Source organism: Solanum verrucosum, unplaced genomic scaffold (assembly GCF_900185275.1).
Source record: "Solanum verrucosum unplaced genomic scaffold, falcon-dt-bn FXZP01000015.1, whole genome shotgun sequence".
NCBI classification, from domain to species: domain Eukaryota; kingdom Viridiplantae; phylum Streptophyta; class Magnoliopsida; order Solanales; family Solanaceae; genus Solanum; species Solanum verrucosum.
The window spans coordinates 927528-999616 of record NW_026020070.1 but is presented as its reverse complement, the minus strand read 5'-3'; the positions used below and the strand labels follow the sequence as shown (position 1 = coordinate 999616).

At 35.7% G+C, this 72089-nt stretch overlaps 2 protein-coding genes across 2 annotated transcripts; one reads left to right on the top strand and one right to left on the bottom strand.

The window, feature by feature from the left end:
• Positions 1 to 28403: 28403 nt before the first annotated feature.
• LOC125823821 (uncharacterized) lies at positions 28404 to 40913 on the bottom strand. Its single transcript, XM_049503204.1, has 8 exons — positions 40541 to 40913; positions 37905 to 37973; positions 37729 to 37824; positions 36406 to 36453; positions 35887 to 35958; positions 32842 to 32900; positions 28881 to 28968; positions 28404 to 28802 (listed from the first exon to the last, which is right to left on the bottom strand). The coding sequence occupies exons 1-8, from the start codon at positions 40847 to 40849 to the stop codon at positions 28647 to 28649; spliced, it is 897 nt and encodes a 298-aa protein (XP_049359161.1). The 5' UTR covers positions 40850 to 40913; the 3' UTR covers positions 28404 to 28646.
• Positions 40914 to 54212: 13299 nt separating this feature from the next.
• LOC125823858 (uncharacterized) lies at positions 54213 to 57352 on the top strand. Its single transcript, XM_049503228.1, has 6 exons — positions 54213 to 54321; positions 54675 to 54922; positions 56491 to 56700; positions 56764 to 56856; positions 56931 to 57038; positions 57128 to 57352. The coding sequence occupies exons 1-6, from the start codon at positions 54213 to 54215 to the stop codon at positions 57350 to 57352; spliced, it is 993 nt and encodes a 330-aa protein (XP_049359185.1).
• The last annotated feature ends 14737 nt before the right edge of the window (positions 57353 to 72089 follow it).

Here is a 72089-nt window from a genome sequence, read left to right as displayed (position 1 = left end):
CTCTCAAAACCTTCAATTTCCAAAGATAGAAATCCCCAAAAGTTAGGGTTTGATTCAAAAGTCATGGGTTCCTTTCAAACTTGATTTTTATGATTGAATTGAGTTATATTAAGCGTGAATTGATGATTTCCTATGGTTTTTATGATGTATCCCCAAGAACCCATGTGATTCCCCTATTTTCTCAAAATTGATGATATGATGTGAGTCTTGTTGATGAAAGAGGAATTTTATGAATTAATGCATGAGGTGATAGAATCACATGAATTATAATGATATCCATGTCTAATGCTTAAAATATAGATGTGTTGATTGAAAGTAAGTTGTGAACCTCAAGGAGGTAAAGTATGAGATTATGCATGTTTTATGAAAGTTATGTAATTGCTTTAAGAACACTTTGAGAGTAAAGTGTCAATGATTATGTTGTTGTTGTGGGCTGATTGAGAGGATACTCTCATGAAGTCATATGAAAATTAATGTGAAAGGTTTTCTCACAATAATAAGGATCCTAAGGTTGAAAGGCTTTTCTCACCTAATTGAATCTAAGAGTAAAAGTAATAATGGATGGTGATGAGTGCTCACGCATGATCTAATGAACTAACTTGGATTGGTTGTTAAGGACATCCATCCATGAGACATGAGCGAAGACTTAATAACTAATTGTGGGATTTATGCTTAGCACAGAGTGGATACTGAAATGAGACGGAGGCTCACACGAAGTTGAGTCCGGGCTTCCAAATAGGAACTCTCACGTAGGAGAGTCCAGGTTTCCCAAGTATGTCTCATGAGATGGAAGTCTTCACGTAGTTGATGTTCGTATTTATAGTAGCAATCGTTGTATCCCATAACTACGTTCCCCCGTAGGTTATTAGCTCGTGGATCCACCTAAGCTAAGAGTTACCGGTTCTGCCTTAGGCAAGTAGACCACCCCTTTTCGGTGAGGGAGTCATTCGATTCCATGTTGACTCTCACATGGTCTCTTGTCGGTTAAGTCTTATTCCCACATAAAGAAATGATGAACTAAGACATTCTTAAAGAAGTATCTCGTAGTGTTCAAATGATTTAAAGATGATGTTATGACTTATGTTTTCCAAATACCTCTATGATGATGTTTAAACTTGGTAAATTGCATGCTTTCAAATGAAATGCCCTTTTTGCATGTTTCAAGTGTTTTTATGCATGGCTACCATACTTGGTGCATTTTTGTACTAACGCCTACTTTTGCCTACATTTTTCCCAAGTGTAGGGTCCGGCACTAGAGGTGATCATACTTGTGGCTAGAGCTTGGATTTGAGTGTTCCCAAGCTTGGTGAGTCCTCATGGTTCGAGGACGGATTTCATATGCTTAGTTTCTTTCATGTACTTTCCCTTTTTGGACATGTTGTATGGGCTAGACTCTATTTCATTCAATATTGTAATAGATGTCTATGATGAGATAAAGTGTCTAGACTTCCGCTTTCTTTTATGAAAAACTTTTAGACTTGAAATATTGTTTTACTCTAAATTGTTCTATTGCTTTTGCTATGAGGACTAAGTGGCTTGTATGGAGTCCTTCGAGGTTCTATACGCCATGTTACATCTAGGGAGTACCCTAGGTCGTGACAACTTTGGGCTTCAGTGAGTCAATTCGGCAATTTTAAGTCAGGGGTTGTAGGGTCTTTTCCCAATTGTTTTGACTCAATACTATATCGTTTTCCTTCTACCCAAAGCTCTATATAAGGATTTTTACCCACAAAAATACCCAAATCAATTCATTCTCTCAAATTCTAAAAAGAAGATCAAGTTATCCTCTCAAATATTTCTCTCTGTAGAAGTTTGAAGAAGAAAGCTAGGGTTTCAAGATCAAGTCTCCTAATCCCCCATTGATTTATAGCTTTTGGCATCAAGGTATGATAGTCTTCATCTATGGAGCCTTTTCCTCCATAGAGTTCCTATATTTCTCAATTTTGAACCAAGAAATCCCCAATTTAAGTTAGGTTTTTCTTCTATGTCATGGGTTCTTTTCAATGTTGATTTATTTGATTGTTTCATGAATTATTATGCATATATTGAGATAATTCCATGTTTTTAAGATGAATCCACATGAACCCATGCTTAACCCATGTTTTCTAGATTTTGATCATTTATAGTGGATTTTGAACTATGAAAGGTGAATTATGGAAATATGCATGTTCGTTTGAAATTGATGTAATATTATGTATGTTGCTTTGAGAGTAAAGCATAAATGATGTTGTTGTTGGTTGATTGTTGTAAAAGGATTTCTCACATAATTACTCAATAAATGAATGTGAAAGGTTTTCTCACATAAGTGATTCTAAGGTTGAAAGGTCGTTTCACCTAAAATGAATCAAAGTTAAGGATTTATTCTATTAATGAGGCAAGCGGAAATTACCCATGACTTCCAATGATAAGACAAGTGGCGATTACATGTCTCATAAATGTTAAGAAAAGTTAAGAATAATGAATATTATGTGGGAGTTATGCTTAGTACCGAGTGGAGAAGAGGTGATTACCCATTTCCCCTAAATTATGTACCACCATAGGTTGTCTAGATAGACATTATCTAGTGGATCAACGTAAGCTAGAAGTTCATGATTCCAACCTTGTCAAGTGAGAAAACCTCTTTTCGGTGTGGGGTAGACACCAGATTCCATGTTGATAGCTCACATGGTCTTACATGTGAGTTGAAAGTAAATCTCTCGCACTAATCAATTAAGGTTATTTCAAGAAATATCTCACAAATGTTTTCAAGATGTTAGCTTGCATTGACCATGTTTTTATGACTTATCTTTCTAACTCTTTTATCCCATGTTTTATCTTGGTCATGGCATATCATGAACAAGTACTTTTTAGCATGATTTCATATCTTTATGCATTGCAATCATACTTGATACATTTTGGTACTAACGCATACTCTTGCCTACATTCTCCCAAATATAGGGTCCGGCGCTCCAGATTTGCACCCCCGTGGGCTAGGGATATCTTAATAGATATTGAAGATTTGTGAGTCCTCATATTCCGAATTCCAAGACTTTACTTCCTATTATCTTTACTTTTTAGTTTTATATGTGATGTACGGGTTACGTCCCGATCACTCTTTGTACTAGATGTCTTTGAGACATTGTTTAGACTTCCACTTTGTTTTAAAAAAACTGTTGGAAAAAGGTTCTTTTAAATTTTCCTGAATTGCTATTATCTTGTATGATGTATGCTAAGTGTCTTGGGTAGGGCCTCTTGGGGTCCTATACGCCATGTTACACCTAGGGTTTACCTAAGATCATGACATACCTGGTGAACAAAATTATGGAGTAATCCTTTGGATTTCGGGGCTGAACTTGAAGGAGAGCTCTGCTTGTTCTGGAGAGAAAACAGTCTCCTCTTTCTCTTATTTTCTTTCTAAGTCAGATCATTTTTTGGAGAATGAATGTTTTAGGTAGTTTTTGACTAATTAATTAGGCTTCGACGAAGTAAAATGATGTAGTTTAAGCACTAAATGCATAGGGGGGAGAACAAAACGACCCCAACTTTTAAAACTGAAAACATGCCCAAAACGGCCAGTCTCATGATCTGTCTACTACTTCATAGGCCGTTTAAAGCATCACCGCCCATCCAGTGGGTCGTCATGTTGCCTTGCCCGGCAAGGCTTCACTAAAACAAGCATAACATTTTACTTCGGGCTCTAAATTAGGAAAACTTGGTGGTGTTGGAAAGAGGACTCAAAGACCTTTAATTTGATATGTTATGGCCCACCTAATTCATTCTGTGCTGAGAGATATGATCATTTGAAGTTGACCCAAAACTTAAAAGTTGATGAGTCCCTTTCACGGGCAACTTCACAGTCCGTGTGAAGCTTTAATGATCGTCTTAGTGCCTGTGATCCTTCATGGTCGCTGGGTGCAACTTCATGGGTGGAGTGATAGGTCATGGACCTCTTCACGTCCCGGTAAACCCTCTGTAGACTTCCTTTTTCTCGTTTTCATTCCAAGTTCAACTTTTTGAGGTGTTATAGACCCATCCACCACTCATACGGACACCGACACATAAAATCCACATGTTTGTCTTCAACCCTTGTTTTTATTTTCATTTTAGTGCATTGAGGAAAACGCACACCTCTTTGAGAGGGGTGTGGGTAGTCCCTACGACAAATCTCCTAGAGAAGTCTTAATAACCGAGATACTTGTCCAAATTTTCTTGTTGAGTTTCTCGCCGAAGTCTGAGTACCCCAGACACTCATGTGTGTCCTTGGGTGTTTCTTGTTGTCTTTTTTCCCCAAGGACCTTTAATTTTTGTTGAACCAACATGTTTTGTAAAAGTGAAAGAAGAATAGGAACGCTAAAATACATGGCATGATGGTTGATTTTTGAATAAAAATAGGACCTCTCTAAATTATTGATGTGTTGTGTTTACTGCTTTGATAAGTGTGACTATGATAGATCTTTGCATGTCATGATATATACTAATATAATAAGCATGACTTAATCTAGAAAATGAACTTGATAAATTAATGATTAATAGTGAGACTCTATGTCATGTTTGTGTGAGATAGTTGCATCAATTTTACTTTGTGTACCAATTCAAAACTTGCCCCCATTAGTCGTGCTAAGATTGTCGAACTATTGTTTAGGAAAGGATCATAGGTCGTTGTTGAAATTATCCCACTTAGCCTTAAAATAACTACCCAAATGATAGTGCTTTATTCCTTGATCCAAATATTTGGGTTGAAAGTAGATCATTTTATTGTATACCCGATTGACCTTCCCCTTTGTTCATGATTAACCTGTACTTTCACCATGGTCCCTACTTGGACACTGTGCACCTTAACTCAAGAAAAATGCCTAGGTTGAGGGTGGCTACTATAAAGGAAAACAAGAAACAAAAAGGGTATAAAAAAATAGAGTGATGCGTAATGAGAGACAAATGGGTGTGGCAGTTGTAAACGATTTTAAAAAATGAATGAATGGAATGATGAATGAAAAACACGACAGTTGAATTTTTTTTTAGAGAGATAATGAAGAAAAAGAGAATGAGAGAGGAATGATTGTTGGTTATAAAAATTGGAGTTAAGTAGTGTAGTGTTAAGAAGGGCAAGAATCATTATGTCCAAATCTACCACACCCATCCTCGAGCCTACATTACAAGCCAAGTGAAGTACTATAGTGATCCTAGTTCGATTGTCCAAGAGTCAAAGCACTAAAATAAGAGCAAGCCTATGGTATTATTCATACATGGTTTGAATTTTTTTTGTGAGAGTGAGTGTGTACCTAGTCCATGTTCTTCAAAATCATGATATAGTGTGCAAACAAGACTTCTTTCTGTTGAGGGCATGAGTAGAACTATTGGAAATTGATTATCTAGGTGATTGTTGACTGTGTATATAGCCTTAGATGTTAATATAATGTCTTTCATTGATCTGTATGTGTTGGCTGGAGAAGAGACAATTATGCACTAGTTGTTGAAAAAAGAGGAGCATGTCGTGATTTAAAATTATATTGATAAAATCCATCTGATTGTCATAGCTTTTTAGTCTTCTCTTCCTAGGTGTCATAATGTGATAGTTGAGTCAGTCACTTGAGGAAAAGCAACGATTTTAAGTTGAGGGTGTTGATGGGTCATGAATTTACGACACTTGTAATGCTTAAAAATTAAGATTCTTGTCAAGTCTTTTAGCACATTGTTAGTAGATTTAAAGAGTTTTGTCGTTGTTTTGCAGGAAACAGGTTTTTGGTAGCTAAGTGTTAGAAGTGAGATGTACAGTAAAGTGTGGTCATTTACGCGCAATTCTATGAGTTGTAGTCTGAACTACGAGCTATAGATGGTCTCGTAGATAAATGATCAGAGAATGGTGAAATATAGTCTGAAGTGTACGAACAGCTAGTATGGGTCGTAGAAGGGTTTATGAGTCATAGATGCACAATATTTTACGTGATGTCATATCTAGCGCAGCCAATCGACCGGTTTGAGGGTGAGCCACTGTTATCTAGCTGCCACATATCTTCCTAATGACACATGTCTCTTTCTTTTCGGACATTGTTTTACTTAGATTAGTTTTTGCTACTATTAGTCAATATTAGTCAGAATCCTGATTTGATGAATTTTGACTTTGAGGATTGTAATAGTTAGATTTTCACATTTTTATCTTATTTACACTTCAGAATTTTTATTTCCTATTGAATAATTTTAAAATTGTTAGATAAAATAGTTATGGGATGGTTTAGTTGGTGATATATTATTCGCCCACTGGAGATTTAATGTGAGTGCTTAAATTGTGATAGCTGATAACACTCAAATTACTCTAAAATGATTAGAAGAGTCAGGGGACATTGTCAATAAAATTACTCAACTAAGAGCCGGGTCAAATCCCACAAGGAGTGATATAAGGATAAGAATTCAAAGAGGAAATTGAGATATGACTAACTCATTGTAGCGATTAAAGCAAGTGAGTGGATTATTCCACCAAATTTAATCAAGAAACTTTGGAATCGGCTATGGACAATTAACTAAAGAAAACAGGGGTTAGACAATTTTGATTGAATCTAGGGTTGTGGGGTTTGCAGTACTTTTAATTAAGGGTACAATTGCTTGCTCAATAAAGCTCAACAACCATGGATAAGCAGGGTAATCATTGGTAACACTAATCTTCTTTCGATCTCATAGCATTCGTTCATAGAATCTTCTCTCCATCTCATCTATGTCAATCACAAATCAACCCAATACCTTGCTTTTGCAACTAAAATAATCTAAGTTGCACACATTGAGTTAATTACTCACTCCTATTGGTCTCTTTCAAGCACCAATTGGAGATCTAGAGGAGGATTAAGTTGATCACCTTAACCCCTAAATTAAGTTCATGCTAAACAACTCAAATCCATGGTTGAACAACAATAAAACAAAGTAAGGTGAAAGACCCACTAGTTTAAATCAACACCCAACTCCATAACCACACACCTAAAACTTGGGGTTTCACCACACTTCATAAAAAGCAAAGAAATTATACCTATGATGTTAGCAGCCATTAATGTGTTGAAATGGAACAATAATATTCAATACTCACTTCGTTTTCAACCCTTAATTGTCAATTACAAGTTTAGCCAAAGCCCAAAACTAAGAACAAAACTTAATATTGTAAAACCCCTTATCCAAAAAGGAGTAATGAACCAAAATTTTAGAACTCTCTGGTGCCATCCACAAGGGTTAACCACGGCCCGTAGGTAGGTCCGTGGATGGGTGGCTCAGGAGTTGTCCAGACATGGACCACGGTAGCAGCCTACAGACCGTAGGTTGAACCACGCCCCGTGGTCCAGTGGCCGTCGACTGGCCAAAAGTTTCTGACTAGACCACAGACGTGCAGGACAGACCGTAGGTTCCATCGGTCGTTGTGTCATGGGTCACTATGTGGCAGTTATTTCATGGGCAGTTGGGTCTTTTCCTAATTAGTTAATTCATATACTATGTCGTTTTGCCTATAGTTAGAACCCCTATATAAGTCTTTTTACCCCCAAACTCACTCCACTTAATTCATTCTTCCTAAATCCCAAAAGAAAACCAACTCCTTGCAAATATTATCTCTCTAGAACTTGAAGAAGAAGAAGGTTCAACTAGGGTTCGAAGCTAAGGATCCAAATTCTCCATTGAAGATAGGCAATTGGACTTGAGGTATGGTAACTTTCATCCATGGGTTCCTTCCACTTATGGAATTCCCAAATTACTCTATTTCAAATGATAGAATTCCCCAATTAACTAGGGTTTTCCTCAAATATCATGTGTTCTTTTGATTATTGATCTTAATGATTTAATTATATTTAAATATGCATGAATTGATGATTTTATGATGTTTCCCCTATAAACCCATGCAAACCCCCATGTTTTCCAAATTGTGATCTCATAGAGTTGGGTTGTTGATTATGAAAGATGAGTTTTATGACCTAAAGTATGAAGTAATAGAATTAAATGAAATTATGATAAAATCCTTATCTAATGCTAGAATTCTAGATTTGGTGATTGAAAGTATTTTTGAACCATGAAATGGCAAAGTATGAGTTTATGCATGATCTTATCAAACCTATGTAAGTGCAATTAAGGGTGCTTCGAGAGTAAATTGTCAATGTTGTTGTTGTTGTTGTTTTGTTATTTAAAGGATATTATCATAAAACACTTACAACCATGATGTGAAAGGTTTTCTCACATAGAAAGGATTCTTAGGTTGAAAGGTTATTCTCACCTAATTGAATCAATGAATAAGATCTATCCTAATGAACTAGTTTGGATTGGCAAAATGACATGCCTTTTCATGGATAATGAGAATAAGTAAGAAAATACTATTTCATGGGAATTATGCTTAGCACTGAGTGGATATTGACATTGAGATGGAAGCTCTCCCGTTAGTACATGTCGGGTTTCTAGAAGAAGTCTCAAGAGATGGAAGCTCTCCCGCCAGTAGAGGCCAGGTTTCTAGTAGAAATCTCCTTATCCCATAACTATGTGCACCCATAGGTTGATTAGCTAGTGGATCCACTTAAGGTAGAAGTTCATGGTTCTACCTTAGGCAAGTAGAATAGCCCTTTCGGTGTGGGAGACACCGGGTGATCATGTTTTAGCTCACATTGTCTCTCTGTCGGTTAAGGCTAATTCTCCCACAACAAGATGACTAATGAACTATGCTTACTTAAATAAGTATCCCATATGTGGTCAATGACTTAAAGATGATTAGCTTGCATTGACCATGATGTTATGACCTATGTTTTCCAACTATTTCTTCTATGATGATTAAACTTGGTAAGTTGCATATCATGAAATGAAATGTCATTTTAACATGTTTTAAATATTTTTATGCATAGCTATCATACTTAGTGCATTATGTACTAACACATACTTTTGCCTACATTCTCCCAAATGTAGGGTCCGACAGGCAGGGTTTCCATTCTAGTGGCTAGAGCTTGGACTTATCTCTTTCCGAGCTTGGTAAGTCCTCATGGTTCGAGGACGGATTTCCCTTATTGTAGTTTTACTTTCATATTTCCTTTTTGAACATGATGTATGGGCTAGGCCCACTTTCATTCGATTGTAATAGATGGTTATGTTGAGACATGAGTTAGACTTTCGCTTTTCTATAAAATTGCTTTGGACTTAAATGTTGTTTTACCCTTTATTGTTCTACTACTTTATGTTATGAAGACTAAGTGGCTTGTATGAATTCTTCGGGGTTCTATATGTCATGTTGCATCTAGGGGTACCCCTGGGTCATGACAAATATTCTTTTTTCTCACTATTTAAAGAATAAAAAAACTGATAAAATGATCTAGTTTCTCTCTCTTCTTCGAAGCTATTGATACTTTCCCAAAAATATCTTTCATAACCCATTCAGTGTCATTAGTCGTGCTCGTCGAACTCATTCGACAAATCATTGTTTTATCTTTTAGCTCGCCCTTTATTGGCTTTAGACTTCAGGTGTTTGAACTTCAACGGACGGACTCGATAGAATACACCTTTCACGATCGGTGAGTCACAAATTCACCTTGTTCGTCTAATATTGCCTTCATTTTCACTAAGCAATATATCGCTTTCGGTGATGTATTTGGGTTTGCCTTTATTAATTCGGCACATCGCTGATGTGACCTCTCTTTGCCAATCTTCCTTGATACTTGGACAACAAATACTGTCAACTTCGACGATAATCAACTTATTAGGCGGTTCGCCTTTTTGTCTAGGTGATCAACAGTTTGGTGATTTCTACTCTTTTCAGTGTTTTTGACCTCTTTTTTCATTCATTCATCATGACCTTGTCCTTTAGCCTCCATAATTGTAAAATATCATCAAAATAGGACATAATACAGACATTGAAGATACTAATGATTGAACTAAAAAGCAACAAATGAGTGCAAATTTGCCACTCATCAATAGCCTTGTAGCATAGTAGGATGGTTGAATGATGAAAAAGTTCTTCTGAAGAAAGCCTCTTGGCACTGCATGTCATACATCGTGGCAAGTCTTTTCCGGTCATGTCTAACCCTATTTTGGTTTAGTACGGATGTTTTGGTCCAAGAGTGTCTTAACAAAATATAAGTACATGTCAAATATGATTTTGAAGGGAGACCAGGCTGAGAGCTAGTGACTGTAACCTCGTTCCTAAGCTTTCTTTCTTATTTTATCAAGAGAAGGCCTAAAATAGTCCCTCATCTTTCATTTAATACTCAAAGTCATCCTTGAGTTTTCACATGGAGCACTAATAGTCCCTCATGTTTGCAATATTGGTGCACTTTTGGTCCTCCTCTAAACTTTTACCAATTTTTTAACATTAATTTTGTTCATAATTTATGTAAGGGATCTCCCATCGTCTTTTTTATATATTTAGTAGAAATAGCTAAACTAAGAACATTTTAACATATGACATTGCAAGAAAAGAAAAATATATACTATTGTACGTGAAATCGTCGTGATGAACCTCTCGACTTTACCTGCAATACGATTTCTACTAAACAAAATAAGATATTTTTCTTCTCACAATCTCTCACATGGAGTTATTATTTCTACTATATATATAAAATGATGATTAAATATTCCATACATAAAATATGAATAAAATCAATGTTAAAATATAGGCAATATTTTGAAGGAGGACCAAAAGTGCACCAATATTGCAAACATAAGGGACTATTAATGTTCCATGTTAAAACTCAAGGATGAATTTGAGTCTTAACCCAATGATGGGGGACTATTTTGGGCCTTTTCTATAATACCCCAGAAACTAGTAAGTTAGACTAGAGAGTTCTAGAGCTTTTCGTGAGAGTTTTAGAGTTTGATTCGAGGGTTAGAGTCGTAAAACGACTTCCCGTACTTGGAATGAAGGTTTTAGAGGTCTAACGTCAAGGTACAACTCCCCAACGACCAACCAAGGATCCTTGAGGAGGACCCTAAGTCAAACCCCCAAACTGCCAAAAAATAGTGACCTATGGAGGGACCTATGCCCCGTAGGGTGGCCCATGCTCCGTGGGTGGTGCCTCGTGGACCAAGGCCAAGTTAAGGTGCTGCAGAGCCCAACCCACGAAGACCCAATATGGTCTGTGGATCCATCCACGCCCCGTAGGTGGGCATCATGGATGGGGCCTGCAAGCTGTCCCATTTCGGCCAAAGCTAGGGTAGAGGGGTAAATTCCTTAGTTAGTTAGTTTATTGTAGGGTTGTTTTATATGTTTCTAGTAGACCTATATAAGGGTTTCTAAGTTATTAATTAATCTTTAACACTTCATAAAATCCCCAACCTAAAATCATAACTAATTTTTCCCTGAATAATTCTCTCAAAAACTCCATTAAAGAAGAAGAAGAAGAAGAAGGAGGTCAAGTCTAGGGTTCAAGGAGCAGCCTTACCTCTTCAATTTCGTGGTGAATCTTCATAAAGTATGTTAGCTTATTGATTAACGTATCAGGGACACTTCATCCAATACTAAGTGTCGACGATCATTCAATAGTAATATAACCCAACTAAGTGAGTTAGGGTCGATCCCACAGGGAGTAGTACTTCCTTTAAATTCAATAATAAAAGTACAATGACAACCTCTCCAATCAAACAGTTCTTGCACAATTAATGTTCAAATCTCCAATTTCGGGCTTTAACTATCAATTTACACTTCAACACAAATAATCAAATAGTAGAGTAAAGCTTGGGGAATTGATCAGCCAATTATTGAATCTCAACGAAGTGAATAAACATTATTTCTCATAATGGGATAATTTGTTGTGGGTAGGTCGAACAATATATAAAGTAACTTTCTCTCGAGCAATTACCTTTTCTATGTTGAATTCTCTTGAACTTCAACACCAATCGAAATAAGCCCAACTCTTTGCCCTCATCAAATCTACTCTCTCGAGCTGGATACAAAGGCTGGATCACTTGTTTTCACTCTCTCGAGCTGAAACCAAGGAAACCCACTACTAAGGACGTTAAGATTGCCACTTTGGTTCTACACCTCTTTCTCAAGCAAGTGCACAACACTGAAATTGTTACATGAAATCATGCAATTCAACCTCGAAAAATAGTAACAACTTAGACACACTTCAAACTAACACCATTATTCACAATTAAGGAACACCTACTAAGTAAGATTCAACAATTGGCTTCATGATCAAAACCCCAAGTGAAGGGTTTTAGCCACTCATCTTAAAATTAAGAAAATCAAAATTAATTATCACTCTCATTGTTGGGTACAAATGAGAATTATAGATGAAAATTAATTGATAATCTCCTCTCTTACAAAATATCTCTATAAATCTTGCTAAAATTACTAACAAAACCCTTTGGTAGTGTTCTCTCCCTCAATATTTCCTTTCTCTTCTTTTTTGAATGAGTGTCTTTCTCTAGCCAAAACTAATTTAAAAAAGTCTGAAATGTCAATGCTTATGATTACTCGGTAAGGTAAGTCGGTGTAACAACCCTAAAAATGAAATAGGATGAACTAGAGCTTGGCATGTGTTTTGGAAGTTGGTAACTTCTTAAAATGATGAGTTTTGGCTTTTAAAGTTTAGTTTGAAGAGTTTTGAGGTCAAACGTCAAGGGACGACCATGACGTTCAGAAACTAGTCTTTTGGTGCTAGTATGTTCTAGTGTGTTGTCATTGAAGTTGGTGTGTTGTTTGAGGTCTAAAACTTGTAGAAGTGACCCTAGTACCTAGATTGACATGTGTAGGGGTTAAACGTTCGGGTACGACTCCCAAAGGACCACCCTAAGGTTCCTTGAGGAGGACCCTAAGTTTTGACCCCAAGTTGCCAAAAAGGGGTGAACTACGGCCATGACTTACGGCTAGTAAGTCCTTTGACGCCCCGTAAGTCTACCTTTGTAAGTCAAGACTTAGCCTAGGTAGCCTTAGCTCCCATGGCCAAGTCTCAGTCACCAACTATAGACCAGCAGGATGCTCCGTAAGCCCAGCTACGGTCCATAGGTGGGGTCTCGTAAGCCACCCCTGCAATTTGTCAAGTTTCGGCCAACTTGAGGAGTGAGTTGGTAAATTCAGCCCCACGTTCCTATTAATACATGGACGGTTATTTTATGTATTTTTAGGTATTTTAAGTATACTAAAACTATAATTTCCCTATTTAGAATTCATTCTTCAAATAAAACCCTTCCCTCCCAAAAAGGTTCTCTCTAGAACTCCATTGAAGGTCAAGGTGAAGATCAAGCTAGGGTTGTGGATTTTCAAGGGTTTTGTTCTTCAATTCCGTTTGATTTCATCAAGGTTAAGGTATGGTGATCCTTTATCTACGGCAAGCTTCACCCTAGAGTCAATTTCAAAATAGTTTTCAAGTTTCCAATGTTTATGAAAAACCCTAATTCTTACTCAAACTCATGGGTTCTTGCATCAAACGATTTCAATTGATAAGGTATGATTATGTTGATGTTTAATTGATGATTTTAAGATGAAAAACTCTATGAACCCATGATTTCACTAAACTTCTAAATTTGGCTTATGAAGTGGGTTTTATGGTTATGATTGGATGATGATGGAATTGTTCTTAGATTGAATTGTATTTTTGATTTCTATTGTTGCCTATACCTAATTATGGTGAATTGTTCGGGAATTGAGTAATGGTGATTATGGCTTTGGAGAATGGTAAGTTGACCTAACTTCATGTTATAGTAGAATTGTTCTTGTATGGATTGATCCACTTGAAAGGTGGAGGTGGTTATATATTGAATGTGATGTGATTATGGCCATGAAGGCATTATATGGTGAATTGAAGTGTTATCATGTTATTGTATAGATGGTTGTATAATGTGAAGGTGTTTATGTGATCTCAATAAAGATCTTGTGTGTAGCATTATTGTATTGTAATGGAAAGTATGTTCTCTCTTAATGATCATGTATGAGGTTGATCTAATGTGAAAGGTCCTCCTAGTATTGTAATGTAATCTTGCACATTGATTTGGTAGGCCTAGGGCATCCTCTTCCTTGTGTAGTTGAATGTGATGTGATGAATGTATCTTAGGACCGGTAGACCAAATGTGGTATCCCCTCCATGAAGTGTGATTGATGTCTTGAATTGGTAGACCTAGTATAGGTGCCCTTTCATGAATGAATGAGTAATGACCTTGAATCGGTAGACCTAATGTAGAAGGCAACCTTCTTGGAAAGTCATGAGCTATCATTAATGTACCTTAAATCGGAAGACCTAGTGAAAGGGCCCTTTCTTATGTAATGTACTTTGGGTCGTGAAACGACCCCAAAAATGCCCGAAAATGTGCTTCGGAAACACCTATAATTGTAATTTCCATATATCTCAAAATCCGTGCATGATTTCAGAAATTCGACTTCATATTCTTATTCAGGGGGTCAAATTGAGTGGGAAATGGGTCTAACCCGAATTTTAGAACAACCGTATCAAAATTCGAAAATTGCAAAAAATGCGATTTTCAGGGTCAACTTTAAAGGGGCATATCTCTTAACACACAAGGAACTGGAAGGGCCGCTACCTATTAAATTAAAGCCCTTCGAGTTAGCTTTCCAATGCAATTGGTTTCACCTCATTCCGAGTTAGGATGAAGGAGTTATGATTATTTTCGTAAAACCTGTCCGGGCAGAATTGCAATTTCCAGTAAGCTACGTTACTGTAGCGGCTGGGACGTTTTTCTTTTATAAAAAAGAGGATTGTCCCATACTTAGTTATATTTCTTTCTATCTTCAAAACACTCAAAAACACTCACTAATCCCTCTCCAAAATTCCTCCAAGATCTTCAACCAAATTCAAACATCTCAAGTTCTAATTCTGGATTCAAGACTCAATCTCAAGTATCAATTCTCCATTCCAATCCTCATCAAGGATTCTCCAAAGTTGAGGTATGTGGGTTGATTGTGGAAACCTTCCTTTCCACAAGTCCAACCATTTATCCTCTATTTTACTTCAAGTTTATGGGTCCTTATGATCATTTATGAACTCTTGAATTATGGAATTACTACTACACATTCTATTATGGCCTATTTTTGCATATTACCATGAATGGAATTATTATGTGATGTTATGGTTTTCATGCTTCCATGATCAAATTATGAAGGTTGATATATATATGTATGTTGTTGGTGGGCTGATATATATGTATTTCGGAATTGGTTGGACTTAGTACTCTTGAAAGACATGATTTTATCTACATGAACAATAGCCCACCATGTGTTTGATAAAATGTCATTTATAGAATTCATAGGAAATGGAAGGTCCAATGTACATCCTATGAGTCGGATGATTATATAATTATTGAAATGATGATGAAAGGGATACATGTATATGATTTTCTCTATAAAAGTGTTGTGAGTCGACCAAGCCTAGTACGGGGGGTAGTAGGCCCGTATAACCGTATCAAGGGGTTGGTACCTTGGTTGCCTAGTACGGGGGGTAGTAGGCCCGTATAACCATATCGAGGGGTTTGTACCTTGGTCCCTAGCTCGGGGGGTGGTAGGCCCGGGTAACCACATTGAGGGGTTTGTACCTCTTTCGCCTCTCCAAGGGGGTGGTAGGCCTTGAAAATACTATATTGATGGTCACTCACCACACATGTACTACGTCCCACTAAATATGATTTTTATGTAAGCATCATTATACATATCATTTCTCTAATGTGCTATCTATCGGGTATGATTATGCATTTTTCCTATGATGTCCATCTATTGTAGCGTTGCATTGCATCCCATATACTTAGTACATTCAAATGTACTAATGCATACTCTATGCCTACATGATGTCACCATGTAGGGACCGGAGCACCGCTTGACCATCCTCCTCCGCGTGGCTAATACGATTTCCTATCAAGGTTATTGGTGAGTCCTCCATTCCGGGGACGTTGCTCATGATCTTTTGCTATGTATAAGACTTTTCTTTTTAGTTATGTTTTGACTATGAGGGTGAGCCCGGTAGTTTGTCTTGGCCCCCGCTAAGTACTCATGTTTAGAGGTGGTGTTGGACAAGTTGTGTATTATGCTTGAGCTTGACTCATCTATGGTATTTATGTATCATTTCTTCTTTTTTTCTCTTGCTCCCTTAGTCCCGATTTCCACCTTTGATTATGCTTATTGCTTATGGTCATTTTAATTGCTTCCGCGACCAAGGATGTGTAATGATACGCTATGAGGCTTGTTTGGGGTTCCTTCGGGCTCCCCATTCGCCGGTCACGTCTAGGCCCTAGGCTTGGGTCGTGACAGGTCGGTGGACCTAGTATTAGTAGCCCTCTCAAGTACAATAAATGTGAATGAAATACTCTATGGGAATGGAGGCTAAGCACCGAGTGGATAGGGTTAGATGGAAACTCTCTCAATGATAGGCTAGAGTTCAAATCAACATCTTCCTACCCCAGAACTATGTCCCCACATAGGAGATATATTAGCTAGTGGTCTACACCAACGCTATAATATCATCTAGTTGTACCTTAGGCAAGTAGAACACCTCTTTTCGGTGTGGGGGTAGAACACTGGATTCAATGTCTAGCTCTCAAGGCCTATGTCAGTTAATGTCTACTCCCATCATGTGGGATGTGCGCTCTAGTTATTGGATAGGCTCTACAACGTGTAGGTCGTATGGGATGCTATCTACACATGGCACGAGTAGGCTTTGAAGATACTAAAGTGAGTTCCCTAAGCCTTAATGGCTAATGAGTGAAAGTCCTCTAAAGGAATGAATGTGTCCTAAATGGCTTAATGAAGATGTTGACTTATTGTCTAAATGAAATGATGAATGAGTAGCTTATATTGATGAAATGATTACTTAGCATGTTGTGTATAAATGGAAAGGTTCTTGTCTATTGTAGCCTTGAGGAATACCTAGGTGTGGTATGAAGAGGTTGTATGGGCGGCCACTTCATGTCTTAGGTGTTTCTTAAGGTAACTTTAGATAGTGGTCATAAGAGGTTGAATGTCTTATTAATGTATGTACTTATGGGTTATATATGGTTCTTGCCTAAATGTGATGTATGAAACTTTATATATTGAATGCGATGATTATTATGCCTTAATATCATGTTATGGAGATTTTATCAAAAATGGCACACAAGTATGATTTGAACTCAAATGTCCTTTTTAGCATGTTTTTGCATGGTCATCATACTTAGTGCTTAATTGTGCTAACCCCATTCTTTATTTTCTACAAAGTGTACGTTCCGGCAAGTGATAGTAATTCTCTAGTGAAGCATGGGATTAGAAGTTCTCTCAAGACTTATCTTGGTATGTCCTCATATGTTCGAGGACAAGGATTCTATGTTTCTAGTTTTGTATTGAGACCCTTGTAATACACTTTAGCATTTTCGATTGTATAAAGGGTTGTGACCTTATCTTGTATGTTTGTCCAACGATGGCCATGTGAGACTTAGTCTTCTGTTGTGTCTTTGAAAGATGTTTAACGAGATTTTAAATAGTTGGTTTTAAATAAAGTTTTAATTCCACACTATTTTTTATTGTGTATGCAATGAATGAGCTAAGAGGCTTGTATTAGACCTCTTCGAGGTCGAGTACGCCGTGTTACGACTAGGGGGTGCTCTCGGGTCATGACAGTGAGGTGTCGCCGACAGATCGGTGATTCGCCGATTGTTCTTCATCTCGCCTTCATTTTTCGCTTCTTCTTGGTCTGTCCACTGTAACTTCAGGCGATCCAGGTCGCGGTCGCCGAATGACTCCGCGATTTTCCCTTTGTCCTTCCATCTAGCCCATAAGCACTTAGTTAAATCTTCTTCATCACTTTTGGAGACCTGGTTGTCCTTCACCGACTAGATCGCCGATACGCTGAATATAGTTGTTGCTCGTCGAATTCACCCCATTTTAGCTCCGGCCTTCTGTAACTTTAGGCGGTATCTTGGCGATTTGCCGAAAGACATTGGTGACTTAGCTATTCGCCGAATGTCATCGGCGATCATCAGGTCTTCATTTCTTCATTCCTTTAGCTTGCTTTGTTCCCTTTTTGATCAATAGTGTCCATGCGTCATTCCTAATTCCAAATACCTGTAATTCAAGGCTTTACATCATTCATTAACACAGAACATGCATTTGAGGACACTAATTCTGTTAAAATAAAGTCGTAAATAAGTCTAAACTATGGACTCATCAACACCCCCAACTTAAACTTTTGCTAGTCCTCAAGTAAAACTTAAGTTCAGCAGTTCAAAAAGGATGTATCAAATAGTGATCCACAAGGTTTAATCATGAATGCACACAACAAGACTCAACTTACTCACACAAGGATCAACTTTGCACTCAAAGACTCAAGTTGTGACTCACCAATATCAACGAATCTCAAGCTCACAACACTTGCTTCAAATGCAAGTTCAAGCTCAACAAAGGTGATTAAATGCCCTCACACAAGGAATGATTCCATATTCACACATGATAGTTCAAAAATTTTAAGTTTTGGAATCAAACGCAACGCTCACACTCACAAAGATGAACACAATGTATGATTTTCACCCATAGGTTTCCCCTTATTTTCCAATCGACTTTTGCTTCAGCTCATCCAAGATCAAAAAGGTCTTTTCAAGGTTTGTAATGGTGCTGAGTGCAAAGGTATGATCATTTAGGCTCATAGGTTGTAATCCTCATGAATTGTGATGTGAACAACACCTTTTTTCCTTTTCTTCCTCATTTTCATTCAAGCTTTAAAGTCACCTCTTATTCATCTTCCATGGACCGCTGGAAATCCCATTTTCTTTGTATTTTCATAACTTTATTCCACAACTTTTTCTTTCTTTTTCTTTTTCATTCCTTTCTTTTTTTTTTCTCTTTTTTTTTAATATAGAGGGGTTCCATTTTTCTCAAAACATAGGCAACAGGGACTTCTTTGCATTTTCATGATTTGCCTTTTCTTTACACCCCCAACTTAGGCTTTTGACCTAAGTTGGCTATTCAAACCGGCCACAAAACATGAATCTGGGTAATGGATCAAGAAAGGTTATGTTTTCATCATGTTTCTTCCTAAAGAGGTTAAGGCTCAAGGGGTGTTCAAGAAGAGTTCACACACTCACAAAGCAGGCTACAAAAAGAGGTATAATGTCAAATTGGTTCACACTCTTTAAAGTTGCCTAAGATCATCTCAAAAAATTGTCTCACTTAATTAACCGGACTAACGGGGCAAATTCTAGGTGTCATCATACATGGTTCACGGTAAGCTTATCACACAAGGCATCGACACCAATGTCAAAACAAGACTCTACACTTTCGCTAGTGTGCAAAACTCATCACAAGAGACTCAATCCGGTATTTGGCTAGTCATAACGAGATGCAAAGAGTTCACATATTGACTATGCAACTTCATTTGGCCTCATCGTAGCCGTACATTCATGTTTGTTCAATTATAAGCACTATTCAAGTCATCGATATTGATCAAAACCGACACTCAAATTTGCAAAAGAATAGCCTCATTCAACATAAGCAAGGTGTGTTAAAAAGAAGAGGAGGTTCGCTGAGGACACTGAGTAATGTTCACACCCCCACCAAAAGCAGTTACATTGTCCTCAATGTGGGTAGAGAACGGGCATTTTACCGCAAACAAAACAAAATAGGCAAAATAAATAAAGACTAACAAGAAATGAAAACAATCTAGTGTGTAAACAAGTAGAGCAGGGTAACGAGGAATCTTCACTAAATGCCCAGTTGGCGATGGAGTGAAAAGGTCGCCACATGCTTCGGCGATACGCCTAATGTTCTTCAGATCTCCCTTAGTTCCAGTAGACTGCACTCCCAAAGAAGGCAAATTGGCGAAGAATGTAGGGGGTTGCCGAACAGATCGACGATCCGCATAATGAACTCAGAACATCGCCAGTCGATCCTTGAGGGACGTTTTCAGCATTGACAAGAAGGGGCGAGGAAAGTCGGGTCACCTAAACACATCGGCGAAACGCCGACTGGTAAAGGTGTCCTGCCGAATGTTCCAGAGTCTCAGCATCATTTTTTAGATCCATAAGGCGAACCAAATAGTGCTTGCTGAACTGGTTCGGTGACTTAGCGCATCTTTTTCTCACTCATGATCCCACTCCTGCAAATTCAACACACATTATTTAAAACACTAACACTTGGGTTGCCTCCCAAGAAGCGCCTTATTTAACGTCGTGGTACGACGTGGAAATGCTCTCAAGCATCTTCCAGGTACACCACCTCAATAAAAGAAATCTCCTGGCATTCTTCAAAGTATAATTTCAAGCATTGCCCATTCACCTTAAATGCAGGTCCCTCTTGACCCTCAACTTCTATGGCACCATTGATGAATACTTTTGTCACTCTAACTAGTCCTGACCATTAGGACTTGAGTTTTCTGGGAAAGAGTCTAAGTTGGGAGTTGTATAGTAAAACCCAATCTCCCACCTTGAACTCTCTCTTAAGTATCTTTGCATCGTGCCACTTCTTCATCTTTTCCTTGTAGAGAGTTGAACTTTCGTAAGCTTTAAATCTGAATTCGTCCAACTCATTTAACTTCTCTACTCTCTCTTTTGAGGTTTTAGTCCAGTCAAAATTTAGAGCTTTCAATGCCCCACATTGCTTTATGTTCTAACTCAACTGTTAGATGGCTAGACTTCCCAAAAACTAGTTGATACGGAGACATACCGATTGGAGTCTTGTAAGCGGTGTGATATGCCCATAGTGCATCATCAACATTTCTAGACCAATCAGTCCTATTAGCATTCACTGTCTTAACCAAGATGGTCTTGATCTCTCGGTTTGATACTTCAATTTGACCGCTTGTTTGGGGATGATATGGAGTCGCTACTTTGTGCTTCACCCCATACTTACTCAATGTAGCTGAGAACCATTTGTCGCAAAAGTGGGAACCACCATCACTAATAATAGCTCGAGGAGTACCGAATCTAGCAAATATGTAGCGTTTCAGAAATTGAACCATACTTCTCCCTTCATTGTTTGGAAGTGCAACAACTTCTACCCATTTAGAAACATAATCTATTGCCACCAAGATATACTTATTACCAAAGGAACTCACAAATGGGCCCATGAAATCGATTCCCCAAACAGCAAATAGCTCGGCTTCCAAAATGGGATTAGGAGGTAACTCGTGTCTTTTAGATACTCCACCTTGCTTCTGACATTGGGCGTATTTCTTCACAAATTCATGTGTATCTTTGTAGAGAGATGGCCAGTAGTATCAACTTTGGAGAACTTTAGTGGTTGTACGCACACCGCTATGATGGCCCCCAACCGGTGAAGCATGACAAGAATGGAGAATTTCCACAGCCTCTTCTTCCAAAACACACCGTCTGATGATATGATCTGCACACTCTCGAAACAAGTATGGTTCATCCCAAAAGTAATTTTTAACGTTGAACATGAACCTCTTTTGTTGGTAGAAGTTCAACTCATCCGGCATTAATCCACACACTATGTAATTGGCGAAATCTGCATACCAAGGAGTTTGTTTGAGAGTTATTGAAAACAGTTGTTCATCGGGCAAGGAATCGTCTATGTCAACCTCAGGCTCGTCATTCTCCTTGCCCTCTAACCTAGATAAGTGGTCAGCCACCTGATTTTTCGCAACCTCTTCTATCTTTGACCTCAAAGTCAAATACTTGCAATAGGAGCACCCACCTTATCAACCTTGGTTTTGTATCCTTCTTTGCCATTAGGTAACAAAGTGCAGCATGATCAGTGTGAACAATTAATTTAGTGTCTAACAAGTATGCCCGGAGTTTTTCAAATGCATAGACTACCGCAAGCAACTCTTGTTCAGTCACAGTATAATTATGTTGAGCAATGTTTAGAGTCTTGCTTACGTAATAAATTAGGTGAAAAATTTTATTGTGTTTCTGCCCTAGCACAACACCCAATGTTGTTCTACTTGCATCACACATCACTTCGAAAGATTATAACCAATCAGAACTGATAATGACTGGGGTCGATACTAATTTTTCCTTCAAGCACCGAAAAGCGACCATACAAGCATCATCAAATTGGAATTTCACCTCTTTCTCTAGGAGTTTGCATAAAGGATGTGCAATCTTTGAGAAGTCTTTTTTAAACCTACGATAGAAACCGGTATGTCCTAAGAAACTACGAACCCCCTTTACACATATTTGGAGAACTTGTCTTAAGTGTTCTAAGCATGTCTCAAAGGTATCACCCACAACTGAGAAGTCATTCATAAATACCTCGATTGAATCTTATACCATGTCGGCAAAAATCGATAGCATGCAACATTGGAAGGTTGCCGGAGCATTACACAACCCGAATGGCATCCTTTTAAAGGCAAAAGTCCCATAGGGGCATGTGAAGGTGGTTTTCTCTTTGTCTTTCGGTGCGATGGAGATTTGGTTGTAGCCGAAATACCCATCTAAAAAGCAATACCAACCCCTCTTTGATAGCCGGTTAAGAATTTGATCCATGAAAGGCATAGGAAAATGAACCTTTTCATTCCACAATTTAGCTTTCGATAATCCATGCATACTCTCCACTCGGTCACCGGTCTAGTCGGCACAAGCTCCCCCTTTTTATTTGGAACTACGGTGATACCTCTCTTTTTCGGTACACATTGCATCGAGCTTACCCATTTGCAATCTGCAATATGATAGATCACACTTGCGTCTAACCACTTGATGATCTCCTTTTTTACCACTTCTTGCATTGGTGGGTTCAATCTCCGTTGATGCTCAACACTAGGCTTACACTCATTATCAAGTTGGATTTTGTGAGTACAAATACCAGGAGGGATGCCCACTATATCAGCGATGGTCCATCCTATATCTTTTATATGTTTTCACAACACTTCAAGGAGCAATTTCACCTACCATTCAAGCAAGTCAGCTGCAATGATCATCTGTAAAGTGTTATTTGCCTCTAAGAAAGCATATCGGAGATGAGAGGGAAGTGCTTTCAATTCCAGATTAGGTAGTTCTTCTGTTGATGGCTTTGCGGGAGGACTCTCCCTATTTTTTAGGTTAATATCCAACTTAATTGGAGTCTTTGAATATCCTCCTAACCCTGTCAAAGCAGCTACTACCTCCTCAAAGCCTTGAATTTTGGATTCATCATAATTAGCAAGTACGACTTCAAGGGGTTCATTCATGCACATCAAATGTCTTACACTAGCCATTGCCTCATCGATAATATCATCAGTAGACACCACATGAATATCACCTGGGTGTTTCATGGATTTGCAAATATTAAAGGTTACTCCATCTTCGTTCACCCGAAACTTCAATTCTCCACTTTCAACATCCACCAATGCTCTCCCGGTTGCTAAGAATGGCCTTCCCAAAATAATGGGAATTTCAACATCTATTTCACAATCTAAAATAACAAAATCAACCAGAAAAATGAACTGATCGACCTTCAACAAGATGTCATAAAGTATCCCCATGGGATGTTTGATTGAACGTTCTGCCATCAAGAGTCTCATTGTGGTTGCTTTCCGTTCACCCAACCCAAGTTATTTGTATATCGCATAGGGCATTAAGTTGATGCTTTCTCCTAGGCCGCATAAAGCTTTAGTGAATTGGAGAATGCCTATAGTGCACGGAATGGTGAATGCCCCAGGATCTTCTCTTTTTTTGATCAGCTCGTTAGTCATAATTGCACTGCAACTATGGGAAACTTCAATTGTCTCAAAATCCAAAATCCTCTTCTTTGTGACCAACTCTTTCATGAACTTGGCGTACCCTGGCATTTTCAGCAATGCTTCCACAATGGGGAGGTTGATTGATAGTGTCTTGAACACCGACAAGAACTTTTTGAACTTCTCATCTTCATTTTTCTTCTTTAAGCGTTGGGGAAATGGTGGAGGTATTTTGGGTAAAGGTTGCATGACTTTTGGAATTTGAACGTGTTGTTCCACTTCCTTTTGTAGTTCTTTGGCAAGGTTTCAATGAATAAGTAACTCTTGTTCATCCATGCCTTTAACTTCTTCATGCTTTTGAGCATCTTCATTTCCCATCACATTACCTATTGCCACCTTTCCTCTACGAGTAACCACATCCAGCCCTCTATCGTCATCTTCCATTGTTATCTTTTGTTTCGATTGAGCTGATAATAAACTCAGTTGTCCTTCAAGTGTCTTGATGGCATCGGCGTGGAAGTTCACTTTACTGTTCAATAATGAAAAGTCATCTTTCATCCCTTTCAACAAATCATCTGAACCTTCAACTTTATCAAGTATGCGAACTTAAGTGTGATGAAAGACCCTTATCTACCTAATTCACCTTATGAATAATAGATAGTAGGAAGTGATAGAATCACTTGAGTCATGATGATATCCTTGTCTAATGTAGAATTCTAGACATGATATTAGGCATGAGTATGAACTTAACATGAAAGGGATTCTCACATAGTGATGGTTCTAGGGTTTTGAGGGCAAAATCCATTATGATGAATTATGTATGTTAAGGCTCCAAGAGTGAAGCTTATGAGATAATGATAGACCATTAGATAGAATGGTTAGGTAAGACCTTACCACCTAATTTACCTCATGAAGGTTTGGATGCATAAAGTGATAGAATCACATGGGCTAGGAGGATATCCATGTCTAGTGCTTGGACACTACGTGGGATGATGGAAAGTAAGAATTGAACCTCAAGGAGGTAAAGTATGAGATTAGGCTTGTAGTAATTGAACTACTTGAATTATGATTATATCCATGTCTAATGTAGTCATTCTAGATATGTTAATTTAATATGAGTTTGACTTAGAAAGGGGTAAGATATGATAGTGTGCATGTTGTATGAAGTTTAGTACATGATTTAGAGACACTTTAAGAGTAAATGAATTTGCTCATGACCTAGTTATAGTGTTGTTGAAAGGTTAATTTCGTATACACACTCATGCATGAATATGATATAATGTGAAAGGTTTGTCACATGCAGTGATTCTAAGGTTGGAAGAGTAGTCTCACCTAATTGAATCAAAGGCTCTAGAGCCATCATATATAGGTCATGGATGGTGATAGTTGCTCACGCATGATCTAAGGAGCTATAGTATGAGTTATGTTGGATTGAGTGTCAAGACATTCTTCTACAAATATGAAATTAAGTCAAGACTTAATGTGAACTCAATGGGACTTAATGCCTAGCACCGAGTGGATATGAATATGAGATGGAAGCTATTACACTAGTTGAGTCAGGCTTCCCTTGAAAGCTTCTACACTAGTTGAGTCCGGCTTTCCAAATGGGTTCCATTTACACTAGTTGAGTCTGGGTTCCCAAAGTAGGTATCTCATGAGATGGAAACCTTCTACCATAGTTGAGTCTAAATTTCTAGAAGAAATCTCCTTATCCCATAACTATGTGCCCACATAGGTTACTTAGCTATTGGTTTCACTCCAACTAAGAGTATAGTTCTACTTTCGACAAGTAGAGCAACCCTTTTTCGGTGTGGGGTAAACATCGGATTCTATGTTAGCTCACATGGTGTGCTTTGAGGTTACTTAGGAGTATGATGCCCTTATGGTAGAAAAGCTTAAAGACATGACCATGTATATAAACTATGCTTAATATGACCAAAGAGGTATACTTAGTTTGGGTGGTATTATGGGATGCTATTCATGCATTGCACAAGTATGCTTTCAGGTTACCTGAGAGTAGTTCTATTATGGTATAGATGACTAAGAGTTGAATAATGCTTATGTTGGAGACTTTGCTTATTATTATGATATTGTCTCTCATGCTTATAATTGATGTTTTATGAAGTATTTCATATGATTATGGATTATGTCTTATATTGACTAACCCTTGTCTTATGCTCTTATGATTATGCTAGCTAACATATTTAGTACATTTTGTACTAATGCATACTTTGCCTACATTCTAATCAAATGTAGGGTTTCATAGATTGAGTTCCATTCTTGGAGGATAGGTTTCTAAGGAGCAAAGGAGTTGAAGATTTGGTGAGTCCTCATAGCTTCGAGGACAAACCCATTATTTCCTTTATGTCTTTTATTTTCATGTTGAGACTATCGTGTGGGTTGTGTCCCAAAGCTTTTAATTCAAGTTGAGTTTAGATGGTTTGAGACAAAAGTGTAGTAAAGACTTCCGCTTGCTTTTATGAAAAAGATTTCGATTGTAAAGAAAAGTTTTAAACTTTCCGTACTTTTCTATTATCGTATGTTATGATATGCTAAGTTCTTGTATGATATCCCTTCGGGGTCATGTACGCCATGTTACATCTAGGGTATACCCCTGGGTCGTGACATTTTCTCTCTTTTGTATTATAGGTTTTTAGTTCTAGGGCTGTGGTACTCCATAATTGTTGTAGTTTGAGGCTTGATTTGTTTTCGATTTATCGCAATGGTTTATTTATGTAATTCTTCTCTTAGTCATTTGATTGTCTAATGAATAATTAAATACTATCTGCAAATCTAATCAAACATTAAAGTGAAATTCTAGATTGCATAGACGACAATTTAACAAGGCGAGTTCTTGAACCTGTACGTTGGAGAACAAATTCTAAATTAGGACATAAATAGACTTAATTGTCTTGGTTTATTGTTTTTACAGGAAATTATAATGCTTTCCTGATAATACTAATTCCATAGGAATATAGGTATTAGGTTTAACTTGAATAGGCAAGTAAGTGCTTGAAAAATTCTTACGAGCAATATTAATTTTATCAAGCAATAAATCAAAGGGAAAAAGCTCATAAATACTTTTAACCTATGAGAAAAGGCTCATAAATTTTATATAACTCTTAAAAAGTCATATGACATTTTTTAATGAGTACTACATTTTAATTCAAAATAATTAAATCCCACCAAAATTTTAAAACCCAAAACCATGACCATCTCGTTTCCACCCTCAAAATTAAACGATAAATCATTTGGCTTTTTCACATCAATTTATTTTGATAGTTGGAAAAGTTTATAGTAAACTTTGATTCTTTCAGAAACTCTTTCAGCACTAGTTGTACATTCACATTTATTTGAAAGGAAAAAGAAAAAAGAAGAAAAAAGATCATCTATTTGTAGGTAAATTTAGTGTTAAGAAAGTCATTGACAAGAAGACATTTTTTTCTTACCTCGCTTATTACAAAGTTGTCTTGAAAAAATTGATCAAAATGCAACTAGGGTAAAATTAAGAAAGCTTTATGCGAAATTTAATGGAGGATTTTGAGAAACCAAATCAGTAAAAATAACAGGAAAAAGAAACTCACCTAGACAGTACAAGAAGGAATGTCATGTGAATCCTTCCAACGACGACAAAAACACATGGATTTGGGTTCTAAAACATACCGTAGGAATTAGAACCCGTTGTATAATTTTGCGGGTGAAAACCATGCAGTATCTTTTTCTGAAAAATCAATGTGCTAATAAGGTATGGCAGTACTTTCCCATGGGGGCAGGTCTTGTGATTTTGGATTTTACGATTTGAGTAGTTTTAATTATTAGAATTAAAATTCAGCACCACTTAACTTTTTTAAAGAGTTAAATTTAACCTCAATGTATGTGTTAATTTGAGGGGTATTTTTTTAACCCAAAAATAAACCACATGGATATTTTAGACTCAGAAGGGTATTTATGAGCCTTTTCCCAAAACCAAATAGATTAGTCAATTCTAGTGAATATCTGAATATGATTGTTAGCAGAGACATAACCTACAATCTCTTGTGTCATCAAATTCCAAAGCCTGTTCAGAATTTAACTATTTAGTTTATTGTAGTAGTGTGTCAATCATACTCACGGAAATAATTTGTAATAGCTTAATTTAGTTAATAGATAATAATAATCATAAGTCCAAACCTCTACTTATTGCTTATCGATCACGTATACCTGTGTGTGTGCAGGAATAACTATCAAAAAAAAAAGTGAATGCCAGAATCAACTATTTGCTTCTAATAAAGCACCAATTGTAGAATGCAAATGATGATTAACTCCTACCAAGAACGGAATTTGAGAAGATTTCTCTTCTAAGAAAAGATGGGTCTTCGACAGGAGGAGGAAGCATCATCTGCATTTGCACAAGGAAAATGTTTTCAACGCAAAACCCTCTTTTTGTTTCAACCAAAGCTTCACTAGCAGAATGCATAAGCTCAGGCCTTACACCATACACGAAGATAAAACAGTACAGACCCCATGCCCTCCCTATCTTTCTAATTGCAATCATCAATCCTTTCTCAAAAGGGAAATCAAAACAGACATGACCTTGCACCACTATAACTCTAAAAACAGATACTAGAAGAGTTCAAACGACCTATAAAGATATGTTATCTTTCCAAAGAGATGAAATAAACAGAAATTGAAGCATCAAAGACAATTAAGACATATGTGCTGTCTCGTACAAGAAGAAAGTACAAGTGCATACTGCACCCACAAAAGTTGGTCAATGTTTCAGATGACCAATCACTGTGCTTTTCTTTTTGCATCTGTCCATTTCAAAGTAAAATTCAATTTTTGGAACTCAAAGCTTGTTGAGACAACTAGTCGTTACATAAAAGACACTAGAAGAAAACTCAAACAAAGAACAAAATTGAAAAAATACTTCAAGATTAACATGTTGCTGTAATTTAAATATAGTCAAAACTACTTAAACATTATTTTTAGACACCTAAGAAGGGCTAATACAATTTATAATTAAAATGTGTGAGGCCACATTCTCTGGAAGAAGGCAACCAGAAAATTGACAGGGCCTGGGTTCAGATTCTACGGAAGTATAAATTGATAATGAAGAGAAACCACAGAAGTACTTGCACAAACTTCCAACTTACTCACCTATCATCTTCTTCGTACCACAGTATTTTGTGCACGTTGAGCACCAATTGCTTGTTGTCCTTGAGCCCCTGCTTGTCCACTAGTCTGTTCTTCAGCCATGTTCATAGCTTGGGTCATAGCATTCATAACAATGAGTCCAAGAGGGATCAAATACATCCACTGAAATAAAAATCACAAGAAAAGAGTAAAAGATGAGTACGGGAAATATTTACAAGAAACTAATTCAATCAGACTCACATATTTAGCCCAGAAAGATCTCTCTGGAGGCTGCACTTCGTCGCCCTCTGCATTCTCTCCAACAACAGCTTCTGAAATTATAGGTGTTCTGTTCGAAAAACATTTTTATGACTGACTAGCTTTAACATTCAAAGTAAGTTCTAGCTACTTCAAGAAAAGTACTGGGACAAATTCACGGAAATAAGAAATCAGGGAGTATTTTACAAGAAAAACAGAGTTTAAAACTCAAATGAACCATGAATCATCCACAATTAATCTTGTTGATTATGTTGAAGTGAGTACGCCAATGGGGCCTCCCTCAAAATGTCAAAGAGCCCTTCAACTAGTGGAAGTGGATCATCCACCGCTAGCAATGTCAAGGGTCCTCTCAGTCTCTATTTCTCGCGAAAACCAAATGAAAAGAGAAAAGGTGGACCTATTGTTTTAGAGAGCAACAGGAAAATTTTAAGGAATCGTGTTGTATCTGCTTTTGCAAGATGGATGTATGATACAGGACTCCATTTCAATTGTGTTAATTACACGGAGTTCTGGTAGATTCATTGCGGCAATAGGCTGATATGGCCCAGGAATGAAGCCCACCCTATCACGAGGTAAAAGTTCCTTGTCTAAAAATGAGGTGGAAAAGACAAACAAGATGAACCAAAGTAGCTTGCTTTGTCTTGGAAACACAAAGTAGGAAGATGAACCAACCAAACCAGCAGATATTCCAATGGCCTTGGAAACATATTTGGAAAGCCAAAATTGCACACAAAGTAGCTTGCTTTGTCTAGTTATTGGCTAAGGAAGTAGTGCTGACACAAGATAACTTGATGAAAATGAAAAAGGGGACCCCTTTATGTTCCAGATGTTTTTGGGGAAACTGCAGAACCAGTGGTCCTATTTATACATTGCAAGGTCACAAGTCAACTGTGGAGATTATTCCTCAGACTCAAAAACATATCTTGGTCCATGACTGGGAAAATCACAAAAGCATTACATAGTGGGGAAGAAGTAGGAGTACAAGCTAAGAACAGAAACAACTGGAGAATTGTACCTATAGCTATATGGCGGACAATATGAAAGGAGAGGAACCTTAAGAGTTTTTGAGAATATGGAGAATACTATACAACAAGTCAAAATGAATTGTATTTTGACTTTATGTTTTTGGTGTAACCAGATAAACTCTAATGATATTGCCCCTATCATTGATGTCTTAGACTCATTATAAGGATAGGACAGTAGATTTTGAGGTCTTTCATAAATATGGTTTCAGTACATGGGTGTACTGTGTTACAGAAATATAAACACTTGCCTGTCAAAAAAGAAAAAAAAGACAATCAAGATTGTAGAGAATTATAAGGTTCAATGGAAAACTTATGGATGTTCCATTATGATGGATAAATGGACAGCAAAAAATGGGAAAATGGCATTAATGTTTTGGTGAATTCTCCATAGGAGTGTTCATTGAATCTTATGATGCTAGTGACTCTTCTACTGATTATAATAAAATGTTTAACTTGCTTGCGAAAACTATCTTGAAAATAAGCAAGGAAAATGTCGTACAAGTTGTGACTAATAACACAAGTGAGAATAAGAAAGCGGGTGACATGTTGAAGGAAGTGTTGATGTATATTCTCTAGACTCTTTGTGCTGCTCACTGTATCAACTTGATGTTTGGTGACATTTTCAAGAGAGCCATGCATTCTACAGGTGAACAACTTGATATTTAGTTCTCTTTTTTAATCTTCATGGTAATTTTCTATACTTATTAACTAAAAAATTGTTTTTGAACAGTTTTTGCTAAGGCTATTAAGATATATTCTTATATCAGTCAAAGGGCGCTGTTGTTGAACATGATGAGGAGATACACAGAGCAGAGAAAATTGGTAAAATCCGCCAACACAAGATTCGCAACAGCTTTTTTGACTTTGTATAGTTTTTATATGCAAAAGAAAAATTTGAAAACCTTGTTTATGTCAACTGAATGGAATGAGAGTGTCTATTCAACTGAATGGAATGAGAGTGTCTATGCAAAGGAAGCTCTTGGGAAAGAAGTTGTGAGACACATCATTGGTCCATATTTTTGGAATGACATTGTTCAAGCACATAAGTTGGTGGTCCTTTAGTTAGTGTACTTTGTTTGGTTGATGGGGAGAAAACACCACCAATGGGCTACACTTATGAGGGCATGGATAGGACCAAAGAAAGTATTGAGAAGGCATTTAATTATGATGACAGGAAATATGGGAGAGTTTTTGAGATCATTGATGCAAGATGGACGGATCAACTTCATCAATCTTTGCATGCAGCCGGACATATTTTGAACCCATGGCTCTTTTATAAAATAATGACATGAAAACTTTAGATAAAGAAGTGTGGCGGGATATCATGCATGTGTTGAGAGGATGATCCAGATCCAAATTTGCAAGACAAAATATGGGAGGAGCCTGGTGTGTACATGAAAGTTGATGGGCTACTTGGAATGGAATCAGCCCTTCGAGCAGAAACCTTAAGGTCACCAGGTGAGCATTTCAACATTTAATTGTGTTTAGAGCTTAAACTTTTAAGTTATTACTTATTAACTTTTAAAATAATTCTTCTACAGTTGAATGGTGGATGCAATATGATTATAATGTCCCAAACTAGCAACAATTTGCTATTAGAGTTCAAAGTTTAATTTGTAGCTCATCCAGTTGCGAGAGAAACTGGAGCATGTATGAACATGTGAGAAACTATATTACATTATTACTAAATTTAATACTATCTTAAGTGTCCTAAGTCACTCCTAGTAATTACCTTCAACAACTTCTGTGCACATTCATACGCAGTTTATGGATTACCTTCAAGTTCTAATTTCATTGTTGTCATTACGATACGTACTTCCCATGGAAGTTCTATTCTTGATATGCTATCTGCCTTACATAGTCGGTACATTTGTTCAGTAATAATGTCTGCTTGCTGGGGACGTACTGTTTCATGCCACAGGTCAAGGTTCACAAGTTGACAAAACCACATAGACAGATTCAGACTACCAGCTGTGAACTGGTGCGCTCCGTCTCTTCCTAGAGTAGCTGAGTCTAGTATTTTGATGTCAAATGAATATACAAATTTTTGGGTAGGTTGGGGCCCTGTCCCAACCATAGGATGGTTGTCAGACTCTTAGACGCTTTTGTAGGTAGGTGACACTTGCTATGTCAGTTGATATCAGTGGTCTAGTGGTGGCCTATATATATATATATATATATAACGATGACTTCATGGCTGAGATGACCATCTCTGTTCTTCCATTATTCCTTACTAGTCGATTGAGAGTTGCAGGTTGGTTTGCTCGGTCAGGTATGGCACTGGGTGCAGGTTTGGGGCGTGACACCCCACCGGACTAAATTGACAGATTTGGCTTTTCAATAGTCAAATCAATCAATTTTAAAGATACCAAAGTATATTTGTCTTTTCAATATAAAATCCAAGTATTTGGAAACTATAAGAAAGATACTACTCGTTGGAAATATTTTAAGATGATAATGTTTAAATTATAATGTTCCTGAGGAATCTCCTTCGAAGTTTAATAAGGTTGCCTTTCTAGAAGAAAAATAACAATCTTTCAGGAGAAATGGTGTAAAACTAACACAACCAGTAGATCATTTTTTTTATTTAAAAAGTCTCATATGATAGTACAAGTTCAGGGTGACACACAGCAAGGCTATGTTGCTCGGACTCTTCAAAAATGTCATCGGGTGCGTCGTCGATCCTTCAAAAGTAAGCAATTTTGGAGGATCCAACATGGGTGCACCAACATTTTTGGAAACTCCGAGCAACTTAGCAGTCAGGTACTTGAAGGTTCTCTCAAGGAGATTACTAGCTAATATGAACTCCCTGATTAAAATATTTATGTAAGTTGATTCGTTACATCTGATAACTTGCTTTATGCAAAAGGAGAATACAAAGTCAAAGGAAAAAGGAAATAAAAATTACAGTGACTTGCCTGGGTGCCTGCTCGGTAGATTTTAGGACTGTATGCGAGTTAAAGGACCATTTTGCAGGCTGAAACATAAGCACCAAACATAATATCAGTCATCGGATTAGCATCTTATTACATGAAATTCCTTTCCTCTCCAGCACCATAAAAATCTGAGAAGGGAAACAAAGAGATAAAAGAAAAAGTAAAAGAACATATAGGTTTCAATCAAATACAAGTTTTTAACATGTACATGCACTTGAATTGTTGGGGAAAATACAACTGCCACATGGTGAAATCATGAGGTACAACTAGCTACAAATATCGATATATGACCATTTCAAAAAAATATTAGTATATGAGGTTTACAAGAATACCCGCAAAAGAAAGGGAGTAAAAGAGATAAATGTGCAAGTTAGGGGAGGTTTGTATGTATTAAGCCTAACGTTAATGATACTTGTTTTCAAGTTATATTTGTATCCTTGGATTTGATGTACTTGAGCTGAGGGTCTCTCGGAAACAGCCTCTCTACCTCTACGAGGTAGTGGCAAGGTCTGCGTACACTCTCCCTCCCCAGACCCCACCTAGTGGGATTTCACTGGGTATGTTGTTGTTGTTGTATTTGTGATAATTGTATTTCGAAATCGTGTAGCAGCCGTACAACTCGGGGAAACTTTGTTCATCTTACGGGTTGTACGGGTTAAAAGGTGTATTTCATGATTAGTCCCTAGTTGCTGGTCATGGCTTCAAATTGGGTCGTGATAATCATGGTATTAGAGCTTATGTTTTCATAGGATTCTATGAATCATGGAGCAGACCAGCTTCAAATTGGGTCATGATAATCGTGGTATTAGAGCTTGTGTTTTCACAGGATTCTATGAATCATGGAGCAGTGCCAGGTATGGTCTCATTATACGCATATCGTGCACCAGTCTAATAAGCAGGAGGCTACAGAATATTTTAGAACCAAATCAGTTCTTTCTTTCAATAGATGCATTTAGTCCCTAGACGCTAGTCATGGCTTCAAATTGGGTCGTGATAATCGTGGTATTAGAGCTTATGTTTTCATAGGAACCTATGAATCATGGCGCAGTGCCAGGTATAGTCTCATTATGTGCATATCGTGCGCCAGACTAATAAGCAGGAGGCTATAGGATATTTTAGAACCAAATCAGTTCTTTCAATAGAAGCATGTAGAGTCACTCTGAGACACTTATATAACTTTTTATGGATATGGCAAGAACTAGGGAATGAGCTACATGTGAAAGAGGAGATGCAACCGTTGGCCCAGAGGTGGCAGCAGACGACAGGGAATCCCCACTAGAGGTCAAGACCAAGGCTGAGACGGGTCATGTCCCAGGACATGTAGGGGCCAAGGTCGAGCCCAATTTGAGCATCCAGGGCACTGGAGTTGCTTGTTGTGTAGCGGCAAGCCCAGTTGGAATGCAACAGGCCATAGAGCTATTAGATGAAATTGCTTCTGGGCAAGCTCAAAAGGAAAGTCGAGAGGTGCAGATAGGCAGACAGACAGTCTACTGGAGGATCTGGATGCTTGTGACTGAACTTTTGAAGTTAAGGATGCTTGTGACTGAACTTTTGAAGTTAAAAACTCCTCTCACCAGGTCTAAGGCAGATGAGGGCCCTCAATAGTTCCTCTTTTGAAAAGGTAAGTAATAGAGGACGCTCAGTAGTTCCTCAAGGGTATTCGAAATGCGACCAAGATCATGAGTATCAGTTCCTTTTTTTGAATTATGCATGAATGATTAAAGATCTGAAACAAAGTCTTAATATCATTAACATTTCTACAAAGATGGCAATTCACCAATTCCATCTATTCACCGCTACCGCCATCACCCACCATTATCAACAACCACCCACAACCACCATTGTTGTCAATCACTACAATCATCTATCACCTACCATTCGACACTATTTAAAATCATCATCACCAACCACCATTACCACACCACAACCAATCACTACGACAATTATCACGTCAGTCACCACTATATATCTCCAACCACCGTCATCATTCACCACGACCATTACTTCCCGCTATCACCCATCAACTGCCACCACCAACTACTACCATCAACTTCTACTACCAACCACCATTATCACTAGCTACTACCCACAACACCATCCTCAATCTACACTCACAACCACCACCGCTAGCCACTGCCACCACCACCAAACGTCATATAATGTATTTTAAATATTAGATTAATATGTATTTTATCAAACTTCATATTTTTATTTTCTAAATGAAGACAAATTTTACACATTCAGATGTTGGAAAAAAAAACAATCATAATTTTGTTTTTGATAAAGCAATCTTAATTATTAAGTACACATCTTAACATGGTTGTGGTAGAACGTTCAAACAGTAGAAAAAATAAGAGTTTCTGATGGGAAAAGAAACTTCCACAATCTGTAGATTTTCCTGCTTTTTTGCATATTTTGGTGCACAGCTGCATACAAGATATTGTAGGGCTCATTATCCACCAAATTTTGAACCATGCACCATGTATCCCGATAGGGATTTCTCGATTATCGCAAACTGTCTAGTTTCTCTATTGCATACCTCCTGTATGGGATGGTATATTTTTCCACAATAGAACACTTCACTAGTAAATAGTATTTAAAATAAGTGGAGTGAAAATCACTTTGCCTCAATCATTGGGTCTAAAACAAAAAATCAAAGTTTAGCAAATACAGAGGTTTGTTGAAAAAGAAGCTCTGATTTCCATAAAAAATCTAAAAATATTATGTTATTTTCCAAAAGAAATTACAATAGTTAGCTTTTGATAGCAGTTCTTTAGATACTAATAAATGCTATCCGAGGAGAACACGTAAATTGGGATGACTGTCCAGACTATGTACTTAAGTTACCATTCTGACAGCTTAATACTTTCAAATAGAGTAGTATCAATCTATTGCCCTATCAAAATTTCAAGCTCAAATTTGGGTACTACTGATTACACACATGTGATATGCTTCATATAAGTTGGGTTGAAAGGATGGACAGGTTGGAAGGTGGATAGGGGTCTAAGACTTATGGATCATACTTACAAACTTCAATTGACGAGGGTACTGGCATGCACCAGGGGAACCATAATTAACAGCCAGAATATTCACACCGTCCTGCAATGAACATATTAAGTCAAATTCCTGACAAGGATAAAAATGAAAGATTTGCACAATAAAGAGTACACTGTATCAACTTAATTAATTTGCATAGTAACAAAAACTCTGACCTCACATGTCTTTACTGAAATTCAAGAGACAATACTTAAACTGGACAAGGTAAACTACCTTTCTGCCTTAGAAGACAAGACAAAATTCAACGCATACTAAGTTGAAAGATAAAGGAAGAAAATCATGTTGAAAATCTGAGTTTAATTTATTTTCTTTACTATGTACAGTAGCTGCAGTACTTAACAAAATGCTGTTATCCAAGAAAAAATCATATTCTTAACCAGCTCCATCCAACAACAAAAGAAGAACGAAAGGAAAAATGAAATGGAAAACACATATTATATCAGAACCAACATAGTCAACTTAGGTAATAAGTATTGGGTTGAATATTACCATATGCATGACAAAGTGCTCCTCCAAACCATCCCGTGGAAGACACCTCTGAGGCAAAAATAGTAACAGCAATTAGATAATAAGCATGTCATTTGAAGCTTGCAGTATTCCAAGAAAATACAAGAATGATAAGTCAAAATCACAAAGTAAATTTAACTGCCTGAAACGGAAAATAAAAATATGAGTATAAAGGATGTGTCTGACAAGGGAGAGCTCCCAAGTTAGAAGAAATTCTAAGCAGTCCAGAGCTTTAATTGATAATTCTTGCCCGAGTTAGATGTTTACCCTCCTCAAAAACAGAAACTGGTGCACAGAGCCATAATATGAATGATCTAGCTATCCCTCATCTCAATTTTATTACTCTGTTTTCCTAGATGTGAACACCTTTGCGGAAAAGTTGTCAAGAAGTCTCTTGACTACTCAATGAATCATTGTAATCTATAAAAATTTACGGCTGTCTGGCCGCTCCGCCACCTCAGTCTTTAGTCCCCAGTCTCTTCATATTGATCTTTATTTTGTACCTTGGATTTGTCAATTTTTTAAAAGTTATCATCTACAATTATATAAATTTTCCTAGGGAAATATAAACTTTCAGAAGAACAACCCAAACAACGGGGCTTAAAAGGCACATATGCAAATCCAGCAGCACCAGGAAGAAGATTAAGTTCCAATATTTCTATTAAAACTCTGAGAAACTACAGCAATTAAAGTTGGGACATACATGAAACAGCTTCTTTTCAGAAAAATAAATTTTACTGGTTAAAATGCCCTTGCTAGGTAAAAGAAAACATCTCAAGAAAGTATGTATTAAATCACATGAAAGTTTCTTCCCTGAAAGAAGGTGTCCACATAAAAATGCCCTTGCTAGACAATTGCTCTGTCATTTACCACAATACTCAACTTTTTAACCCTAAGACTTCAATGTCGTAGGGAAACATAAGTACCAATCAAAAAGATTCAATGTCATTAGGCATAAAGGCATGGGCATACATCAGATCACACAAAGGCAAAGTATTCATGTCATTTCAAACTACACCTTCCTTTTTCTTTTCTTTTTTGAAATTGGAAACTTTGTGTATTTCTATCAATAATTAAGATCATTCAGTACATTGGTTGTACTTGCACCATATTTACATCAAAAGACTCATAAGAAACTGGAGCTATTCTAGTCTTCTATAGGGAGCTTAATAGATCTAGAATTTCCACAGTTTCTACTGAGTGAGACTGTCAACACCAAAAACTATGCCTTCCTTTTGAAATTTCAAATGTACAGACAATACACATCAATGCTGATACTTTTAAACACATTAGTTCCAAACTTACTGCTTTCACTGAGGAAACAACGTATTCTCTGCCAGGAAGGTTCAATACGTTGGATGGTACTCTTATTCTGTAAAAGTCATCACCTTTCAAGAGTTTCTGCATCAAATAAAATTCACAATGATAAGTCAAAAATACAACAAAGGCAGTATGATTGTACGAATGGAAAATTCAATTACTTCGAAATCCTCCTTCTCTGTTCCATTAAAAGCATTTCTGGAGAAGCGAAGCTTTGTCAGCGTTTGCATCTGTGACAGAAAGTACCAAAGATCTATTACTGGCTGGATGATGAAAAGTCAAACGTCATCCAAGACATACTCAAGTAATTGCCAAAAATCTATTGGTGACAGTAACCAAGTGTTTATAAAAGCGCAAAACAAATGAAAAGATCCATGGGAGCTGAAGTGGAAAGCGAGAAAAAAAGTTCACGCCTCTTTGAAGTGAAGTGCACAGTTTACAGGTAAAAAGAATAATGTCAACCAATTATGAATTTAGTACAAAAACAGCAAATTGCAATTAAAATAATAAAGCTCAACATCCAATAGACAATATTGCAGATATTACCTACTCCTACGAGCTGATGTTCAAAGAGGCAATCAATTCTCATCGAAATCAATGCATGGACCACAATTTGAAGCGCAAACTTCCCTTAAGAGCATGGCTCCACCCATGAAGCAATAAGCCCTCGCTTCATCGCTTTAAGCGACAAAGCAATGACTTGTAATAAAACAGACAACCAACAAAGAAGACATACTCTTAGACTCACACTCACCTTGGCTATTAGATCCTCTCTCCAACAATATTTATGAGTCCAATTATATGGAATGACTATTAAGATCACAGGTTCTATAATATTAGAATGACAATACAAAAAAACTAGAGACTATTCAACGCTTTGAAAAATTTGAATAAAAGTCAGGCTCAAAGCACCATCTTGTTAATAAATAGTGAAAAAACATTAAAAAGTGTAGAGGATTGGTTTCTGTTTAAGAAAGTGACATGATATATGGAACAACATTAAATAAAAAGGACAATTAATCTGGGGCAAAGGGAGTCCGGAGTAGTTTCTAAATATTAGCTAACCACCATCCTCAATAGTCAATAAAGTAACAACTTCCTGCAGTTTGTCTTTTCTTATTAGAAATTCTGTATAGAAATGTGATTGACTTAGACCAGAAATTTGGGACCACTTGTGCTGCTTTTTGTTAATTTCTTTGAACATAGTTATTTACCCTTTTAAAGAAGAAAAAGTTAGCATGGACCTGTGATGATAATCGGAACAATTCTCCAGTCACAATGTGCGAAACAGACAGTGTTTACTTTGGAATACAGATTTCTGGAGGAATTTTATATTTGAAGTGTAACATCTTCCCCTTTTATAAGTCAAAATACTTGCATTGGCAGCACAATGAAGCAGTGTGCACAATCATCAATCAAGTTAGTTCAACTATTCAATCACAATCTTCCTTGAAATTATGTGCTTAACATGATTGTGTCTTTTGTATTTCTGTCCTTGCATTTTGCAATTGCTAAATAGACTAAGAATTCTTGGAAAATCATGTAGAAAGTGATTTACCCCAAAACACTCTGCAATGCCTAGGAAGCATCATTACTTTGCACATACATCAACTAATGCAGTAAGTGATTTATCAGAATTTGGAGTGAAGGTGTTTAAAAAGATGAGATAGACCTAAAATCACATGGATTGAAGTTGTCACGGAAGACCTACCATCTCTTGGAACATGCAGACTTAGCGGAGGACCGGGCACAATAGAATAAAACGATCTATATAGGCAATATCAATTAGTTAGGAATATATTCTAGTCGCGTTAGCCCATTTGCTTTAGGTCCTATGCTTTCTAGGAGTTTTTCTTTACCTTATTAGAGGTTTTTATGCTAGATATAGAAAACTTCTAGGATCTTTATTGTTATTCTGTATAATGTTAGGCTTGAGATGAATTTAAATGAAGAAACATGGTAAGTGAGGATTCATAGTACCAAGGCCCGACTTTCTTGGGATTGGGGCATAATCGTTGTTGTTGTTGTAATTAAAGGTCGAACGAATGACTATTTTTATACAATTATGAGCACCAACAACATACCCAGTGAAATCCCACTAGTCTAAAGTAAACAGAAGCATATGTGCCCAGATATACATGATATACCTTAATATAGGGTAAAACGTCAGACAAGCAACTATAGCTTATCTAGTTCTCATCAGATACTTCTTGTATAATGCCCAAGTATAAGCTCATTCCCACCTAAACAAAAATGTGCACCAATAGCCATCGTTCCTTACCAACTACAACACTTGAATTAAATACTATTGCAAGGCACCCAATAATTCTGAGTAGAAACAAGTGTAACTCTTGTGCCCTGCCCATCAATATTCAAACAACACTTGTGCTTTGTAAGTGACATCTTGAAGTCATTATTGTGTACAAATATATATTTTAAAGGAGTGGTTAGTCGCATTACTGTTTTTTGCTTTTTATCAAGATAAGGTGCCACTTTACTATTCTTTTATCAGGCCGCAAATCGAAATTATGGTTCTGTGAAATAAACACACAACTTGCTGATATCAATCTGTTTTCTGCTACTTCATATTATTCAATATCTATAATAAAAATTAGTTATTAGGACAGTTACAAGAAATACTACTACTTAAAATTAGTTAATACCAATCTGTTTTCAGCAAATAAAAAATGACAGTACTAATTAATATCAATCTGTTTTCAGCAAAAAAATAAAATAGTTAAGGAGACAATCAATCATAACAATTGTTTGAAAAAACAAGTAAGTGATTAACAATCACCTGGGAACCATGAGAAGAAGATTTGAGGCGAGCAGTAAAGGTGCCGGCAGGGAAGAAGTTGGAGTCACCAAAGGCATGTTCCAGAGGGAACTGGATCTTTGAATCTGAATCAGAGACCGACCTCTTCCGGGTCGACTGAGGTGTTGCTGCGTTGACGTTGTTGGGATCGGAACGGGATCGGGATCGGATTCCACCTTCGAGACCAAACTCTTCATCGTCGATGAGAAGCTCGTCGGACTGGAAGCCACGAGACGTTGTAAGGATCAACAGCAGGAAGAAACCGGCTGCAACTACAGATTTGGTTCTCATTCTTGAAGGATTTTTCGGAGTGCGGACTAGCCGGGGTAAACACTTGAGTTCACAAGTAGTAGTAGACCAGTAGAATTGTTCCTCTGGATTCCTGGGCTAAATTAGTGTAGTAAAATGTAAAGCTTATATAAATATTTCATATCCTAAATACATGTTATTTCTTTTTCTTCTTCTTTTTTTTTCTTAAAATTACAAAAAATTCAATCAACGCTCAGATTCATTGTAACGACCCAGGGTACCCCTAGATGTAAATGGCATATAGAACCCCAAAAAAGTCCATACAAGTCACTTAGATCTCATAACATAAGAAATAAAACAATAAGAGTAAAAATAAACCAAGTCCAAAACATTTTATAAAACGAAAAGCGGAAGTCTAAACTTTTATCTCATCATAGTCTTTTAATACAATAGAATGAAATTGGGCCTAGCACATACATCATGTTCAAAGGGAAATACAAGAAATGGAACTAAACAATAAGAGTTCGTCCTCGAAGCATGAGGACTCACCAAAGCTTGGGAACCAATCAAATCACCAACTAGCTACGAAATTGAGCAACCTTAACATCAGACCCTACATTTGGGAAAAACTTAGGCAAGAGTATGCATTAATGCAAAACAATGTACCAAGTATGATAGTCATGCATAAAACATTTAAATCATGCTAAAAGGGACATTGCATTTCATGACATGCCATTGACCAAGCTAAAACATGATATAAAAGAGTTATAAAACATAAGTCATAAAATCATGGTCAATGCAAACTAACTTCATCTTTAAAACCTTTGAACTTATATGTGATACTTCTTAAAGTAGCCTCAGTTCATTATTACTTGTGGGGAATTAGCCTTAACCGACATGTAATACCATGTGAGCTATCAACATGAAATCCGGTGTCTACCCCACACTGAAAAGAGGTGTCCTACTTGCCGAAGGTAGAACCTTGAACTTCTAGCTTAAGTGGATCCACTAGCTAATTAACCTATGTGGGCACATAGTTATGGGATAAGGAGATTGCTACTAGAAACTCGACCTCTACTACGGGAGAGCTTCCATCTCACTATCAATATCCACTCGGTGCTAAGCATAAATTCTCACGGAATAGTCATTTTTTACTTGACTTCATTACTCATTAAAAGGTGCCCTTGGACAACCAATTCAAGCTACTTTCATTAAGATAGCTCCTTGTCTTTGATTCAATTAGGTGAGAAAGCATTTCGACCTAAGAATCATTTCTATGTGATAAAACATTTCACATCATGCTATTATCTGTTTTAGTGAGAGTATACTTTCACAACACAACATCATCATTGGTACTTTACTCTCAAAGCACCCTTAAAACATTGCATAGTTTTCATAAGAAAATGCAAAATTCCATAATTTACCTCTTGAGGTCAAAACCCACTTTCAATAATCAACATTTTAAAAACATGGGTTAGATATGAATTTCATCATAAATACATGTAAAGCTTGCAATAATGCTCAATTTCATAAAACTCTTCCTTGAAAGATCAAAAATCCCACATCATATCATTCATAACTTGAAAACATGAGGATTACATTGGTTCATAGGGGAAATCATCATAAAGATCATCATGTATCATCAATTCATGCATAAGAGATCATAATTCAATCATTTAAATCAACATTGAAGAGAACCCATCATAATTGAAGAAAACCCTAACTTAATTAGGGAATTCTAACTTTGAAATAGAGAAATTTGGGAACTCCATGAATGAAATGAATTCATGGATGAAAACTATCATACCTTAAGTCCAAATGCTAGCCTTCAATGGAGGAATTGGAACCTTAGCTTGAAACCCTAGGTGAATCTTTTTTCTTCTTCTTCTTCTTCAAGTTTCTAGAGAGAATATTTGGAGAGGAATTGGTTTTCTTTTGGGAATTTGGAAGAATGAAGTATATGGGGTGAATTTGGAGGTTAAAAGACTTATATAGGGGTCTTAAACACAGGCAAAACGAAATAGTATAGAAACTAATTAATTAGGAAAAGACCCAACTGTCCCTAAAAATAACTGACAACTTGTGAACCACGGACCCAGTCAACGGACTGTGGTCTGACGGCCCATCCTGGTGGACCATCATTCATGGCCAGAAAATGTGCTTTTGGGGCTTCAAACCACGAACCGTGGTCTGACCAACGGTCCGTTGGTCAGGCCATGGTTCTTGGCCCTCATACCAGTGCTAGGCAGGCCAACCACGGACCACACAACAGATAAAGAGGATGGTGATATAAATTTCTTTGATGCAGCATCTGATGACATTGTTTGTGTCAAAGGTGCCGATAAGGATGCCCATACTCTTACTATGGTTAAGTCAAATTTACCTAAATTGAAAGTCAAACTACATAACTAATACAAATAATGCAGAGGTGAAGGAGAAATAATTATATACGGATAAAGGAACGCTCGTCACTATAATGACAAAATATAAAATAGAGCAGACCTTTAATTTCAGAGTAATGATCTGATAATAAAAGAAATTAAATTATATGTATTGTGTTGCGTAATCATTTTTTAGGTTGTGTTTTCTAGATGGATAGATTTATCATGATGCATTACTGTTTATATATTTTATTTTAATTGATAAGTACTATATTTTTAGTAGATACATTTAATATGTAATTGTTGCACATAAGATGTTTGATTTGTGGTCGATACATTATTGTGTGGTAGTTAATATATATATATATATATATCAGATACATATATATATGTATCATGCCCATAAAATTGCGCATGGTATATTATTATTTATGCATCTATTTTTAAAATACTATAGTTTGTATAAAAAACAGTATACATGTACGTGTTGTCCATAACATTTATATTTGTGAAGGATACATTACACTGTAGTCATTAATATGTATAATCTACATATAATAAAATTTAAAATTTGTTGAATATGATATACATTGCGCTAAACAAATAGTGCAGTTATCTTAAAATGTTACTCGGAGGACTGTGCTTGGACTATGAAAGCATTTTGTAGGATAAACTATGATGTATTCATAGTGAGATATTTCAATGGTGTACATACATGTTCTTTGAGAGGAAGGATATTCAACACAGTTCAAGCTATGGTGGTCTTTGTTAGTGGTGTCATCCTCAAATTATCTTTTTTGACAAAAAATATCCTCCAAGTATTTGAAAGTTAACAATTTTCATCCTTCTGTTAAATATCATCAAAAAAACAAAAGAAAATCCTACAAAAACAAGAGCAGTTCACATGACTATCAACAAAAGTTTTCTTGCATAATTTCATTATTTACTATAAGAAGTTCCTAAAAAAAAAATTAAAATCTTAGATACCATTGCTTACTAAACAAAAAATATTTGGAAGGAGTGAGGATACATGATCTGCTCTTTTTCTCATTTAATAATGGAAAGAAGTTGGAGCTTAATTATTTTTACCTTTTTCAAAGCCAAACTGTATTCAATCAATATTTTTTGGGCCAATTTAATATTGAAGTGATCAAAATATTGATTACGTCTCGCGTTTGAGTTTCATTTTATATTTTTAGAAGCGGAAGTCTCCAACAAACACCGTTTCTAGCATATTCGATTGAGAAGAAACAAATTTCAACAAATAATATTTTTAATATCAAATTACATGAAATATAAATGGAAAAAAACTGTCAAATTAAAATATTTTGCATAATGTTAAATTCAATTATCGAAAAAGTTCACGGTAGTATTTTTGCATATCTAAGAATAATAATTATGAAGGGATGACTTGATTTTTTGTGGGATCTGTTAGTTTTTTGATAAATTCAAATAGAAGGATGAAAATTGTTCACTTGTAAATACTTAAAGGATGTTTTCTGCTAAGAATGATACTTTAAGGGTGTCGTTTAAGTTTGGGTATGGTTAAAGGATGATTTTGACAAAAAAAACTTTTGCTTTATCTGAATATGTGTATTCTAATTATAAATCTGGAAGAAGATACATTGTTTGCCTTGAAAGAAAATATGCAACCATGGAAGATTTAAAATTGACTAGATACCTTGTCCATAGACAATTATTATTTTGAAAAGTTAGAATGTTACATATATGCATCTATACCACTCTGATTACTACAAGCCAGAAGCATTAACAAAAACATATGAAGTTTCAATGATTTCAATATCAGATAAAAAAAATTGGTCTATGCCAAAAGAAATTTTAGAAAAGTTGATTCTTGGTTGTATTTTGATGAAACATGGGAAAGTCATTGCTTATACTTCAAGACAATTGAAAGTGCATGAAAAAACTTATTCGGCTCATTATTTGGAGTTAGTGGCAGTGGTGTTTTCTCTAAGGATTTGGAGACACAACTCGTATGGTGTTCATGTAGAGGTGTTCACCGAAAACAAAAGTTTGAAGTATGTGTTCACTCAAAAGGATTTGAATCTTTGCCAAAGGAGGTCACTTGAGTTGTTGAAGGATTATGCCATAAGTGTCCTATATCATTCCAGAAAGGGGAATGTGGTGGTGGATGCTCTTAGTCAGTTATCGATGGGTAATATTGCTCATGTTGAGGATGATAAGAAGGAGTTAGTTCACAATGTTCATAGATTGGCCTGATTGTGTGTTCGTTTGGTTGATTCTAATGAAGGTGGTGTAGTTGTTTATAATGGTTATGAATCGTCTTTTATATCGTATGTAAAAGGTAAGCAATATCTTGATCCAATTATGGTTGAATTAAAGTAGTTGGTTTCTAAAAGAGCCATTGAGGCTTTCTCCTAAGGGAGAGATAGTGTCCTTCAATATCAAGGTCGGTTATGTGTGTTGAATGTTGATGAGTTAATGAATTAGATTCTGATGGAAGCCCCTAGTTCTCGATATTCTATTCACCCGGGAGCCACCAAGATGTACCATGATTCGTGGGAAGTTATTGGTTGAATGGGATGAAGAAGGATATTGCAGAATTTATGGCTAAATGTTTGAATTGTCAATAAGTGAAAGTTGAGCATTAGAAACTGGGCAGTTATGCTCAAAACATTAGTACTCCTACATGGAAGTGTGAAGATTTGAATATGAATTTCATTACTAGTTTATTGCGCACTCGTCGACAGTTTGACTCAAATTGGGTCATAGTGGACCGAATGACAAAATCGGATGACTTTCTTCCCTTTAAAACTTCATTCTCATCGAAAGACTATGCCAAGCTTTATATTAGGGAAATGGTAAGGTTTTATGAGGTGCCTTTGTCCATTATATCTGATCGAGGTGCTTAGTTTTTACATTTGAGTTTTGAAAGTCATTTCAGAAAGGTCTTGGTAATCAAGTGAAACTTAGAACGACTTTTCGTCCTTAGACCAATGGATAAGCTGAGTGTACCATTCAGAATTTGGAGTATATGTTGAGAGCTTGTGTGATTGATTTCAAGGGTAATTGGGATGATTATTTACCTTTGATTGAGTTTACTTTTAATAATAGTTATTATTCTAGCATTGGGATGTCACCATTTGAGGCTCTTTATGGTAGGAGGTATAGGTCTCCAATCAGCTTGTTTGAAGTTGGTGAGGTCACTTTGATAGGGCTCGAGTTGGTGCATGTTTCTATCGAAAAGGTTCGAATTATTCATGAGAGGTTGAAAATGGCTCAAAGTTGACAAAAGTCCTATTTTGATGTTAGAAGAAGATAAATAGAATTTGATATTGATGATTGGGTCTACTTGAAAATTTCACCCATGAAGGGTGTGATGAGGTTTGGAAAGGAAGGGAAGCTTAGACCCTTTTATGTGGGCTCATATCAAATTTTAAGTCTTATTGACAAAGTTGCTTATGAACTTGAGTTGCCTAATGATTTAGTATCGATACATCCGGTTTTCCATGTCTCTTTGTTGAAGAAGTGTGTTAGAGATCTGATGTCCATTGTACCTTTGGAAGGTTTGGGAGTTAAAGAGAATCTTTCTTATGAAGAGGTTCTGATTGAGATTTTAGACCGGCAAGTTCGGAAGTTGAGAAATAAGAAAGTTGCTTCCATGATGGTTCTTTGGAGGAATCAAATAGTTGAAGGTGCTACTTAGGAGGCCAAAGCCGATGTAATGTACCGGTATCCTCATATCTTCCCCTCCACTCCTATCCTAGCTTGAGGTATTAGTTCCTCGTTCATTCTATTGGATTCATATGTTTTAGTCATTCTCATTTTTTCATATGCATGCATGTTCATGAAAAAATGATCTTGATGTTCTGATTTCCCTTGGAGTGATTCTCCATGATTATGTGCATTTTAATGAAATTTGTATTCATGTTGGGTTGTTATTTTCTCTCCTACTCTATTCATGATAGATTGAGTCTCATTATACGATAAATGTTCTCAAGGGGGAGATATTGTCACTACAACAAATGTGATAAATAGCTACGAAATTTTTAGCTACGGCATGAAATTTGTCACTAATTATTCACTTTTAGTGACAAAAATTAAATTTTGTGGTTAAATACATGAGGCTTATATTATTAGTGACGAAACACAAAAATTCGTGGCGAAGTTTTGTCCAATTGAGTTTCCCACCAAAAAGTAAATTGGCGCCATTTGTTGAGTACTATTAGCCACGAATTTGAAGTCACCAGTGACACATTATTTTGTCATTAATGATATTCTCAATTAGTGACAAATCATTTTTTGTCCCTAATTTAGGGAAATTTTGAATACGAAAATTTTTTGTCACAAAAAATATATTGACACATCAGTGACAAACCATGTTTGTCCTTAAAATTAGTTAAATTTTGTATACAAAAAATTTTTGTCGCAAAAAGTACATTGATATATTAGTGACAAATCATTTTTTGTCCTAAAACTAGATAAATTTTGGATACAAATTTTTTTCGTCACGAAAATATATATTGATTCATTAGTGACAAATCATTTTTTGTCCTAAAATTAGTTAGATTTTAGATATGAAAAACTTTGTCAGAAAAATATATTGACAATAGGTGACGAACTAGAATTTGTAGTTAATCATAGTAAACTTTAGCAACAAAATTTTATATTCAATTGTGACTGTAATTTTTGTCACTAATAATTCAAACAATTAGTGACAATCGTATTATTGTCTCTATTTAACCTACAATTTAGTTAAAAAAAAATTGTCACAAAAAAATATGTTCAAATGGCTACAACCTAAATTTCCAAGTGGAATAGTGCAATTATGGACTCAATGAAAAGGTATATATCAAGATCCGTTGGAACAATTGCAGCTAATAAAAGTCATATGCATATTTTTAAGTTGTATTACAATAAAATAAAAACGAAAACCATTAATTTTTATAATGCAGTAAAAAGGTTAGTGAATAGTAATACCCACAACTTATTGTTACGATAGTTTGTAGAACTCCCACAATAAGTATAGCCACAATCAATTTGTGCCATTTAGCAACTATTATAATTAACATATATACGTCATAAAAAAATAAAAAATACCTATTAAAAATAAAATTTCACCATATTTAACAAGTATCATCCCAAAGCATTATCTTTAGTCTTACAAACTAAATTAAACACAATATTCACTCCAACCATTCTAATATTTATTAAACTGCACAATCACATTGTCATAATATCTAATCCAATTATAAAATATTTTTATGATTTCCTTAAGATTACTACACACAAATGATCTTCTTGTGTCCATGGATGATATGCATTCATTAGTTGCATCACTTGTGTTACAATTCAATTCAGGATCATGACCGATGTTAAATGGTGGGATGCTAAAGGCAAGCCTTGATGAAAATTTACAAAAAATTGGACAAAGCTTCCCCTGTTTTTGGGCCTATAAAAAAAAATTCCTGTCTCAAAAATCAATAACATATCCAACCAATATCGCTAAAAAAAGCAATATTTCTTACATACTTTCTCACATGTGTCTTGTACAACATTACCCTTTTTTTACACCATCATGAAGAAATCTCACTTTTGTCATGTTTTATTTGTACCCCTCATTTGTGTATTTCTTACATACTTTCTCACATGTGTATTTGGTAAATATTACAAAGTTTGAGCATAATTTCAATTGTACAAAAACAATAGAATTGATATACTTCAAGCGTGTGGGTCGCAACTACAGGCTTTTGAAATTTCAATTTCCTTTTTGTGTTCATTTCAGATATCTTATTTCTGTTAGGTAATACGGTAGTATTACTCCATTTCCATTTTATTGGTGTATATTGCGTTAGTAAATATTCTCCTTAAAATGATATTTATTAATTTGATTTTTGAATTTAGTTATTTAAAATTAAAAATATATCAATTATATTAAAATATTTTAATTTTGTGATCTTAAATATATTATGTAAAAATTTATATTAAAAAGTTGCTATAAAAAGAAAATGTCAATCCTTTTAAAGCAGATTAAAAAGAAAAACATGTCAAATATATTGAAATAAAATAAGTGATATTTAATTTATTAATTTTATTTTAAAATTTTAAATTTAATAACTAATATTTTTATATAGCTTTCTAGCGATAAAGATAATATTGCAAAAATAATTTACTTTATGTAGATAATTGATTTTTTATGTGACCACAAAATAGGTGTGATTTAATTTGAGATATAACTATAGTAGTCAAAATAGATTTATCAATTTTTAGGTGTAAATGCATTTCTTATATGGTGAGTACTTATGACTCTTTAAATGTCAACCCTTTGTACTATTGTGCAAAATTTTACTATTTTTTCTGTTTCAATTTATGTAACACATTTAGAGTCAAAACAATTTAAGTTTGACAGATAATTTACTCATGAAATCTTCAAATAATTTAAAATGAAAATTTATATATTTGTAAACACCTTAAAAAGTATTACGAGACACAATAATTGACAATTCAAAATATTTAAAAGACATATGAAAAATTTACATTCAAAGATAGAGTTGTTTGAATTTCGAAAACTGAAATGTGTCAGAAAAATTGAAATAGAGGGAATATATTTTATGGAACAATTAACTATATAATGATTATGGATATGAAGAGGATACATGCAAGAAAAATACTCATTCTGTTCATTTTTTTTATGTCATCCTATTTTTAAATAATTGGTTCATAATACTTGTCATTTCATAAAATAAATGCATAAAGTACAAAATTCTTCCTATAAGTAGAGGAAGCAGAGAACTTTTTTTCTATTTAGGTGTATCTTACAATGGTGAATGAGAAATTAATCCAAAGGTTACCATGTTGAATCCAAAAAGGTTCATGTCACCTAGAGAATACACATACATGAAAGTAAGTATAAGTTCATGAATAAGTTCAATGGACAATCCACTTTTCAGTGGATTTATAACACAATTCAATTTATCAAATTAATAATATTTTTTTTTCATGAGTAGATATTTTTCCTATGATTCTATTTGTATTTATTATGCCGGAATGGAGTTCATGTATAAATCAACTATGTTATATGAATGGTACCATCATTTTTAGTCTAATTTAAGAGTTTTTTTAATATATACTTTTAAAATTATGTAAAAATAAATACGGAAAAATGACAAATATATCTACGAACTATTGTAAATGGTATGCAAATACCCTCCGTCATACTTTTGGTACATTGGTGCCCCTGTCGTCCAAAAACTAAAGCATATATACCCTTTATACTAACAGACATACACTTGTCATAATCTTATCCACCGACCGACATTTATTAAATATTGGATCGACGGATAAGATTGTGTCACGTGTCCCTATTTAGTCTTTTGTTAGAGTGAAGGACATATATGCTCTAGTTTTTGGATGACAGGAGCACCAATGTTCCTAAAGTATGACGGAGGGTATTTGCATACCATTTACAATAGTTTGGAGATTTATTTGTCATTTTCCCTATTTATTTTTACATAATTTTAAAAGTATTTATTAAAAAACTATTAAATTAGACTAAAAAATAAATTACTCCCATCATTTCAATTTGTTTATACTACTTTTCTTTTTATTTCGTTTATATATATATATATATATATATATATATTATTTTACTCTTTAAAGAAAATTTTGTTTATAACTTTTTAATTACAAATTATTTTAAAATTTGGTTATTTATTTTTACATAATTTAAAAGTATTTATTAAAAAACTCTTAAATTAGACTCAAAATAACTCCCATCATTTCAATTTGTTTAACTACTTTTCTTTTTATTTCGTTTTAAAAAATAATATTTCCCCCCTTTGTTAACAACTCTTTAATTTCAACTTGTCAAATGAAATGTTTAAGATCAAAAGATTAAAAATATTTTGAAATATTTGATATATTTTTAATTTCGGACCATAAATTTTAAAAGTCTTGTTTTATGTTTAAATATAATTTTTCAAATTACATTCATTTTTTTCCCCTCCGTGTAATTCCTTATTTAACCACTAGAAAACTACCACCTCCATCAAAATGTTGATATTAATAATATAAACTTATTTTTTCTTTTATTTATTATTATTATAATAATAATAATATATTTATTATTATTATTATTATATACAAAGGAAAACAAGACACGAAACCTCTGGTGGACATCTAACTCCTATATTCTTCATGAAAGTTCCAATCACTTTTTAAAAATTTAATTCAGTTTCTCAAGTTTTTATAGAAATATTTTAAAACCCTCTGTTAAATTAAAATAGAATAAACAAATTAAAATAGAAATATTGATAAAATCATCCTTAAATTAGTTTATTTGTTTATTTTGAAATGGACAAAAGAATTAATTATTCTACAGATATACCAAATATAGGCTCAAAAGTATATTATCAAAATATACCCTAGGTCAAAAACCTCTTCATCTCCTTTCTTCTCCCCAAAAGAAGTCACTGCCTCAAGAACATTCAGCTAAGACTAGCTTTCTCATCATGCATTCAGACAACTCCTGATGTTGTAACCTCAAGAGCATTCAGGTAAAGCCATCTCGATGTATCTTTGTCAAGCTTAATAATAGTTCTGTATTGAACCCCAAAAACTCTTAAAAGGGGTTTTCCTGTGTCTACAATGTTATAAAGAATTTGGCACCTTTTTTTCCATTACTACTGCCTTTCACAATTTTCTAAAAGCATATTTGATATGAAGCATACTAGCAAGCATGTCATTTGTGGAGGAGACGAGAACCAGAATAGTTTTCTACATCAATGGCATCTATGTCGAACTGATATTTTTGGGCTTTTTAACACCTTCAATCTATGGTAACTAGATTTATGGATCGAAAACTTTAAGATAAAAAAGGCTAGTAACCTTGGTCTATTTGAGACTTCTCTTTCAGATCTATTTCGATACAAGATGCAAAAGCAAATGGAACCAACAATCTTGCAACATGGAAGACAAACATTTTCATGCTCATGCATATACAAGATCCAGGGTTTTGAGTTTCAGCTGAAGGAGGTGAAACTATTGACCCAATATGTAAGACACCAAATTTATGTTTCTTTATGTCTTCAATATTTTTTTTTAGAAATAAAATTGTTGGACATTTTTCTGTGCAATTTTATTTTCTGAAATAATATGGATATTTATGCCATTTGTGTGTGCAATTTTATTTTTTAAATATTAGATGAAAGTAGAGATAAATATTAGATTTAAAAGAAAATTGATCACCCACTTCTCCACTTCCTAAGATTCTGGGTTAATAGGTAGCACTACTTCCTCCTCCAGAAACCAGAAAAATGGAAAAAGAAACTGTCTTTTGGCACTTAACTTTTTTAGTTTTTTGGCTCCAAAGCAATTTCAGGACAACCACTATATATATGAGAAAACAGACGAAAAAGTTTTATCTTTGCAAAGTGAAGCAAAATTTTTGAACCTGAACAAGAAGACGAGGTATGTATCAGTCCACCTATTTTATGTTTGAACAAAATTAAACAGATAGTTATATGCCGCAGAATATTTGTTCATTGATTATTTGTTTCATATACATTGATATTGCTTTACTATTGTGTCCGACAATCAATCAGAAGATAAAAAAGTCAATTATAAGTTTCTGAATTAGAAACACCCTAATTACTGTGTATATTACATTTTGTGTGGTGTGCATATTTACTATTGGTGTGTGACACATACTATTGAAGCATAACATTTTTCAAGGCCTATATTGAAACAAATTCTCTGTTTTGTTCATATATTGATGTTTTCCCTCGATTTTTTAGGGAAGAGAGGATAGATTGTAGTGAAAACATGGTATGTAAGTCTATAAAGTGAAACTTGCTTCTTGAACTTGGAATGTAGAATTAGGATATGAAATGAAACCTTGGATTTGAAAGAACTAAACCAAAATCATTTTAGATGAATATTTTGTGGGACAATTAATTTTTTTACTGAAACTAATAGACATTTCTTCACGGGGCTTGGTATTTATAAGATCTACAACCTCTTCTTAACACCTTAGCTTATATAAGTTCTCAGAAAAGTTATTGTGCCTTTAAATTTGGACATTTCCTGCACACACACACACATATATATATATCTTATATATGTTATACTAGTTCTTTAATCTGCTAGTTTTTTTTTGGTAAAAAAATAGTTTTATTTATTACCAGTAGGAATTACAAAATTTGAAAAGGAAATAAATCTATAAGTTCATCAACAACAATATCTTACTTCAGCCTAACTAAAGATCTCTGTTATGTGCGAATACACAGGGTAAAAGTTCAGAGTTCATAGCCTTCTTTCCACACTTGCATTTAGATGCCCTCTTTGACAAACCTCTTGTATGATAGTCTTGATACCAGTGTTGCGCCTCTAGCTCTTTCTTGGAATACCCTCAAGTTTTTTTCCTTCCAAATGTGGTATACACATCTAACAACTATCATTATGAAGATTACTGCATTTGGGCTCTTCCTTTCCTTTGTAGTCATCCAAGCAAGTTCTTGTTGCAAGTCTTCAGGATTACGGATGAGTTCTTTCAAGGTCAACACCAACATAGCAACAAAGTCATTCAAAATAGAAGTGGCTAATACTATCCAAAGTAGTAGCACATAAAGGACATTCCAAAGTTATGTGAATCCCCATCTATCAAGTTTGTCCCTTGTAGCCAATCTTTCTAACGCTGCTACTCTAAATATAAAGAGTCATTTTGGTGCTCCCAAGTTATGGCATACTTTTTGCATAGAAAGATAGTGATCATAGTCGTAGCCTGCCGATCCAAAGGACTTTTTTCATTTATATGCTAGTGATGCTTCAATAGTTCAATTATTATTAGAAAGAACAGTGAAATCTTATTAATAAATAATGTGAGTGAGACTTTTCAGATTGATGATTTATGAAATTTTTAGATTTTTCTTTAGTTGTCAACGGTTGGTGCTTTTATATTAACTAATTTTGTTAAACTAATGGATTTTATGTCTTATGGACATTCTAAAATTACTTATTGTGTTTTGATAGTGTTCTGCCAATCAATGGCACCAGGTGGACTTGTCTTTAAGCAAACTACACTTACAGGGGAAACTATTCCAGATACTCAATCACTGGATGAATTAAATAACCCTGCTCCTCTTGTTAATACAGGTAATACATTTTATTATATTGATTAGGATTAAATTATTTAGTTATTGGCCAAGTTGAACATTTTACTAAATGGATAGGTATTGTGATCTACACCTTTGGAACTCAATGATATTTATGTAATATGTGAAGCTTTTATAATCAACAGACATGATATGAATGATAAAAAAAATGGTATTAGCTCTTGTATATTCTCTTTGTTTTAGTCAATGAATTTTTTTGACTTAACTGTCTGTTTATATACAACAAAAAAGCAAAAAATTTAGTTGTTTCAGTCTTCATACCTTTCTTCCATACGTGTAATATTTTTTAGATTTTAGGTGGTACTTTGAACTGTCTTCAATTTTTTTCATCAGATGCTTCTACTAGAATCAAGAATGGTCGTGGCAAGACTAGAGGTAAAGGTCTTGAAAAAATGAAGAAGGCTATGAGAAGTAAGATGAAAATAGATATCCCAGTTGGTAAAGGAAGGCCAACTAAACCAGTTCAATCGGCAAAATTATCCAATGAGTTGGGGATAATTGCTCGAAATTTTATTTCGCTTCCAAACAAGTGGAAGGAACTCACAAGAGAGGACAGAGATGCAGCACTAATTAGATGTCATGTAAGAATTCTACACTCTTATAAATTTATACATGGTTGTGATTATATTTAGTTTCATTTATAATTCTCCTATGCATGGAATGACTAAAGACTTTACAAAGTCCAAAAGATTGACATAAGAGTCTAAGGGGGATAAACTATATTAAGTTAAAATATTGAAGTTGATATTCCATCAAAGCACCTTCTGTTTCTGTCCTTCCACACACACCAAAAAATACAAGTAGGAATCATTTTTCAAACTTTTTTGATGGATTTATCAACTTTCCAAGAGTTTCAACTAATGTAGGCATCCTTAAACTAGCAGTCATGACCCAGCTAAAATAAAAAATAGCAACAAATAAATTTAAAAAATCAACAGTCTGTTAGTCTCAGAAGCTTGTTGGCACGTAAAGTATCTATCGACTTTTGTCATGCCCCTTCTCCTAAGGTTTTCCTGAGTGACACTGCCCTCATGAGATGACATATTGACCTTGGGAGGGGCTTTGGTATGCCAAAGAAGCTTCTAAGACCACTTCTTTATCATATAATTGTGAGCACATCATAACGAGTACCATTCTTTCATTGTGTATTGTCCATTTGTCATCATATCCCATTGGATTCTATATGGGTTGTGATCATTAAGGCAGCAACAATCCAGATTGGATAGTAATTGTAGCAAACTATCTAGTTCCCGGTCTTGGAAATTCAATTTTGAACAATGGTGCCCTGGCATTATTTTTTCTGTTCTGGGAGATAATAGTGCCTGAATTAGAGGCTATTAAGAAGAGAGTAGGAAAGTTACTTTGTAGAATAGTGTTCCTTGACTGACCATTTTTCCTTCCAATTTTTTTTTTGAGGATTAGTACTATTGTATTCTTCAGCATTAGGACTGCTGGCAACCACCAAAAACATGTTACAGGGGAGTGAGATTCAAATCTAAACTTTACAAAGTACCTAGGAAATCAACCAACTCCTCTACTTCCTCTATACAGTTCTGTTTACACCATTTTAATGTGAATGTCATTATCTTCTTTTGTAGCTGCATTGCTGGTTAATAAATATCCCATAGCTTTGCTATGCTCTTCTATGGACCAACACCATATGGAGATATGAATACATTAGTGGACCAATGTGATAGTATTATAGGTTTTGCAAAAACCACTTCTTTCCAGAGAGCACCCGTCTTCATTATTGAACCTCCATAGCTGTTTCATTAGAAGGGCTCTATTATGTCCTGCTATGTTTCTGATACCTAAGCTTCCAAGATATTCAGAAAGAGTGATGTGGAGCCCACATATATGATGAAATTTTTGATTTTTTCTATTTCCTTTTCATAGAAAGTCTCTCCTTAACTTATCAAATTGTAACATTACCTCGCTGGGAATAGGAAATAATAACTTTAGGTATGTAGATAGGCTGTTAAGAGCAATGTTTATCAGTGCAAAGAATTTTTTTGAACTGCAATCTATGCCTTTCTAAGGAAACTTCACTTTGAAGCTATCTAGTATGTTAGTAGCTTTGATGATTATTATTTTAATATGAAAGGGATTTTGATCGTTTTGTATGTTTCTTCAAAAAAATAATAATTAGGAGAGGTTTGAGATTAATTTGGACGAGCATTACGTGAAAGATAGCTGTGAGGATATTCTGAAAAACAGAAGCCGACAATGGCGCTACAAGTTAAAACAATTGTTTGAAAGTGCACACTCAGAGGAAGAAGCTCGTAAAATTGAAGTGCCAGAGTTGACCCCAGAAAATTGGAATAGACTTTGTGACATGTGGATTGATCCAAAACATAAGGTAATTTAAATTCATGTTATTCTCGTTATTATTAAAGTTATGATATTTATATTTTCTTTGTAGAAACGATGCGACATAAACAAGGTCAATCGAACTAAGCTTAAATCTAATCATTTCATGGGATCAAAAGCATTTGTAGCGGCTCGTGCTGAACTTGTAAGTTAGACTGTTTTTATTTCTTTTACTAATAAAACTTCAGTACTATTTCAATTGTTTTTCTTATTTCACAGGGTGAAAATGAACCTGAAAAAGTAGAGCCTGACAGAATCGAGTTCTACAAGCATACTCATTACAAGAGTAAGAAAGGATGGTCATCTTTAGAGGCTGAGACTAACTATGTAAGGATGGTTATCCAACGCGTTTGTTCGATTAATGTTCTTCTGAAGTTGTGTCTTCTCCTTTAAATAGTATTTATATTTTTATACAGAACAATATGAAAGATTTGAAAGATCTATATACTTCGGGAGAGGCTTCCATGACTACTGATGAAATTGTGGATACCTTACTTGGTACAAAGTCGGGGTACATAAGAGGACTTGGTTATGGTCCAAAACCTAATACTACAAGAGCTACACAAAGGAAAACGGCAGAGTTAGAGGACTCCCTCAGAAAAGCGAAACAGGAAGTTGCTAGTGCCCAAAATAATTTATAGAATCGATTAAATGCCGCTGAAACTGTGGTAGAAAACCAGCAGACTCAAATACAAGACCAGCAGTCTCAAATAGAAGCATTAAACTCTCAATTGAATACTATTGTGGCACGCCAAGAGGAAATGTTTAGGAAAATGCAGTGTTTTGCTCGCTCATCGCCTTCTAACAGGTTAGAAGTAATACAAACTTATGTGATAATTTTTGCTTACTTTTTTTATGAAATATATAAATATGTAGCATTAGTATCTAACTTTGCATACTTTCTTTTATGATGCAACAGAGACGGAGCTCCATGAGAATGCCAACTTTAGGTATATTTTTATTTCACCAACGTAAAGTCCAGTTTCAAAAGTTATAGTTTATATCAATTATTTTATTTATATCATATTAATACGTTAATACCTTAGCTCAAGAAAAAAAAGTTAGTAGTGAACATGCCATATACTTTACGCCCTAGGTGCGTCCTAATCTTACTGGACATAGTGTAGAAAAGGCTATCATACCTTATAGAGGGGAAACATTGCAAGTAGCTAAGTAGAGATAAAGAGAAGATTCCTCCTTTTATACTACTTTATAGATTTTCAGATCATGGAAATAGAATATCAATATGGTAGAGCTGCAATTCTTATCCTTCTCAGTCTCTTACTCCTTGCTTTGGGTGTATCTGGTCATTTAGTGATGATATAATTTGGTCTTCCTTAATTCTTGATAGCAAAGCTTTGTATTCTTAGGGAAATTAGTAGCACATAGAACCAACAGTTTTACAGTTGGGAGATATTCCAAAAGGTTTCTAATATCTTAGCCATAGAATTGGCAGGAAGTTGTTCATATGCTTACTGGAATACTTTTGTACTCTACTAGTAGTGCAGTAGTCCTTTAGATGTATGATTGGTAGTGCTAGATATACAATTCAGTATAGCTGTTGGAAGCAAAATCATGATTAGAATTTAGAATAGAATAAAATTGTGTGTTAATCTTTGTTAATGTTGTAATACTGTTGGTGCTAAATGGTTTAATTCAAACCTCACATGAAAAATAACTTAAAACTCATATGACAAGGGTAGTTTTAGTGTAGAAAGAGAAAACATACTAGTATAAGTGTGAAGGAGCCACACATTATTTCCAATATCATTGGCATAGCATTCTGATTTCTTCCTCTCATTTCAACATCCTGAGTCTGACTTGCTCTTCTTTTGTTAACGAATCCTTAATTCACCTTCTCTTCTTATAGCTTCTTTCTCGCACTTACTACTAACTTCCATTTTTTTTCATTCTTTCATGAATCTAAAAGGAAAAAGTAAAATCTTATTCTTATGGGTTGATCAAAACTGCTGCAAAAATACAATCTTTTAACTCTTTTTTAGACTCTTTTGAGTTGCCTTTAATGTACTGCTTAGTTTTGTTTGAAAGATGGGTACATATAGTAAATACCAAATGGTGGTGAATGAATTTATGGTAAGATGATCTTATATTAAGAACCTATGTTGCTCGGAGTTTCTAGAAATGTTATTACAGATGTATTGAATCTTCCAAAAATGCACAACTTTTGGAGGAGCGGACATTTTTGAAGAGTTCGAGTGTCATAGCAAGAACTTTACTTTTTGAAGAGTTTGGAATTTACGGTAAAATGAGCTTATACTAAGAACTTTTCTTTCTGCCGAAGTCATTCTTGATTTTAAAAATTTGATAGGACTAATTACATTTCTCTGGACAAAAGATCCAGCAAAGTGAAAGATCTATTGTATGATAATTGATAGCCATTATATATTTTTCTATCCCATCAAGTCTTCACAGCAAATTTAAAGCAGATGATATGGAAAAGAAAAGAAGATCAATAAACTATCTCATGAATTTGTTTGGAACAACTGTACATTAAACTTCATCCTAGTCTACCCACTTTGATTTGAAAGAGTATGTTTTTGCATCTGTTGTTGAAAAGTTACGACTTGTTTGGAGACTTTGCCCCTAGGTTTATCGTTTAGCGGTAACATAGAGCCTGCTCCTGTTTCTAGTGATTTAATGATCGTAGACCACCTTGTTAGATATGGGCTTAGGTCAGAAAATTCAGTATTAACCAACAGGTACAAGGAGATACTGAAGCTAAATTTGTTCCAATTTGTGTCAAGTCTGTCCTTAATAACATGTTGGCATACTGCGATCCTGCACCATCTTATTTTCCTAAAGGAAAAGGCGTTGAGGGTCTCCCTGATGCTTTGATTGCCCTTTCAACGTGGCTCTCTGAAAAATAGTAAGATTACTATGACAACATGTTTGAGCAGACTAGTTTCACTGGTGCAGTTCCCTATTTCCCTAATGCCTTGAGTCATCCATTTTCACAGTATCCATTACCAACAACTGTCTTGCTAGGTGTATATTGCCCACCAATCAGTCCCCTTTATACACACTTTTCACCCATTTTACTCAAAGGTTATCAGCATGTTGGCTATATTTCATAGATACTTTTCCACTGCATCTGCATTCCATATCATACAATCAGTGATCCCTTTTAAAGTTATCATGTTTTCCTTCATTTTGGGCTATTGTATGCTCCGGTGTTGTCACACACTCCCGTTATACTCTTGTTATTGTTAAAGTTGATATTACTCCATAGAGTTGTCTTGGAGGTGTGTTACTTTGTAGCAAAGTCAACTAGTTAATTACCAGATAATGTGGTAGTCGACAGGTTTGGACAAAAAGATATCAGCAGGAATGTCTATCTTATTACAAGATAGAAGAATAAAAATTTTCATTCTTTGAATTATGAGATGTGAGTTTAGAAGCTTAAACATTTCATATAGTTAAAATATGTTAAGTCTATGCCCTGAAACAAATAGAGAGTTTTATCGTAGCAAATGTATAGCTAATATATAGCTTCACATTCTATATGATTTATTGTTGCAGTGGTCATAAAACAGGACATTACAACATATGAGAAATCATATTGTGTTACAGATTCTACTTTTTATTAACTATATATATGAATTTCTTTTCTCTCTTTTACACAGGTATAAAAGGTGAGAATTGAATCAAGACTAATGCAAGACAAGTATCACCATATTATTGATACTTTGGAAGAAATTTCTACTTTTCTGTCTTGGTTTAGGAGTAATATTTCTCCTATTTCAGTTAGATTTTCTTGTTATTGGACATATTTTACTTTAGTTCATGGAGCTTGTTAAAGTACCTTCAGATATTTTAGTTGTTTTTAATTGTAATGGACAGATTTCATTATTATCTAGCATGTTTTATTATTTAATTTTTAATTTATGCAATTCTATAATTTCAAAAATTTTCACTAATATAAAATAATTAAACGTCATCAATGAATGCAATTAGTGACAAAAGATTTTGTCATTAAAGGTATCATTTAGCAACGACTAAATCAAGCTTTTAAGACAATATTTTTGTCACAAAATAAATAAATTTGACATAAGTTGACTACATTTAGTGACAAAAATATATTTGTCCCAATATCCTCTTTTTTATTGAATACGAATTAACTCTTTATTTTATGACAATTATAATTGTCACTAATCATGATAATTTATAGTGACAATATCTGTTGTCGGTAAAAACAATACTTTTACTGACAAAATGAATAGATTTAACCACAAAATTATTACCCTTTTTTAGAATAATAAATTTGTCCCTAATTTATACATTTAAGGACAAATTTATTTTTGTATATAAAAAGTAGTCATTAGTGACGAAATTACATTTGTTCAACTATGAAATACATATAACTTTAGAGACAATTGATGTCGTCACTGTTTGAACTAATTAATTAGCAACAATACAATTTTGTCGGTAATAATAACCTTTTTAGTGACAAAAGATACTATTAACCACAAACAAATTATACTTTTTATGACAAATAAATTTGTTACAAATAATTATTCATTTGGCGACGATTCTTATTTTTGTAGTTAATATAATACTTTTATGGACGAAGCACTAAATAGTATTTGAATAATTTTAGAGACGCACATTTAGGGACGACTGCGTGACGAAATTTTTTTCGTCACATAGGCTTTTTAGTGACGAAATATGATTTATTAATGACAAAATTATTTGTCCTTGATAATCACATTTATTGTAGTGTGTAACACCTGGAATCTAGAAATAAAAGGAAAGAAGGCCAAAGAGGTCTACTGGTCCAATTCCACGGGAACAGTCTACAGTTCGTAGGAAATTCTACAGGTAATAGACCAATCTTGTAGGAAGTGGGAAAAAATATTTTGGAAATAAAGCTAGTCTACGGACTGTAGGAATTTTAACGGTCTGTAGAAATGAGTCGTAAGTTTTTCTCCCCAGTCACTTGACCTACAGCTGACCAGTACGGTCCGTAGGTTGCAACTATAGGGCTGATCGACAGTTATTTAAAAGGGTGTTTTGGTCTTTTTCTACGCACCTAATTCCTATACTACGTCTTTTTCCCTATAAATATACCCCTACAACTGATTTTAGTCGTAAATTTACTAATTGTCCTTCATTCCCCTCAAACCAAAGTCCTCTCAAAGGGATTCTCTCCAAGGCTCTTAAGGAATTTCTAGGGTTCTTCATCAATTGCTTGTGGGCATTGAGATTAAGGTATGTAGGTATATCATCAATGGGTTCCATTCACCCATTGAGTCTCAAAGATTTCACAAATTCGTCAGTCCAATTTCCTTAAATTGGTTAGGTTTTGTAACACCCCGAAAATTCTATGACTTAAGTTAGAGCCTCACCTTATGAATAATGACTTAAAAATAGTTAAAATGATGTTTATAAACCTAAACTAATGTAATTGACTTGGTTCGGAAGAGTAAAAGTCTAAACGTCAAGAAACGACCACGACATCCAGAAACTAGAGAAGAATGTGTTCTAGTGTGTCCTTAGGTTTTGGGCAGGTTTGGGAGTGTCGTATGATGGTATAATCTGTTAAAAAGGTTTAAAATAGGTAAATATATGTTCCTAGGGTCAAAATGTTCGAATACAACGCCCCGGAGCCACCCTAAGGGGCCACGAGGAGGACTCCAACCTTAGCCAAGCAAGCTGCTAAGGCCGCTAACAAGTTACACTTGGAGGGAATAGAGGCGCGTCGCGCACTTGCTCCCCCAAGGAGCAAAAATTCAGTTTGCGACGCGGTCGTGTCGCGGACTATACTGTCTCAAAATTTAATTCCAAATATCTTCAGGGAACAGCTCCGCATCGCGGACTTGTTCCGCGACGAAAATGCAGAAATTCAGAAATCTATTTTTACTTCATTAAAGAGTCCATTTAAGTGAGGGGTATTTAGGGTACTTTAGGGGATGTGTATATAATGATTTTTAAGTCAATTTACCTCACTTTTATCACTCAAACACAAAACCCCAAAGATCTAAACCTAAAGTTCCTCCCTCTCTCTACTCTCTCTCTCTTCTCAAGAACTCCATTGATGAAGATTGGAACTTCAAGAAGAAGACCAACTTTCCAAGGTTTCAACTCGGATTTTCATGGTTAATTCATCTATAAGGTATGGTTGATTATCACTCTTGGGATTCCTTTCCCCAAGAGGCCCCTTCAAGATGAATTTCAAAATCTCCAATTTCTAGGTTTCAATCCGAAAACGTGGGTCTTCTTTCTAAAGTGAAATTGATGTTATAAACTGACTTTGATTGATGTTATATGAACAATTATGGATGAATTTATGTTGTATTGGTGATTTCTTGAAGAATTCCCCATGAGACCCATGTTTCTCCTTTTTTTCCTAATTCTAACCCTAGTTTTTATTGGATATTGATTGAAGGCTATGAACTGAATGTGATGTTATGTAATTCATGTTTGTATGATGATTCTACCCTAGGTTATGTATAGTTTCTATGAAATTAAGGTTGAGTCTTTGAATGAAGCGTTGAAGGCTATGAAGAGAATATGTCAATTGCTTATATTGATGTTGATTATGTTATTACTTCATGAATTACCTTGTATTATGTATTGGTTATGAATTGCTTGGTAATTGAAGTATGGATGTCCCACGAAGGGAAAGAAGGTATGAAGGTTGGTTCTTCTTTGAAGTCAAGTATGAAAGGTGAATTACTTAGATTGTAATGATGTTATACCTAATGTGTTATTATGGTGTTGATGACCTAGTTTCCTCACCCTTAACCCTCTACACTTGCTAAGTGTCTCTAAAGTGAAAGGATTGTTACTCACTTATGAACACATATGAGCTATTATGGTAAGATGTCTACATAAGGGTCTATTAAAGGCTAATTTGAACTTATGTGATGACTAAATATTATTACAAAAGGGAATCAGATGCTTAGCACCGAAAGGGCATGTAAATGAGATGGGGGTCTCATGTTTAGTAAGTTCGGCTCCCCACATAGGTTTCCTCACGTTTAGCAAGTCCGGATTACCTACGACATGTGTTGTCTCATGAGATGGAAACCCCCATATTTAGTAAGTTAGGGTTTCTAGAAGCAATCTCCTTGACCCTTAACTATGTGCCAACATAGGACTCTAGCTTAGTGGATCCACCTAGATATATATGTATGAATGGTTACACCTTAGGCACGTGTTAACCCTCTCTTTTCGATGTGGGAGTAGAACACCGGATTCCTTGTATCTCTCATTGTCTATGTCGGTTTTTGCAATATTTCCCTAATGAAAAGTAAATGAAGGTATGAAAGGTGTGAACTCTTACTAGGGCTTTCTTAAGGGTTTCTACATAGTGTAAGGGAGGTTATGGGACTTCTCTTGTACATTGCACTTGTGGGAACCTAAGAGATGGTTGTAGTAGTGTTCTCTTATGATTATGATTATTATGACTTATGTATGTTGAAGCTATGTTATATATGATCATTATGAATGTGGTAAGTTATGATGAAATATGATCTTATGAATGTATGCATGAAGTAGGTTGCTTAATGTGATACTTGTCTTTCAATAGGGTTATGGAGTTCTATTCTTTGCATTGCACTAGTATTGCTTGGGCTGTCTACATGTTGGGATGATATTATGTTGTTTTGGACTATGATACTTAATTTGTGTGCGTATTGGATTTACTTGGTAAAAAACATGTTTTGAATAAAATGTCCTTTTATGCATGTTTCAATGGTTTTTATGCATAGTAGCCATACTTAGTACGTGTGTTGTACTAACCCATATCTTCTCCCTTTTCCCAAACATTTAGGTTCGGGCCGTTGAGGATTCAAGCTTACTTCTCAAGACACTTGGAGTTGCTTCCCCAAGTTGGTGAGTCCTCAAGTCCGAGGATAAGACCCTATGATCTAGCTTTTATGTTTAGTTCTTTGCTTATGTTGAAAGACATTGTTGTACTTCCTTACATCAATAAGAAGTCTTGAAAATAGGTAGTACAACAATGTCTTTCAACATAAGCAAAAAACTAAACATAGAAGCTAGATCATAGGGTCTTGTCCTCAGACTTGAGGACTCACCAACTTGGGGAAGCAACTCCAAGTGTCTTGAGAAGTAAGCTTGAATCCTCAACAGCCCGAACCTAAATGTTTAGGAAAAGGATAAAAATATGGGTTAGTACAATACACGTACTAAGTATGGCTACTATGCATAAAAACCATTGAAACATGCACAAAAGGACATTTTAGTCAAAACATGCTTTTTGCCAAGTAAATCCAATATGCACACAAATTAAGTATCATAGTCCAAACCAACATAATATCATCCCAACATGTAGACAGCCCAAGCAATACTAGTGCAATGCAAAGAATAAAACCCTATAACCCTATTCAAAGCCAAGTATCACATTAAGCAACCTACTTTATGCATACATTCATAAGATCATATTTCATCATAACTTACCATATTCATAATGATCATACATAACATAGCTTCAACATACATAAGTCATAACCATCATAATCATAAGAGAACACTACTACAACTATCTCTTAGGATCCCACAAATGCAATGTACAAGAGAAGTCCCATACCCCCCTTACACTATGTAGAAACCCTTAAGAAAGCCCTAGTAAGAGTTCACACCTTTCATACCTTCATTTACTTTTACATTAGGGAAATATTGAAATAACCGACATAGACCATGAGAGCTACATGGAATCCGGTGTTCTACTCCCACATCGAAAATAGAGGGTTAACACTTGCCTAAGGTGTAACCATTCGTACATAGCTATCTAGGTGGATCCACTAAGCCAGAGTCCTATGTTGGCACATAGTTAAGGGTCAAGGAGATTGCTTCTAGAAACCCTAACTTACTAAACGTGGGGGTTTACATCTCATGAGACAACACATATCATGGGTAATCCGGACTTGCTAACGTGAGGAAACCCATGTGGGGAGCCGAACTTACTAAACGTGAGACCCCCATCTCATTTACATGCCCTTTCGGTGCTAAGCATCTGATTCCCTTTTGTAATCATCTCTAGTCATCACATAAGTTCATATTAGCCTTTACTAGACTCTTATGTAGACATCTTATCATAATAGCTCATATGTGTTCATAAGTGAGTAACAATCCTTTCACTTTAGAAACACTTAGCAAGTGAGTAAACCTTTCACTTTACATTACACTATAATCATGAGAACTACCTTTCAATCATATAGCAATCATACCATAATATACATACATACTTCATAGCTAATTCAAGTGTAGAGGGTTATGGATGAGGAATCTAGGTCATCAACACCACAATAACACATTAGGTATAACATCATTACAATCTAAGTAATTCACCTTTCATAGTTGAGTTCAAAGAAGAACCAACCTTCATACCTTTTTTCCCTTCGTGGGACATCCATACTTCAATTACCAAGAAATTCATAACCAATACATAATACAAGGTAATTCATGAAGTAATAACATAATCAACATCAATATAAGCAATTGACATATTCCCTTCATAGCCTTCAAGGCTTCATTCAAAGACTCAACCCTAATTTCATAGAAATTATACATAACCTAGGGTAGAATCATCATACAAGCATGAATTACATAACATCACATTCAATTCATAGCCTTTAATCAATATCCAACACAAACTAGGGTTAGAATTAGGAAAAGAAGGAGAAACATGGGTCTCATGGGGAATTCTTCAAGAAACCACCAATACAACATAAATTCATCCATAATTGTTCATATAACATCAATCAAAGTCAGTTTATAACATCAATTTCACTTTAGAAAGAAGACCCACGTTTTTGGATTGAAACCTAGAAATTGGAGATTTTGAAATTCATCTTGAAGGGGCCTCTTGGGGAAAGGAATCCCAAGAGTGATAAGCAACCATACCTTATAGATAAATTAACCACAAAAATCCAAATGGGAACCTTGGAGAGTTGGTCTTCTTCTTGAAGTTCCAATCTTCTTCAATGTAGTTCTTGAGAATAGAGAAAGAGTAGAGAGAATGAGGAACTTTAGGTTTAGATCTTTTGGGTTTTGTGTTTGAGTGATAAAAGTGAGGTAAATTGACTTAAAAATCATTATATACACGTCCCCTAAAGTACCCTAAATACCCCTCACTCAAATGGACTCTTTAATGAAGTAAAACTAGAATTTTGAATTTCTGCATTTTCATCGCGGAACAAGTCCGTGACACGGAGCTGTTCCCTGAAGATATTTGGAATTAAATTTCAAGACAGTAGAGTCCGCGACACGACCGCGTCGTGAACAAGATTTTTGCGTGCAATTTGCAAGCTGCTTTGGCGCTTGCTTGGCCAAGGTTGGGGTCCTCCTTGGCCCCCTTAGGGTTGCCCCGAGGCGTCGTATTCGAACATTTTGACCCTATGAACATATATTTACCTATTTTAAACCTTTTTACAAGATTAAACCAGCATACGACACACCCAAACTTGCCCAAAACCTAAGGACACACTAGAGCACATTTTTCTCTAGTTTTCGTACGTCGTGGTCATTTCTTGACGTTTAGACATTTACTCTTCCAAACCAAGCCAATTACATTACTTTAGGTTTATAAACATCATTTAAACTATTTTTAAGTCATTATTCATAAGGTGAGGCTCTAACTTAAGTCATAGAATTTCTGGGGTGTTACAGTGTTCTCATTCAAAACTTTCTCATGAACTTAGTAACTCAACTCTCTAATACAACTCCCTCAAGACTATATCATTTGGTCTATTTATATTTTCCCAAAATTTGGCCCAAAAATTCACTTCCCAACCAACTTGGCGACATTAGTCGGGCTCGCGTAACTCACTTCTGTTAATTGCCCTTCATTCCCCAACTTGCCTTTGTGATTCCCTAAACTTCAGGAGTTTGAACCTCAGTTGGTGAACTCGATTGAGTCTTCCTTTATTGTTCGGCGTATCACCGAATATGACCTTAGTTCGTCGTTCGAGCATTAAATCTTTGCCTTGCATATTGTCACTTTGGGCGATGCGCTTCAGATCCGCATTTCTCATTTGGTGAATTCACTTTTTCTATTGCAGTTCGTTGACCTACTTTGGTAAACAAAAGTGCTATGCACTATCAGATTGGGCGAAGTCTAGCTCAATCGACGATCCACCCTTAATACTAAGAGATCAACAATGTTCATTTTGCACTTCTTTTGCATTTTTGGCTATTCTTTCAAGCTTTAGTCAAAGCCTTGTCCAATTGCCTTCTTAACTGCAAATCATCAATATTTGATTAGAAAAGGACAAAGTTAGGCATTGAGGACATCAATTATTGAGCTAAATGAACCTTAAATGAGTACAAATCTACCACTTATCAACACCCCCAACTTAAACCTTTTGCTTGTCCTCAAGTAAATCAAGAACACAATAAGTTCAATAAGGGTGTCTTCAACAGTACTCAAAGAGACTTAACATGCAAGCGCTGATATAATGTGAGTTTACAGTATTTTTAATACATTTTACTTAAGAGTTGTGTGTATCTAGGGTCATTTTGTATTGCTATTAATGTGTTTTTATCATGTTTGCATGAAATTAGCTCGGACGTGGAAGTATCGAGACACAACTGAAGAATTGTGCAAAAGAGGGCATCTACGGAAGTGACCTACGGATCGTATGTCCAGTCATGGTTCGCAGATGGTGAATGTAGATGGACATGCAAAGCTTGAAGGAAAAAACAGGGAATTCTTGACCAACTGTGGAACCACAACTACAAACTACGGATAGTAGGTTGACCTACGGGCCGTCTCGCAGCTCTGTCAAATGGTTCAGAGAAGGGGGTTCTAGTACCTGATTTCAAAAGTCTAAGTTTGAAACTATGGAGGAGGATCCACAGATTGTGGATTGAGTCACTGTCCGTCCTGTTGAGCCATCATTCGATACTGAGAGTTGGAGTTCCAAGCTTTGGAAAAATTGCCTAAGTCCCAAATCATGGAAGGGACCTACGGACCGTAGGTCAGTCCACGGTCCGTAGGTCTGTGTCGTCAACTGCAGCTGCCTCTAAAAACTTTATTTCCTTATTTTGTTTCATTTTTAGTTGGGACTTGTTTTTCTATTTATAGGGCATGTAAACCTCGTTTTTGAGGGTTAGACCTTATTATTTTAGTTCTAGTTTTTGGATTTGGATATTAACTTGCAACTTTAGCAATTCTTGATTTCCTAAGTTCGTTTTGAAGATTTTTTCTTTGAAATTCAAGTTGAGATTCTGGGTTTATTCTTCTCATTACGTAAGTTCATGATTTTTTCATCTAAGATATGAATTGTGTTCTTGCTATTATGGGTAACTAAATCCACAACTAGGGTTGTAGGAACAATGAGCGATTAACAAAGTATGAATAGTAACTAAGTAATTCTTGAATAGTGTGATTGCATGCATTGATAATTCTTTCGTTTAGAAGTCTTTTTAGCAGTTGCAAACGTTAGAACTCGCGTTGTTGCTACTTGCCAGACCAAGGAGGTAGTTAATAAGAAAATAATTATCAACATAGATTTAGTGTGATACTATCTAATATTCTAATGTCAATTGGTGTGAGGGTGAAAACTAAGCCATACATTGATGTGATGTCTAATATGAGGTAAAGGTAAGGGTTAGTAAATTATACAGACATAGCCGGACCAAGGTGCGGGGTGAAATTCTCTATTTGTCGGACCAAGGATTTAGAGATACAAAACTTATCACTTTGCATGTAATACACTAGGAAATGATTACTATTACTAGGATTACCGCGTTATGAGCTTATGGGGAACACATACACCCTAGTTTCTCTCTATTATTGATAACAACAAAGTTTAATCCTGCTCACTTGTTACTTAATTACAATTTAGCATTTGTTTCACAAATCCCCCCTCTCCTTTACTTACTTGTCTCAGAAATATGTTGACTAAACAAATATAATCGTAAGTTAAGTTTAAGTCTAAACCATATTCCTCGTGGGATCGACCCCAACCTCAAAGTTGGTTTCTTTACTTGATAACGATCGCTTACACTTCTTTAGGGAGGTGTAATTTGAGCGTATCAAATTTTGGCGCCGCTGCCGGGGAATAAGGCTTTTAGATTAAGTTTAACTACATTATTGAACTTTAGTCAAATATTTCCTAATTTTACTTTTTTTTTTTTTTTTTTGTTTCTCTCAGGTTCCTACTCTAGTGTTTGTCAAGTATACGGAGCCAAGGTGAACCACTTACTTCTTACGATCCATAATTGAACAAAACTTTGCGAAGAATGAATAACCAAAGAGTCCCAGGCAATCCTATTAGAGGAGATTTAGGTGATGGGGTTGAGTTGCAGCCTTCGAGGGTTGGTGATGAGAATAATCAGGTTCAAGGTGAGAATCTACTGGGAGATGCATTGAGGGTATAGGATCCACCGGGACCAAGACTGCGTGATAACTATAGGGTCAACTTTAATGCCGCTGAATCTGAAGGACCTCTTGTTCTACCCCCTGTACCTTCGGGGCATACATTTGTGGTTAGTAGCAGTTTGATACAGATGCTTACAACGAGTGGTTTGTTTTCTAGTTTGGCATCGGAGGATCCATATGCGCACATAGCCAAGCTGATGAGTGTTTGCAAAAGTTGTGTGGGTCGACCGTACTTGGAAATGGATGTCATTGGATTGAGAGTATTCCCTCTATCATTGACTGGCGATGCTTCTGTGTGGTTTACTAAGCTTCCTTATAACTCAATCTACACATGGTACCAATTAACTGATGTGTTCCTGGCAAAATACTTTCCAATGTCAAAGAAGTTGAACCACAAAGATAAACTCAACAACTTCGTAGGAGATTCTGTGAGTAGTTCCTGGGACAGGTTCACTACATTTATAAGAGGTGTCCCGAATCACCGTATTGATGATGAATCACTGAAGGAATACTTCTACCGAGGTCAGGATGACAATAGTAAGGCGGTGCTTGATACTATCGCTGGAGGTTCATATGGTGAGTGCACTTTTGAGCAGATTGCTAAGAAACTGGAGAAAATTTCTCGAAACAATAAAGCTTGGAGCACTAGAAAGTCCGATACTGGGAGAAACATGTTTGCAGTCCAAGCTACAACTAATCAATCTGCCGATGATATTTGGGGGAGATGCCTTAGATGAGGACCGAACTGGGATTGGTGTTGAAACATGTGAGTGGAGGAACTGAAAAGGTAAATGCTGTCAATTATTTGACTAGAAATCCACCACCGGTTGAGGATTATTACTATGAATAGGATACCTATGCGGTGAATGATCAAACAAGGGGTTTTTGAGACAACACCCAAGGTTCCAATACGGATAATTGGTGCCAGGGTCAAGGAAACCAAGGTCGGAACTATGACAACTACAACCGAGAGGGTCAATATGTCCGGGATAGGAACTACAATCGTAACAACGACTACAACCAGAACAACTATGGCTACATAAACGATTGAGTTGGGCCTTATGTTCCTCCTCAAAATTGGGAATCTGGTAATAGGGAAGATGAAGGTAATATGTCACGTATTGAGGATATGATGCAGAAGATGATGAAGAGGTTTGATTCGACTGATGAAAATGTGAAAGAGATGTGAAATGACTTGTCTGGTATTGGTAAAAAAGTTGATGCCCATGCAGTGTCAATCAAGCATCTTGAGCAACAAATGACTCAGTTGTCTACTACAGTAAACCCACGTCAACATGGCACACTTCCTAGCAACACCATCCAAAATCCAAAGAATGATGGGCATTGTATGGCAGTCACTACTCAAGGGGGTAAGCAGACCATTGATCCATCGATGCTGTCTGGGGTTGAAGTTGAGGCTACTAAAAATGATGATGTGATTGAGGTAAATGAAGAGCCCGAGAATGCAACAGAGAAGTAAATAGAGAAAACCTAGAAAGTTGTTCCTATGCCTAGACCTCCACCTCTTTTCCCACAGAGGTTAGTAAAGAAGACTGAAGAAGGAAAATACCACAGGTTTATTAGTATGTTGAAGCAGCTTTCCATCAATGTGCTGTTGATAAAAGCTTTGGAGCAAATGCCTAGGTATGCAAAGTTTATGAAGGACTTGGTAACTAAGAAGAGGGCCGTGAGTTTTGAAGATGATGATAGGTTCCAACATTGTGATGGTATTGCTACAAGGTCCTTTGTGCAGAAGAAGGAGGATCCTGGTGCTTTCACTATTCCTTGTACCATTAGGTTGCTACATTTTGCAAAGGCGTTGTGCGATTTGGGTGGTAGTATCAATCTGATTCCATTGTCTATTTACAAAAAGTTGGGTTTAGGGGATCCAAAACTGACTGCAATGCGACTGCTTATGGCCGATAGAACCGTGAAGAAGCCCATTGGTGTGCTCCAAGATGTACTAGTGAAAGTGGAGTCTTTTATCTTTTCAGCGAATTTTGTGATAC

Coding starts and splice junctions, on each gene's coding strand:
- LOC125823858 (XM_049503228.1), top strand. CDS start 54,213: ATGGCACCAGGTGGACTTGTCTTTAAGCAAACTACACTTACAGGGGAA. Junction 54,923..56,490: donor CAGCACTAATTAGATGTCAT/GTAAGAATTCTA, acceptor AATAATAATTAG/GAGAGGTTTGAGATTAATTT. Junction 57,039..57,127: donor TAGAGGCTGAGACTAACTAT/GTAAGGATGGTT, acceptor ATTTTTATACAG/AACAATATGAAAGATTTGAA.
- LOC125823821 (XM_049503204.1), bottom strand. CDS start 40,849: ATGAGAACCAAATCTGTAGTTGCAGCCGGTTTCTTCCTGCTGTTGATC. Junction 37,974..40,540: donor CTTCTTCTCATGGTTCCCAG/GTGATTGTTAAT, acceptor TTTCTGTCACAG/ATGCAAACGCTGACAAAGCT. Junction 37,825..37,904: donor CAGAGAAGGAGGATTTCGAA/GTAATTGAATTT, acceptor TATTTGATGCAG/AAACTCTTGAAAGGTGATGA.